The 67018-nt window shown below is 41.2% G+C and overlaps 6 protein-coding genes across 16 annotated transcripts; 3 read left to right on the forward strand and 3 right to left on the reverse strand.

Moving 5' to 3' along the window:
• Window positions 1-323: 323 nt before the first annotated feature.
• mis18a (MIS18 kinetochore protein A) lies at window positions 324-8894 on the reverse strand. The gene is made up of 5 exons (XM_079566218.1): window positions 8643-8894; window positions 8386-8452; window positions 7840-7962; window positions 7027-7129; window positions 324-950 (listed from the first exon to the last, which is right to left on the reverse strand). The coding sequence occupies exons 1-5, from the start codon at window positions 8869-8871 to the stop codon at window positions 891-893; spliced, it is 582 nt and encodes a 193-aa protein (XP_079422344.1). The 5' UTR covers window positions 8872-8894; the 3' UTR covers window positions 324-890.
• Window positions 8895-9407: 513 nt separating this feature from the next.
• On the forward strand, window positions 9408-12109 carry haus1 (HAUS augmin-like complex, subunit 1; the record flags this gene model as incomplete). The annotated part of the gene is made up of 9 exons (XM_079566797.1): window positions 9408-9428; window positions 9600-9774; window positions 10447-10582; window positions 10655-10789; window positions 10879-11002; window positions 11379-11444; window positions 11528-11599; window positions 11913-11960; window positions 12025-12109. The coding sequence occupies 9 exons, from the start codon at window positions 9408-9410 to the stop codon at window positions 12067-12069; spliced, it is 822 nt and encodes a 273-aa protein (XP_079422923.1). The 3' UTR covers window positions 12070-12109.
• Window positions 12110-12891: 782 nt separating this feature from the next.
• On the forward strand, window positions 12892-17544 carry eva1c (eva-1 homolog C (C. elegans)). 2 transcript variants are annotated; one of them, XM_079566224.1, is made up of 8 exons: window positions 12892-13510; window positions 14528-14730; window positions 15161-15284; window positions 15601-15753; window positions 15896-16039; window positions 16598-16675; window positions 16748-16837; window positions 17094-17544. In XM_079566224.1, exons 1-8 carry the CDS (start codon window positions 13405-13407, stop codon window positions 17450-17452), a joined length of 1257 nt encoding a protein of 418 aa, XP_079422350.1. In that variant the 5' UTR covers window positions 12892-13404; the 3' UTR covers window positions 17453-17544. The 2 variants fall into 2 exon arrangements, with proteins under 2 accessions (XP_079422350.1, XP_079422351.1); XM_079566225.1 differs by lacking the exon at window positions 16598-16675.
• A 1415-nt stretch (window positions 17545-18959) lies between these two features.
• Window positions 18960-21761, reverse strand: cfap298 (cilia and flagella associated protein 298). The gene is made up of 8 exons (XM_079566227.1): window positions 21656-21761; window positions 21217-21383; window positions 20823-20990; window positions 20612-20679; window positions 20384-20542; window positions 19487-19618; window positions 19322-19417; window positions 18960-19251 (listed from the first exon to the last, which is right to left on the reverse strand). The coding sequence occupies exons 2-8, from the start codon at window positions 21353-21355 to the stop codon at window positions 19141-19143; spliced, it is 873 nt and encodes a 290-aa protein (XP_079422353.1). The 5' UTR covers window positions 21356-21383; window positions 21656-21761; the 3' UTR covers window positions 18960-19140.
• A 174-nt stretch (window positions 21762-21935) lies between these two features.
• synj1 (synaptojanin 1) lies at window positions 21936-42693 on the reverse strand (the record flags this gene model as incomplete). Of its 10 annotated transcripts, XM_079566926.1 has the most annotated exons (31): window positions 21937-25044; window positions 26023-26345; window positions 26616-26805; window positions 26888-26931; window positions 27361-27399; window positions 27833-27880; window positions 28086-28214; window positions 31164-31340; window positions 31597-31762; window positions 31845-31923; window positions 32011-32223; window positions 32313-32439; window positions 32528-32684; window positions 33809-33967; window positions 34069-34261; window positions 34352-34492; window positions 34711-34795; window positions 35066-35257; window positions 35597-35620; window positions 35842-36007; window positions 36806-36958; window positions 37240-37321; window positions 37397-37572; window positions 37660-37756; window positions 38365-38426; window positions 40031-40114; window positions 40635-40853; window positions 40948-41219; window positions 41475-41561; window positions 41668-41824; window positions 42624-42693. In XM_079566926.1, 30 exons carry the CDS (start codon window positions 41789-41791, stop codon window positions 24079-24081), a joined length of 4974 nt encoding a protein of 1657 aa, XP_079423052.1. In that variant the 3' UTR covers window positions 21937-24078. The 10 variants fall into 10 exon arrangements, with proteins under 10 accessions (XP_079423054.1, XP_079423052.1, XP_079423053.1 ...); XM_079566934.1 differs by lacking the exons at window positions 40948-41219; window positions 41475-41561; window positions 41668-41824; window positions 42624-42693 and adding exons at window positions 25735-25758; window positions 30855-30887; window positions 31039-31074 and having other exon boundaries at window positions 24905-25044; window positions 40635-40793; XM_079566927.1 differs by lacking the exons at window positions 40948-41219; window positions 41475-41561; window positions 41668-41824; window positions 42624-42693 and adding exons at window positions 30855-30887; window positions 31039-31074 and having other exon boundaries at window positions 35842-35998; window positions 40635-40855.
• A 271-nt stretch (window positions 42694-42964) lies between these two features.
• Window positions 42965-52511, forward strand: LOC306970206 (lysosomal proton-coupled steroid conjugate and bile acid symporter SLC46A3). Its single transcript, XM_079566085.1, has 6 exons — window positions 42965-43072; window positions 49196-49394; window positions 50183-51065; window positions 51233-51316; window positions 51529-51685; window positions 52266-52511. The coding sequence occupies exons 2-6, from the start codon at window positions 49203-49205 to the stop codon at window positions 52372-52374; spliced, it is 1425 nt and encodes a 474-aa protein (XP_079422211.1). The 5' UTR covers window positions 42965-43072; window positions 49196-49202; the 3' UTR covers window positions 52375-52511.
• Window positions 52512-67018: the final 14507 nt, after the last annotated feature.

Below are 67018 nucleotides of genomic sequence, written 5' to 3' on the forward strand. Positions count from 1 at the left end.
GGAATCCAAAACAAAAAAATGAAATAAAATTATACATAGACGAATCCATTGATTTCATTGAAGTCCTCAAAGGCAAGTCAGTCAAAAATACTTTACGTTGTTTGTTGTGTTGTTTATTCCCACTTCTACCAACACATTAGCCTAAAGTGTTCCTAGATACATTTAATGTGATTACAAAACAACGGTAACAAAGCCATTTCTGTAATTTAAGAACTATTATTTAATATGACAACAAAACAATGAACAGACCAAGAAAAGTTAAAGAAAAAGAAAAAACATGGCATTATATAGAAACAGTTGTGTAATTATGAACATGAAAAAACGAAAAAAGAGGCAACGCTAACGGCTCCATTATGAAAACTATTAAAAAGCTATAAGGTGAGGCAACAGTGTCAACGAAAGCCAATGGTGTGCAACAAGATGTGGCTTGAGCTTTCCATTTCGAAAGAACAAAGGTAATGTGTGTGTATGTGTGTGTGTGTGTGTGGCTCTGCTCGGACAGATCGATACAGCTTTCCGCTGAGTGTGCAGGTTGGCTCTTGATGAAATCCTAGACAAATAAACATTCAGCTCAGGGCGCCGAGCAGGCCGCATACTCGCCGCGGAGATGTTGCCATGCACCACGGGAGGCCGGCTGACAGCGTGATTGATTACAAGTGTGGCCGCTCTTTGTTTCGCCATCGGTAAAAGCGGCACAAAGGAGCTGAGCGACTGTACGCGCTTGTGTGTGTGCAAGGTGAGTCTTAGGACAAAGTGATAGCGCCGGCGAATGGAAAGCAGGGGCTAAGCTATAGGGCTGTATATATGATGAAAGGTGCGCGGCTTGCATCTTGATACGAAAACCCACCACATGGCTGTTTGTCATAGTCAGCCGGTATGTCACATTGGTCTTACAGGCCAGACTCGATCTCCTCGATTCTCTGCGCCATGGACACCACCATCAATTTTACCTAGGAGGGGGAAAACAGGGTGTAACGTTAATGGCAAGGCGAGGTTTCTGATGGCGAGGAGAAAGGCAGGCAGGGCGTTTTAAAGAGATTTCAATTAGGATCTGATCAACAATGGACAGAAGCAGGAAGCAGAGGAAAGGAGAGCGAGGGAGAGGGGGGGGTGAGATAATTGGAAAACTGGAGAAATGGAAGAATGACGGACTCTAGGGGAAAGTGGTCAGGGTCGGATGAACGTGTCGGAGAGGAGAGTGAGGGAGAGGGAGCAGACACAGCAGCAGGTCAGGGTGTGCGCAGAACAGATTGAGAGGAAAAAACCCAAACAAGTGTCTACAAGTCAGTCAGACAGAGGACGAGAAAACAGCGCCACAAGGAGATGGTGATGGTGACATTATAAAATCCACCAGAGAGGACGGCACAGACGAACATGAATAAAACACGATATGAAAAAGGTCTGGAAGGAAACAGGAGACCACTGCAAAATGACCTCATGTTTTATCATGTATAAAAGGAGGTGGATCGGGATGACCAAAGAAATGGTTAGTCAGACCTAACCAGGCTCAGCGGTGTTATACAAAGAAGTGACGTCATTTTTCTGTCATTCTTTGGTGATAAAACATAATCGTCAAATTTCATTTAGTTGGTCCTCATTAATGTCGGAGGCTGTCAAAGTGATAAGCCACATGTGTCGCCACAGCTGCCCTGGACCTGACTGAACAGCAGCTCGCCAGTCCTTTATAAGTAAAGCTCCCAAAAAGACATTCTATATTACTTTGTGCACCAAATGACTGAATTGTCGAGCACAATCGACTCAATCTGCATAAAGGTAAATGTAGTGACATATTAGTGATAAGTGATGTTAGTGACATTGTAGTGACAAGATATTCATATGGAAAAAGCACCAATATAAACGATATAGATTTCATCAATAAAACTGCACTCTTTTGTATCATGTTTTCTGAAAAATGCTTGGTTTTCACCTAACCCATAGTTATATCATATCGTGTGTCGATATGATACGTGAATATCCATACATGAAATTTTGTCCATATCGTTCAGCCCTACTTTGGAGCATAAGTCGCACCAGCCTTGACAACTACCTGGGCACGGAACTGCACCATCTACAAGCCTCTCCCGGCATCACGATGTTCAAGTTCTCATTTACAAACTCCTTCACAAGTTTCTCGGTCACACCAAACTTTCTTTCTGCACTCGATTACCGTTTTTTAAATCTTCAGTGGTACAGGAGTAGCATTATTGTGAGATCAATAAAGGATTATCTTATCTTATCTTAGATACTGGTACACAAGCCAGAGCGACCCTCTGGCATGTGAAAATATATATTGATATACAAGTCGCACCTGAGATTAAGTCACACCCGCAGACGAACTATGAAAAAAAGCGCGACTTATAGTCTGGAAAATACGGTAAGTCCCACACAGTAATTACTCAAGTATACTCCAATCATTTGTTCCTTCTGCTGTAAGACGGCATGGCCTGCATTATTACTATTGCTGGCAGCTTTTGATCAGTTTTTCTATCTTGTATGAATGTGTAGGTTCTGGACACCTGATTGTTATTCCTCTTGTATTTAAATATTTAAATCTATATGGGGGATTGAACACCCCTTCTTTGGGCTTTGGACACAAGCACATTTAGAAGTCTAGTCTTTCGCCTCTGTGTTTGTGTGGTCATTCTAGCGCTCAGAAAAGAATAAACTGGAGTGGTCTCTTAATGCTTTCCCAGAACTATACAGCCAGGCCGTTTAAAACATGCCCCCGGTCTGTTTCAGTATCAAAGCACAAGCATCCCAAGATTAAATTTGTCTAAATAAATTGCGCTGTAAAAGCGGGCCATAATGTTTTCAATTCAGCGTACGTCCAGGAGGGGAAGGTGAACTGAGTAGGGCACACTTTCCGTCAAGGCCATACGCCATAACTCATTGTAACAGTCCATCTCGCCAAGACTTTCACGGCACGCCCGCTATTGATCTCTTTCTAAATTTAATGCTTTCGTCCTTGGCCCGTGCGTCACCCTCATCTGAAGTTTCATGAATATCAGTCCTGTCGTTTTTTTACAAATATATGGGAATAAATAGACAAACAGACAAGGACAATTAAAGTCGTAAAATGTTGAGGTCTAGACAGTGGTTGGTTTGAGAAATATAATGAAGTGCTCAGTAACACTCAAGTCGAAGTCGTCAAACCAGTCTTCGTGAGTGCTTAACAGTTTGATGTTATGATAAGCAAGCATTTGAATTTCTATGCAAGTCAATGCCTATAATGTAATCAAAAGGTCCCCAAGAGAAAAGATGCCTATGAAATAAATCAACTAAAATTAATTCACTCAAGTCGGTTTAATCTGCTGCAGACCTCCACTGGGACCAAACACAATCAATGACGGATTTAAGTTGCAACCTATATATAACATTAATCTAATCAGATATGGGGCATGTGGGTCCTTTTCACCTTCACAAAGGCTTTAGTTTGGAAGTAGTTGAGTGATAAAGAGTTAAGTAGGCAAGAAAATATGGATTAGAATGTAAATGTAGTTCCTATTCCGATGGCCATAGTTTCTTTTACAGACGAAAATTCCATTCTCTAGTCCAGGTGTCTCTAGCCGGTACCAAGTGAACCCCCCAAAGGGTTTCTACATTTCAACAAAAGCTCGATGAGTTACATTCGATCATATGTATGAAATTACATTACGCTGTAGATGCTTTTTCTCCTTGTGCACCCATTTACTGAGTTACACACATATTGACCAGTCTGCCAACATTTAGACGCAGTAAACAGAATTAATTTAATTTTTGTAATTTGTGTTGAAATGTGATGTCATTTGTAAAAGCATCTCAGGAGCTGAAAGACAGGAGAGCATTGCTGTTTTATTACTTTGTTATTTCCCCCCCTATCAATCTCATTGCTCAATATCATCTTTGGAAACTGGAGAAGTTCCAAAAATTACGTGGTGTTTCCGATTCATGTAAGTTATCTTTCGATTAGAATTACTAGGAATTGCGTGCCATTTCTGTTTCTGAAGAACAAGAAGCTCCCTTATCAGTCAGGGTTCAAGTCACAGATTCAATCACAGCCCTGACAGTTTGCTGAAAGTCTCTGGGTCCGTGTGCCAAAAAAATAGAATAAAACGATCAAACCTCATATTCTTAATAACGCTTCAAAAGGATATCGCTCCAGAAAAGAATGCTGTGGTTAATCTTAGCTACTTAGCCACCAAAGTAAATGTCACAGAGTAAATGACTCGGGTACACCCACAGATGTCAATTAAACAATTCCAGAGGATTTCCAATGACTCTCAGAATGCTGTTGCTGGGCCAAGTCACTGCCAGAATTACAAAGAACTCGATCATAGTCAAGAGCCAAGGGCACTGAAACTGAAAAATGTTCATCACCTTATTCCAGAAGTTCGCGTGGGCGCCGCCATGAATTGTGCATGTCCCTTTTCTCCTGTTAGTTAACATAGGACTGAAGAAGTCAAAATACAATCGTTTCCTACATAAATACAAAGCCGATTTTAGGCCGTGCAGAGAAACGATGCAGTGTTGACTTGTTGGTGCAAGTGAACATTGGACATTTTGCACAAATCAATCTACTAAACATCAGATTTTAGCTGCGAACATTTCCCCTCGTTCTGCCCTCATTGAACGGGCTTCGCGCTCTACCGGAAGCATCAATACAACAGTGCCAGTCCAAAGCTGAAAAGAGGCAAAAGTGGGCGGAATAAGGTGAATACCAAGCATTTGCAAATCGAGTAGTAGTGATCATCATAATTTGCGCATTTATTTTCTCATAAAGTATTCTCTCATCAGTAACACACCATTTCAAATTGTAAAGTAGGTGTAACATGCCCACAAATGGCTATATAAACTAGGGCTGACTGATACTGAAAGAACTTGCGATACACGGTACAGCTGTGCAATATCACGATAACGATATTATTGCGATATAACATTCTAATTAAACACAAATTGTAAGTAACCAGTTTTCAGAAAATTGTGCCAAAAAAACACTACATCAGGACCAAAACAACACTACAATTGAACTAAGTTAGTAAATGTTCAACTAAAACTGAACTTTTACACATTTATAAGTCCAATGCATTGTTTGTTTTTGGCTGAGTTTGCATAAAAATGTGTGAATCTCAGATGAAGACTTTAGTGATATTGCGATATATTGTGGTTTCTTGCGATATGGATATTGCATACCCTAATATTGCAATACAATATTTTTTGCGATACACAGTACAACCTCAAAATAATCTACCCCTTATTCATGTTGTAGCAAAAGCGTTCGGGAAATGCCTTCGTGCCAATTTGCTGTCATTGTTGGCGATATATCACTTTAACATAAGTTAGTAAACTAGCATTTGGTTTGGAATGTCAACAGTCATGCCACACATTGTCATGAGTTGTGCCCGCGTCTATAATTTTGCTGTCAAAACATGCCACGTCACGACAGAACCAGTGTGAGGCAACACATTTGAATATTCCCTGGTCCAGGGGTCTCCGACCAGGACCAAACAAGAAACTACCCAAAGAGTTTCCCACATTTCTACATGAGATTTTCCACAGATATGAACACAAACAGCAGCAAAACAAACAACACAGGCAATATGACAAGTGAAACATGTTTTGCCTACAATAATTCTGCAGAGCAGTGAGTAGCTCTTTTGCGTTAATTGTGGCAGAACATTTTATTTACGTATTATAACAAAGGGTAAATAATAGTTCCGCTGTTAACTTAAAGGATTGCAATCAAATAATTTAATACAGCAAACTCTATGCCATTTTTAAGATCGAACCGCAAGTATATTTTGGTTTTAACAGCAGTTTAGTTAGTTTGTTGGTTTCTTGTCATTGATTATATTAATTATTAATAAATTATATTAACTTTCCATCCATGTGACATTTTAGAGATTGTTCCTTCTAAATGAACCTTGGTTATATCATCACCGTGTGGAGGAAATTTGCATACAGCAGCTTCAGAACTTGGCTCATCTTCAATCCAAACCGGTTCTTCTTCCAATAAAATGCCACATCTATTGTCAACACTTGATGCTACATTCAAAGAACAGATTTATTAGCTTCTTGTGTTATATAACTTAAAACAGCACAAAACCAGATCTTAATAATTTCCTTTGAAGAGACTTCTGTTTAAAAAGGGAGTAATTTTAAACCTATAAATTCTTGAGACTATTTATATTCCTAAATGAACTTCAGAAGAACCTGAGCTGGTTCAGGGACTTTCAATAAAGGGCGAAGGCCAAAGGCACTGTATGATCAAAACATGTTTTTCTCGTGACAAAGATTCCTCAACAAACCCCCCTCTCTATTGTACCCGGTTCAAATGTCTGTTTATTATTGTGACTCACTATCGCCACCTACAGGCAAATTGGCGCTAATGGGAAGCGTCAAACAAAGGGGGTCCAAGGCAATCTGAAAACATCAAGATATTGCTATTTGTTTTACATTTGGCTGAAACTTTCAGTCAGATAGATGGGCCCTCTATTATGATCACAACATATACAAATAAAGCAAAAAAAGAGAAAAAGCTGCATATTATTATTTTGAATTACGCTGTGAGTAATTATGACAAATAAAAGAGTTTTGTCAATTGAACTGGAACCCTTTTTTTTTGAATATTTTGGTTTATTTATTTATCGGACCTAAACAAAGGGGCGATGAGGTAATGTCTGATCTAAGGGTCTGCCGATCACAGCCCTGAGGCCTTTCCCAGAACAAAGCTGATGTCATTGTTCGTGTGCAACCTGTGAATTGGTAATCAATATGAGCAAGCAATGGCAAATCAGTCTGAGACAACAACTAATTAGTGCTCGGTAATTAGTCAAAAAAAGTTTCTACATTTGTTATTGTAAATGTATTTAGGTGACATTAATAATTCATGTTAACTTAAGATTGGCTTTTTCTGCATCAAGTATCAGTGCTATAATATCTTTACATTTATATTGGTGGAGGAGGTTTATTTGTAACAGAAAAGGCTTTACACTGTGGCCAAACCAAACCAGGAGAAGGAGACAAAGAAAAGCAGAGGTAATAATTCACCTCTTTCAGCTGTTGCTCCACAAAGCCTCTGTACTCCAGTGTCACCAGCTGCTCACTGGGGCCCTCTGCTGCCAACATCTTGTTTGCAGAACCCAGCACATAACTGCAACATGAATGAAGAGAACACACGCCGATATTCAACTGATACTGTGTATATATATATATATATATATTCAGGTACCGTTGAGGTGATCGAAATATGTTTAGTTCATCTACACCACTTATTACAGAATTCAGTTTCCTATTATCCTCATAGCCAAAATCAATAGAGAAAGCTTTTTTTTTTTTTTTACAGTATTATTATTACCTTTGATAGAAAACGTATTTGCAAAGTGATGTAAAAGGAAGCAAAAAGAGTCTTTCCTTTCATCATTTCCCATAAGACAAGCGAGTGATTTGCATTAATCATTTGCTGCAACTTTTTTACACAAACAACGTCAAATCCCCCCCCTAAAAAAATCACAGTACTAATGACTGATGTGTCGAGCAATTAATGAAAAGGATAATGAAGCAGGCTTGGATCAACAGGGGTGCAAAAGGGTGCATTACATCCTCATTTCCCTCAGCTGTAGTTTCCTTAAAATGTTCTTTAATGACGAGAATCATTATTAGCACCCTTTGCAAACTCCAGTGCACCCTCAATCAGATTGTTCAGGAGCCGGAGCAGCAACAAAATGAAATTATTAATTCAAATGTAAAAGATAAAACAATATTAGTTGTACAGCATAATCATTATTCAGCCCCAAAAGGAAAGCATGCCATGTTTAGCATTGTTGATAGATTTTTTTGCATATTTGTATGCTTTTAATTTACCTGTCAATGTCGGCTACGTTAAGGCAGAAGGTAAACCTCTTGTGGTCCAGCTTTCTGGGAGTAGATGAATAGACCATCCCTATCACAGAATGACATCCTTGACAGATGAGGTCCACAATCAGGCTGCAATGATATGAAGGAAAATTAGTAAGGGAGGTCGACTGTTTTTCAATGTACTGCACTGGCAGGTGTGCATGCAGGGAAATCCCAAAACAAATCTATACTACTCAAACAGGAGTAATTAAATGGCACAACAGCAGATAGGTCTGTCCTTGATCTTCTGTTCTACTGGACCCCCTCTCAAGAGGAACTCCATTAATAAACTGACTAATATCTATGATGACCATACTAGATTGCAGACTTTCAATATTCGATCATGTGTAGCAAATGCTAAATACATGTATTTCCTTAGTGTTGATAAAACAATGACAGATTGATAGAGGGAGCACAACATAAATATATGTAATTGTTACAGTGTATCACTGCCTCGTCAAGCAAAGTATAAATGCAGCACACCACATATACAAAAATATTGTTTTATATTACCACATGGATCGTTTATCTGGTTCATACATCCGTGTCTCTTTTCCAACCACGACATTCTCAGTGATTTCTAGGAGCAAACCATAAAAATGTAAGCAGAGAAATGCTGAGCACACACACTGTTTTTGTGTATAGATTATTATGGACTACAGAAAGAAAATAGCTTGAAAAGGCAACAGTCTGTCTTCGTTCTTGATCTTAAGGTAATTGTTCATTGTCCTAATAAACAAAATAATATACGACTTTTCTTTACTACTTACTTTTTAATCGTATCTGAAGAGTGTCTTCAGTACCATCCCACGACAAGGAGTCACCGACTGGCAGCTTACATTTCGCGCAGATAAACACGACAGGCCCATCCTCCGGGTCTTCCGCCTCTTCGTGTCCAAATAGCTTATCTCCAATGACGGATGGGTCTATGCTTGTTTCAAAAGTTTGATCTAGCGATGATTTACGCGGACGTTGAGGTGTTTTTTCCCTGTTCGCCATCTTTCTGAACTCCTGTGCCACACTTTTTTGAACTGATAAAGTGGGCGGAGAGAAGTAAAAATATACATGACCACGCATTTCCGGCTTCGTCTTTTTTCTGTTTTAATAATTTGAAATGCAGAACTCTATTACACGTCATTCATGTGTATTTAACTACAGCACTGACAAAATATTCAAATTAGAGATTTAATTCACTATAAATATGATGGTGGTGTGCGCGTGCATTGAATTGCGTAGTAAATATATGTAACTCGCTTGGGCCAGTTATTACCTTTGTAAAGTACAGACCGGATGTGACCACTGGTATGATAAACGTTTTCGTATCATTTACATATATAGTTTATTTTCTAAGTATGTATGGCAGTACTTTGTGGCACAAAAACTTTTACCGTTTAATATAAATGTACGTGTTTAAAGATTAGTTGAAAGTAACGCATTTCTGTGCCGTGTCTGATTGGGCAGTTACCCGGAACTAAGCTTGGGGCGGGAATTCTGTTAAAAAGTTGTTGATATTTTTGCTGTAGCGATTTTTCGAAATGGATGAGAGGATCAAAAAGGTAAGACAGCTAAATAATCAGTTTACTTTATTTGAGCAGTTACATTTTCTAATTTAAAAAACATATAATAAACACATTGCACAGGGCTCAGATGGAGTAGGCTGAGGCAAGAAAGCTTATGAGCGTCTACCCCAGAGTTGTTTCTATTTGGTCATTCCATCATTATTTCAGGTAAACAGCTGGCTGAACGCAGTGTTTGGGGATCAGCCAGTGCAGCAGTTCGAAGTCAACACTCGCACAGTGGACGTACTTTATCAGCTGGCACTGTCCAGTGAGGCTCGGTGTAGGGACACGGAGCTCCTCCTTGAAGACCTCAATCAGAAAACAGCAGAATATCAGGCTGATGGTAAGAATATAATGTGAAGTATTTAATGGGTATGAGGTGCCAATACAAGTCTATGGGAGAGACACAGTTTTAGAAAGACATCACCAAACAGAAAATGTACAAATGTTCAACTTTATTATTATTAAAGTGATTTGATTGACTAATCTAATCTCTAATCGCTGAAAGTCTGACCAACATCAAGCGCATCATTGTCATCTCTTTTGAACACCTTTATTGGACAGTTATTTGACCTGAGTTGAGAGAAGACGTCGAACTTTGGGACCGTTTTTGTTTCATGTTAATAGGTCCAATTGAAAATACGGTGAAATGCTTTTGTAACTGTGTTTTTTTTATAGTTTGGAATAAATCTTCAATTTCATGTTGTGTGTTTTTGTTACCACATACCTGGCTAGCAGGCTTAATATTGATTGATTTTTTCCCCCAAAAGTCTATTGGGATTTTGAATGGAAGTTTTAATTTAGTTTGCTGAATGTTTCTCTGCGCTCCTTGTACTGTCTTAATGTTTACTAAATAATTTAGGTAGGAGTCATTGTAAATGACAGGTTCAAATATAGTATATATGGAATCCTCTGTGATTATGGTTTATCTTAAAGCATGCATTGTTCCTAATTGATGTCTTCAAGTATGCTACGATTTTTTTTTAACTACTGTATCTATCCCTTTGTTGTCTAGGCGCTCATTACCAGGATGTTCTCCTAGAAGGGGTCGGCCTGTCGTGTGCAAGCCTGACACCAGCGTGCACCGACTTCCTTTCTGCTTTAGTGGACAATGCTATGGCACTGGCTATCAGAGACACGTCCCTCGGCAAGTAAGTTATCATTAATGGTGTAAAAAAGAAAATCTTTTTGCTTAAACTGAAATGTTTGGTTCTTATGTTCAGCTTTCTCCCAGCGGTGAATAAACTCACTAATGAACTTCTGGAGGTTGAAAAGTCTCACAGACGTCTTGAAAGGGATCTCCAGGCTCTGGGTAAAAGGCTTGGTTCAACTTTAGTTCTCCGCGGGAACTTGCAAGAGTATGTTTTTATTCAGTATTAACCAGGTTCTGCAAATGAATATTATATATGTGTTAGAATATCTAAATCAGTTATTTTTGAAATTGTAGGGATATTAACAAAACTATAAAAACACAAGCTGTGGAAAGTGCAAAAGCGGAGGAGAGATTGCTTAACATGGATTTTGTGACAACGAAGGCAAAAGAGCTCAGCCACAGACGGGAGAGAGCAGAGGTATGTCCATTTTACATCACACTTTTCAACCTTCACTGGCACCCAAGCTTCTCCTCAAACTGCCTTTAAGAACCTTTACCAATATCCATTTGTCCAGAATAACAGTAGTTTAAGATGAACCTCACTTTACAGATTCAAACCAAACCAAACCATAAGACAAAGTATTATTGTAGGTTGAAACAGTTTTGAGCAGTTTTTTGGAAGTGATCAGTGATATTCTGATATGTAGTGAGAGTGTGTTCCACAGGGTGGGGAAACAATGACCACATGTAAAGGCACAGGACTGGTCTAGTGAGAGTCTTGAAGTATAATATTGTCTGTGGGGGCGTACATGCCAAATGCTACACAGTGCCAAAGTTTTGCCTTGCTCCCGCAGGCTCAGCTTTTATCCAGGAACATGGACAAGTCTTTAACCCACCAGGCCATAGTGCAGCTCTCACAGGTAAATCTATTTCAGTAAATTAATATTACCCACTTTCTGTTTTTGTGTATCTTCATTACTGTTGTTTTGTGTTGTCTTCTCAGGAAGTTGCTGCAGTAAAACAAGACTTACTTCCCTTGAAGAAGAAACTAGAGCCCTATATGGACTTGTGCCCAGTATGTTGTTTTTTTCCTCTTTGATACAGCTTTGTAAAAGTCATGGTGACTGTACTTACTAGGTTTTCTAGGCCAATCTATTGTGTCTTGTAATCTACAAAGGTTAAAAAAAATGTGAAGCAGCTTCTGTAACTTATTAACTCTATTTCACATCAATTAGTGGAATCAAAACATTATTTGAGTTGATAGAAGCATCATTTTAGCTAAAAAACACAATAACATAAAATTCAAATGTGATTATTTTTGTGTATTACATTTATTGGATATTCTTAATTTTGACTATAATAATGTGGTTCTATTTAATTCCCGACAGAATCCATCTCTTGCTCAAGTCAAAATATTGGAAGCCAAAAGAGAACTGGTGAGTGTGTACAAAATTACATAAACTGCTTGATCGTTTCCACTCATTTATTTCTTGATTTTAGGCATCACTTGACTCCAAACTAGAGATGGACATGGAGAGTAAATGAATGTCACTCATTGTATAGATGTTGTCTTCTGTTTTGCATGTAAAAATAAATAAAAGGTTTTATAATATTGCTTTATCTGAACTTCCATGTCCTCAGTTCCCAATCACACAAAGACTGTTTGCTACAGTACCTCCCCTCTAACGCAAAATTACTCAAACTTTGGGTCTTTACTCAACTCTTTTGATCTTCAGTGGCATTTCTACACAAAAACAATATTGCTTTGACACAGATGACAAAATTCCTCTGGCTTTTGTGGGATAAAGCTTTTGAAAGGAGCTCGAATCCACTCCCCGGATGCTTAAAACTATAAGTGCAGAGAAGGGCTGAAAGTAGGAGCCCCACTGTCCATTTTCTATGTTGGATCTCACCCCCTGTGTGCCCCCCTCAGTGTGGGACACCCAGACATCTGTGTTGGCTTGACTCTTATGTGCTGGATATGTAGAGTGACTGGTTACCATGGAGGGGGTCCCGGATTTGAGGAGAAAAGCAATGCACTTGATTGAGATGCCTAATGAAAAGCGCTGTTGGCAGGCAACAAAAAAAAAAAAAAGATAAAAAATTGTAATGGTTACAAATGAGAAAATAACATAGACTCTTTTTGTAAGCAAATGTTTCATCTTTATTCCCATTGGATTTGTTGTGTGGTTTTGTACCAGATTCCTCCATTTTTCTATAGGCTTGGCACTGGCCTTACAGTCTTACAAGTCCAAATTACGCAAGAGTACCTAAAAATAACGCAAATGAAACAAGCAAGAAACTATTTTTCGCCATAATCCCGTATGTAAATATGTGCCTCCAAGGGTCTCCAGCCAGTGCGTGTCTTTCCTCGACCCCCTCTCCCTCCAAAATAGTTTTATCTGCCACGCCCACTTCATAATTTCCTCTCAGCTGTTACTGTAAGTCGCTTTCAGTTTCCTCCTCGTTTTTTTTTTTTTCATCCATTGACTGATATCGGAGCTTATTCAAAGCAGTAACGGGATCCGGTCGAGCGCGTGAACTCGTGTCGTCTGTCGGCTCCAAACAACTTGTTGCGCAGCTGCTATTTCCAACCCGCCTCAGTGTGGTCCATTACAGCGAGCCACGAGACCGGCCCACACACTTCATCTTCTTCCAGAGAGAGAGATTACTACTGGGAACTGGGATGTGAAGGAATCAACCACTCAGTCTTTAAAGGGACATTTGTTGTTGTTTTTTTTGGGTGGGATGGAGCGAATAAGCGACGGGGATTCTTTACGCAGGAGGTTTATGTTCAGCTGCAAGATTTGGTTGTCAATGGGCCGTTTAGTGCGCAGTGGAGTTCGTTTAATATGATTACAGGCACGAGGGGGGACAGTCATGAGCTGGATGCGTACTGGACACGCACTGGACTGGGGCTATAGCCTCTTCTACCTGAGCCTATTACTGTGGACCAGGCGCATCAACGGACTGGCGGACTTCTCAAGTAAGATCTTAATTAAAGAAGATGACAAGAAATGGTCTCCTGTTGATAGTTTTGCGCTGCACCAGTATGTGCACCTGGATTTCTGCTTCAAGTAGGCCTGTCAGGATAACGAAGGTGAAGTTCGATATATTGAGGCAGGAGAGTATCGCGATAAACGATATTATTGACTTTAACGATACTAGACACTGTCAACTCTCAGTAAACCTGACAGTAAACCTTTGTTCTAAAGGTGCATCATCATATCCTAAAACACCACAGAAGCTGCAATAAACATGAAATATAATGTAGCTCAATTTGCTTCAGTTAGAAATCAAAGGGGAAATGCAAATAAATGTAGCCCAAAAATGTACAGTTTATCTATTTTCTATTGAACGAAATGTTGATGTAGTAATTATCGTGACGGCCCTAAAATCCACTTTTTGTTAAATGACAGTTTCAAGCCTGTTTTGCCTATGTTGTGGGTGGTGGAGCCTGACATGTAGAGGCCCATAGGGATTTAGTTCTGAGTACCTTAGGCTTGTTTTGTTGTAGATCAGCCTTCACACTGATGTTGTTACATATTGCTCTAGACATTATATCAGAACCGTGGGAAGATTTTTTAGTTAGGGGACAGAATTCCCCCCCCAAAACGCTTTTTCTATTCATATGTACTACTTATTGATATTGCATGCCGTTCGCAAACTATCCACCAAGGGGTGCTGCACGGCCCTCAGCACCCTGGGTTCCTACGGGCTTATATTGAGTGACAGAATCCCCTTCGCTGTACAGTCATGGGAACATATTTTGGTTAGCAGGTGCTGAGGGACAAGATCTGCCCCCAAAAAATACTTTTCTGTGCTTATTTCCCATTTATTAATATTGCCTGCAATGTGTAGCGTAAACCATCCACCAGGTTGTGCTGCAGCACCCTCAGCACCCTGGCCTCGTCGCTGTATACCCTACATAAGGAATTAAACTTGACTCTGACTACAACAACTCTACACTTTTCTTACTCTATGTTTTCTTCCTCTGCCCCAGACTACCTGTCCCGGATCATCACCAGTCACTCAGCTCACGCATGCGATGGTCAGCCCCTGCGTCTCCATTGCCCTCGCCACTCCACCATCTCCGTGCAGTCAGCCTTCTACGGCAGCGGAGAGACGCGGCTGTGCCAAAACCTTCACCCTGAGTCTCCACACCAAGGCCAAAACCACAGCTGCTCTGCTTTTACCGCTCTACAGGTGCATGTTATAGATGAGGAGGGTAATGTTGTTTTGTCGTTGGAGTCTTTTCTTATAAGAATGTGCTGTCCATCTGTTTCCAAGCTTGTGATTATATGTGCGATACGATGCCCGGACCCCTATTTATAAGTTAGTAATGCACAGTTGTTGTAAAAGGAAGTGTCATTTGTTCGACTAATCTCATAACTTATCATGCAACATCATCTCAAATAATCGACACTATAAATTACGCCAAGGCCAAGATCAAATCTGTACTAAACCAGGTAATAGGTTCTTAAACAGCCACAGGTGATGTCTAACTGCAGAAGGTCATGATGAGGAGTTAATGCATTTTCTGTGTTTCTTGCTTGGATTTGCATACTTGCTTTGCTCTTTTATATTAGTAACCAGTAGATGACGACAACATTTTTATTTCTATTTCTTTTTTTAGAAGCTGCTGTCCGAGTGTCAAAGCCATAGAGATTGCCAACTTTCTGTGAACCACCTGCTCTTTGGGAAAGACCCTTGTCCAGGCACCACTAAATACCTCCACGTAGACTACAAGTGCAAACCAAGTAAGACCTGAAGCTGATTGAGTTAATTTAGTCATATCTGTCACAACCATTCAAAATCACTTATTTTCCTGTTCAATTATCTCACGTCAAGTCCTACCTCAAAAAGAATACGGCTTTTTAAATACAAGGAACAAATAGCACTAGAACCCACTGTGAGTACCTATAGAACTGACTCTAAAACCAATCTCTAACCCAAGAAAAATAATTTGAAAAGCAAAAATGTTTCTCAAAGCTAATATCCTCTTGCAGATTCCTTCACAACGTGTTCTCCTTTCATCTTCTACTCCCTCATTAGTCTTTTCTGTTCTAATCTCAGCTGAACACAAAAGACATGTCGCGTGTGATGGAGAAACTCTTGTCCTGCGCTGTAAGCCCCCTAAGATGCTGAACATCTACGCAGCTGTGTACGGGAGAAGTTTGGGACACAGCAACACCTGCTCTTCAAACAAGACCCAACCACCCCCATTTGGTGAGACTAGAATCCCCTCATAATCTCTTCATAATTGTATCTGTTAGTTGACTGAATATACCCGTCCAGGTGTTAGTAAGGAGTCAATGAAATTTACACAAATTCAAATGTTGTAAACGTGTGTCTTTTTATTCCCTTCCAGAGTGCCTAAACCATGAAGCTATACATTTAGTCTCCAAATCGTGCTACAGCCAACACAAGTGCGCCGTTGTTGTCAGCAACCAGACCTTTAGGGACCCCTGCTTCCCAGGAACCAGGAAGTACCTCAGCGTGCTCTATTCTTGTGGTAAGAGCCTTAATGTTTTCCCATGACAAATTTAAAGTGCACAAGAAATGATATCATGTGTGTTCGTCAGCCCTATACCAAATGTGTCTGCAGTTTCCTTGAGTTGATTCTTATCTTCTGTTCTTACTGGCTTTTGTTATCACATCCACTAAAACAGTCGCAGGGAATAATAGTTCCCTGGCTTGACTTGGCTGAATGGCTGACTTCCTGTGAAACTTCCCGTGATTGGCACAAATGCCGATGAGCTCATGTGGCTTCATTGTTCATGGATTATACTCAATATCAGATGTGACTTGAGCGTGCCGCTGAACTATTTCCTTACATGCTCGGTGCTGTTTTGGCACCAGTTAGTATGTATACACTTTTAGGTAACAGTGGGAAGGAAAAGGATTCAAAAAGCAATTTTGTCACTCATTGAATTCAAGTAGGAAAAATTGAAATGTCTGAAGTTTCAGTAAAATGAAAACTGGTATTGGCATTTATCTTATTATTATGGTTAGGTAGGCTACTATGGTTTGTGTAAATCTAATACATTTTACCTCCAATGGTGTTTTGTAGTACCGCAGAGTTTACTGAGAGAGGCAGACCCCAGCATATTTAAATCCACCTCTCCTCCCCCTGTGGACAGGAACAAAGGTAAACCCATGAAATCAAATGTTGGAGCTTGACATTTTGTGGCATTTTGTCCCATGTTGCTTCTCCATACAGAGGTTGAAGCTTTTCCAAAGGGCTCGAGAAGGCCGGACGCTTCAGGAGCGGTGATGAGCGACTCCCTGTCAACCTACGCCTATATCAAAGGTAGAGTTGATTCACTCAAGGGGGACCAAGCAGCTGAAAATTGTTGTCATACCACAGTATTGTTACTTTAGTATTCTTTCATATTACCCAAGAAGTATATGATATAATAGATTATTCCCAGTATATTTACTCACTGACTATTCACAAACTCGAGTAAAAACACAGGCTATTACTTACTTAAATATACACAAAGATGCCTAATCCATCTGTCATCCTCACATGCGTGTCTTGTCCCCCCCCCCCCCCCCACACACAGAGCACTCAGAAATGGCAGCGCTGCTCTTCACCTCCAGCGTCTGCGTGGGCCTACTCCTCACACTGCTGGCCATTTCAGTACGGGTTTCCTGCTGGTGTCACCGGGCCAAAAATCGCAGGCCAAACTGTCCAAAAACAGTCCGGAAACACTGTGAGAAAGAGGATGTTAGTGATGTTACAGATGACACAGAAAGCTCTTTAGTCTCTGTGGCCGAGAGGAAAACCGTTGTCGGCTGGGAGGAGGTGACGTTTGTGAGTGAAGCGGCCGAGCGAGCGGAGAGGATCGAGCGCAGAGACATGATCATACAGGAGATCTGGATGAACGCCTATCTGAACGGCAGCTCATGTGGACCACTATGAATGAGGACAACACTAATACTGAAGAACTCTGTATGTTAGCTATATGTTAAAGTTTTGTTATATTTTATACCACTTTTTTCTGACACTGAAGCATCCTCAAGAAGTATTGGATCTTTTTGGGTGTCCACAATTTTTTAGCATCCAATGGGATAAGATACAGTTTTTTTAAGCTTTGGCTCTCACTGAAATTATAGTTTGAGGTTTTAATTGCGTAGATTTATTAAACCTGCATTAAAAACTACCAATATGTGCCAATTCCAACAAACATTGGTCTCAGGGCTGCTCCTTTGGCTGCCCCTGGATTACATAGTATTTTGAAAGGAAGTGCCCAAAATTCACAAATGCGAAACCCTGTCAAATATATCCTAAATCTGCACTTCATTGCTTTTTAAACATTATAGGCCAACTGAGAAACCCCATAAGTCAGGCTTTTCTTGGCATTATAAGTACAGTTTTCAAAAATATCATTAATGTTTGACAAATCTGGATGAAGATTCCCAAAGAACATTTAACTGTTGTTTCAGTGTTGTATTTATTCACCAGAGTTAAGCTACAATTCTACACACTGTAAAAAGGGCAACTCTAAAGCTATAACTATAAGCTATGTCTGGCTTTGTTTATTCTGATACAGACGCATGTTGCTGCAAGTGTGTTTGCGCTGAAATGTATGTTGCTATTAAAAACATAAAATTGGCAAGTAGGCTACAGGGTGCGGCGTGGGAACTTTCTATTTTGACAATGCAATAAAAAACTGAACATGTTTCAAAATGCTTTATTTATTTATTTTTTGCCTGTGTTGCCACAACATGGGAAATTAATTTTACACTGTTCTTTATTGTTGGCCTAAGGCGATTTCCACACTTTCAGGCAAGTTGACCAATATATTGGCAATTTCGGTGCAGAGGTAACTCTGTAGGTCTTCTACTCTAAAGTTAGTAATAAACTGATTAATGGTATTAATAAGCATCGTATTAAAGGTATTAACAAGCTTCTCAATACATTTACAAGCACATTGTTTATGGCCTAATAACATCTTCTAAATACCTTATAAACAGTCTTATAGATTGCTTATAAATAACTTATAGGCAGATTACTAAGGTTTATTAATGCTTTAATATGAAGCATTACTGAAATACTCATGAAAGATTTGCCAATACTTGCTTGCCCTATCTGACCCAGTCTCTGCTTCATTTCTGTCCTGCTTTTTGTCATTTAAACCACATCTAACATTTCAGATGTTGATTATTATTCTAGTTCACCTTGCTTTTATCCACTTTGTTAAGTATTAACTATTCATGTTCAGGTTTTATATGTAATACACCACTGGTGTTTGACTGTATGTGGTCATAATGTTTTGATGCATTTACCTCAAAAGACACAGGCGTGACTTCTTCCAATGAATAATCACACAACTTTCAACATTATAACGTAAGATTTTTGTGTTTTGTGTTTTCACAGCTTCGGAACAATAAGACACAATTATTGAGTTCACATATCAAATTATTTCATTTATATTCTGCACATACATAAACTTTAACTCACATTTTCTTTCTATAATGAAAATAAATATCAGTAAAGAAGGCAATTTGTTCTTTTATATGTGGCAAATGACTAAGAAGATACTGTTGTCCAAGCATTGGAAAATGTCCAGGAAGCCGTTTCAAGGGGTATCTTTTCTGTTGCAATCTTCATCTTGGGCCCCATTTGATGTTGGTCAGTCCTTGAAACTGCCATTTGAGAGCCTGTCTGTCTGACCAATCGGAGTCCAAGTAGCTGTCATCATCAGCTTCCTCCAGTTTCTAGAAAACAAACACAATACTATTAGGTGTGGCAGAGTAAAACAATAATATAATTCTTTGTTCCCTGTACCTTGCGCTCCTCCTCTCTCCTGTGGTAGTGCAACATCATCTGTTTATGCTGGTCCTCTGTAATCAGTGGCTCCCTCGCTGGCGCCCCCTGTCCTTTCTACATGGAACAACAGCTGTACATTGTCAACCAATTCAAACAACTAGAACAAAGAGGTGAGCTTCTGACCTTTTGGATTTTAACCACAAGTTTTGTCTTCTCATTTTTTCCGATGTAGTCCTGGAGCTTTTTTCCCCTCTGCATCTCTTTGGCAGCCCACCACAGCTGACACTCCTCCTCTGAAATTACGCGAAGAGACGCCTAAAAAAAATGAATGAAAAGCATAAAGTAAGGGAAAACATAAATAACAATAATCACCTTTTAAATAGGATATATTCTTCTACACTCTTTAAAGCAGTAACTCGCGGCCCTAGAGGCCACAAGCGCCACTGCAGGTGTCGTAGCATGTTGTGTTTTTTTACTCATTAATTGCCTGTGAGAGTAAATACTACTCTGACAGAAAAGACAATGGGAGAGAGGCATATTGTATGTACAATGTACATCCATTTTTTTCACTCAAATGTGGCTGTAAACACTGTTTAAGTGGCGCTAGCCCGAAGTTAGCTTTGCCCGTTAGCCTGTTTGCTTCTTCGTGATTCCATTAGTGTGTATTAGGGCCTCCAACCCGTGAGCAGCAAAGTTGCAAGTGTGGTTTTCTGGCCAGAGACACCAGGGGAGATGAAAGACCCCCAATCATCCCATTAACACTTGTATTACCCACAGAGGGACTACGGAAAGGATTTATTAAGGTAAACAAGTTACTAAGTACTGCTTTAAAATAGACATGAATAGAATACTACACTATATTTAGATCGGATTACCTCAGGAAAAATTCATTTGTTCATCTGTTTCGGTATTTCATGATTCAGCATCTTGTATAGATCAATGGATATTAACCCCACACTAAAGAAATCTAAGATAACAGGTTTTCTATTGATTCTCTACCCTTATGAGTGAGACTCAATCAATAAAACATCCATCCCTGAACAAGGACATCCACTTTAACATTTCAACAAAATACTTCACCTGTGTTCCTGAAAGGTCTTCTCTGTCCTCCAGCTCCATCCTGATAGGATCATGTGGAGGCAGACCCATTGGGTAAACGATCATCACGGCACCCCTCAGCTGGTCCAGGGCATCTTTAACCATGTCCATAGTGACACAGACATTGGCCTGAGCTTGTTTCTGCAACATAATAAATGTATTACACTAAAGGAGCTATATTGATTCAACTATAACTGGAAAACACTTTACTTTTGAAATGAGTGCCTTTGCTTCATCTGCTGTTTTCATCAAAACCTCTTTCATTTTGTCATTAGGAGCTGTAAAAGAGAAATAGGAATGTTTATGATCAGATTTTTTCAGGTACTATTTAACCCTTCAGCGTTAAGAACATTTACATAATACAGCCCTTTGCAATGCTACACATGTTCTGAGAGTGTACTTTATTTACACAAAGGCTTACCTTGTCCATTTCTTCTGCCTATCTCATCCTTCCTCAGCACTGGCCCCCCACTAGGAACACACTTCTCTTCCCATTCATCTATGAGCTTCAACTCTACAATCTGGTCCTCCGTCAGTCCCTGCATGTTGGGGGGCAATGTGCTGCCATGATCGGCCAGCTCTGTGATTTCTGTAGGAACATAAATGTGTTCGTTCGTTTCACTTTCCCTCTGCCAAATAAAACTCTATATAAAGTCTCAATAACAACAAGTTAAACCAGGGGAGCAAATAGAAGGATGCAGTTTCTCATGGCCCCCGTGTTGTCCTTACTGTTTATGTAGACGTTATGTAGACGATGGAAAGCCAAACAATCCTCTACATACAATGACTTCCAAAAAACCGGATATCATATTCACCTGCACAAATCCTCTCCACTTTGAGTCTCCCGTTGTAAATAGCTGTAATTTGCTGGATTACGGTCTCCAGAGGTGAATCCACTGTGGTGTTGAACAGAAACTGGCTCTCATCTCCTTGTTTCACATGTAACTGCACCATTTCGTTGTCCTCTCTTCCTCTTTATTCCCTGCAAAGATATTAAAGGAGCAGACTAATTCGATGGTGGAAAGTCGATGGTGGAAAGCGAGACTGTCCTCTGAGTCTTTTTGGATAAGTTTGGGGTTTGTTACCGATGTAACCATAGCAACAGAAGCGGCCGTAGACACTTCCAGAAAACATCACGTGCTAAATGCTAATGCTAACTACTCACATGGAGTTCAAATTGAACATTTCATCGGCGACTTCGTATCAGTTTAAGAGCCAGGGTGCTTTCCGTTCCAACAATAAAAGTGTCTTTACCTCAAAAGAACATTAAAGTCGAATAGCAACGCTAAATCATCTTGGCAAATGACAACATTGGCTTCTTCGACTAAGGTTTTTGTTTTTAGGTTGAGCAGCGTTTCCAATGTAGTGGCGCCATCCAGTGGGCAAAATCATAGAAATAATAATCACCTAAGCACATGATGAAAGGTTGATTTGTTTTTACTTTCATGACGCACAAAACGGAGAGTATGTTTCAATGAATGCAAGTGCTTAGTTTGTTTTTATGCATAAATAAACAAAGGCCCCAGTTCAGGTAAACATACATTTATTTTTGCATACATACAACATAAACTGCTCCATACATAATGTGCAATCACTTGTGCACTTAATATAGAACTTTGATATTAACATGAATTACAGCTTCACGTTTCACTGGAATACATACAGAGTATGTTCAACAACACAGACTCATTTACTATGGATTATAGTCATAAAAGGGGCCACCAATCGCACGGGGGAAGCAATGTTTCCGAGAAACCTCAGTTTGTTTGACATGACACAAAGCGCTGGCTAGTCACCTACTGTTAATGCAAATACTGTAGCTACTGCACACACTGGGAATACACAATAGAGGAGATAAAAATGAAGTGTGCAAGTAAGCAAAGGCAACAATGCATGTATGCTTGCTTACATGGCTATACTGCCTGAAGCGCAGTTACTTCTGATTATAGTAGGCTATTTTACAATAATTAGCATTACATTTTTGCATTTCTTTCTTAGGTCTGATATGTCCTTCATAAACCATCATAATAATTTAAACTGTTTAATTTATAAAAGAAAATGCCCCCGATCATGCTACAACAGCAAGGTCAATTGTAGAGATCGCAAACTCACTCATCCTTTGTAAAAACTATTGCTTTTTAAAATCGCTGTCAGCCTCATTATTGTCATTGTGTTTTAGTACACATAGGAAAAACACCAACATGACACGATCAAGTAAAAGGTTTTGAAACAATTACAGAAGCTGAACAAGTTGATCCAAACACATAGGAGAGGACACCTAACGAACTGCATTTCTGTATCTCACATCTGAAAAGTAGGCCAAGGGCACAACATAAACAGTCAACTTAAAATGATGCATGGGGATATGTATCAGTCAAAGTTAATTTGCAGTCATAGGAATAAATCATTAGGATATGTGATTCCCAGCACAACCCAGTACCACCAACAAAGTGCCTTCGTGGGTGGTCTTTAATCAAATTTCACTAGTTTGATGTTACTAACATTCCTATAATACAGTGATGTCGTCACTGAACTGGCAGTCAGACATGTCTAATACTAAAGGGACTGAATACAGCTTTTTGTGTCTGAAACTGTAAGCATTATACACAGACTTCCTGAGGGAGAGTCCACTTTGAACAAATCCACGGCCGTTTCTGCACACACTCACAGCCAAGCACAGCACAGTCAACAACAGACGATATGGACCTCAAACACAACACGTTACTGGTACCACAGTGTCAATACAAGAAATTCTATAGACACTTTAAAAAAGAAAATATTTAAAATGAAAAGAAAACATCCTATTACTACAGGTGACAGTTCCATGTCCTACCATCCCTACAGTAGGTGCACACGCACACCTGAAGCACTCGCTCTCTGTTTGCAATATTGTATGACGCTTTGGAAACCAGAACTCAAAATATTAAAAATCCTCCCATCGACAATAATAAAGTACATATGGCAATAGAGTGCATTCATGTTACATAAACACAGTTAGTGTATAATTTCCATATGGAAAAGATTTGTATACGTAAATCACTATGTATTACGTTTTGACAGAACTAAAAAATATATTTAGCAAAGCGCAATTGCCCACTGACAGATAGTGTTAATTGAGGGAGATGACGTTCAGTCTGGCTAAACAGACACTGACTCATCCTGCTCTTGCTCACAGGAGCATCAGCCGAGGCCAATGAAAAAACCCAGTGCAAACTAAATTACATTCATGATGAAAGTAAGCAAACATTTTTGGTCACACACTAACACATTGTCAAAAACAGTAATTTATATCATATGTAAAACCTGCAGTGCATAAAGATGGCTGCATCTCAGTCTGAGAATGACTAACTGCTCGTCAAAAAATAAATAAATCAGTTTAAAATATTCATATACCTAATATTGAATGTAGTGCTGATGCACAGTTGCTTTGTGTATATTTGTTATATACTGCAGACACAGGCACAAATTTGCAGCCAAAATTTTAAATAAACGTATTTGTGTAGTGAATATTGTGGAATGAGCAGCTATATTTAAACATTTAGACTTGTGTAACTTTGATACTGAAACCTTTTTTCATGATATACTTAAATACTGCCTCTTTTGTACATAAACACGCACATATACATGAGATAATAGATCTATACATATCTGCATATGCCCTTATCAACATACTAGACCTATCGCTCTGTTGGCTCGCGGGAGAAGAAGCAGCCGTCACTGGTGCCATCTGGGAGCTGTGGGATACTGGCTGCAGTTCTGGTCGGGATGGGAGGCGGAAGATTTGGGAAAACTGAAGGAGCTGAGGATAGCCAGTCTGGCTCAGTGTCAAAAACAGAACGGGAAGGAGGCTCAGTCTGCAAGCTTGTGGGGAAGACAGGGGCTTGAGACGGCCTTTCTGAGGAAAATTCAGAATCATCGAATCTGACCCACTGCTTGTTTTGTTTCCCGGGAGGAGGCTGTGGCTGACGAGAGGGCGCGAGGGGAGGCGGGAGTGAGGAGGGAGGGGCCAGAGGCAGAGTCGGGGCCAGAGGCTTTGAATCAAGCAGAAATGACGGAGCGGGAGTTGGATTTAGCGGAGGTCCGAACAAGGAAGTTGATTTTTGTAACTGTGGAAGAGATGCTAGAGCAGGGGTCGGGATGAGAGGCTGGGTGAGTGCAGACATTGTCCTTTGAAGATGATCCTGGCGCTGAACAGTAAAATCAGGTGTCACCGATCGTCGTGGTTCGTGCTGCTGGACTAAGGAACTGGTGAAGGGGTTAGTGCTACTGGGCCGTGCCGGTAGCGGGTCATTGAGGACAGGTCCGGGAGACGCTCGGAGGGTCTCCTGTGAGCGACTCCGTGCAGGGACCGGAGGAGGCGGGAGCAGTAATGCAGAGGTGAGGGGAGATGGAGTGGAAAGAGAGGAGGAAGAGGAAGATGACTCAAACAGGTCAGCGAAGGCGGAGGACTGGAAGGAGAGAGAGGAGGGGAGTGTGTTTGAGGACGCTGGGACGGCTGGAGGAGCGCGCAGAGAGGAGCCCCGGGTCAGGGACTGCGTGGTCTGCCATTTTGATGAAGAGGAGGGGAGGAAGTCAGATGTGAGAGCGTCAAAAGGGTCAAGCTTCCATTGTGCTTCTCTTTGGATTCCATTCAGGCCATTGGTCTAAACAGATAACATATGAAAAAAGTCACAAAAATGCATGAACAACACCACTATTCTAGTGAAGTCCAACAGGAATAATACCCAGTGGAGATTATGTAAAGTGTAGTGACATATTGGCCCCATAATCCCAAAATGTTAAGCATTAAATGCACAACATTTTACACACAACAAAATTTAACGGGGGAAAAAAGGGTTAAATTTACCATATCCAAGTCCACGTAATTATTTAAAAAAAATAAAAATATATAAATTACAGCTACTAAACATTTTGACTTGAATGCTAGTTGCAGTTCCTATAATGACCACTCTTTGAATCTCCACAGGGATTGATACATACTGGTGCTAACACAAAGTCATACTAATGACACAATTATCAAATCAAAATTATGTATAAAATGAGAGTCATTGCATATGCGCTCACACCTAATGCACTGTGAGCCAATATGGAAGGACCAATGTAAGGATAATGACTTGACAATGGCAATGTGATTGGTCTCAATACACGTTTGTAAAACGATATAATGCAAGGCCTTTCCGTGATCTAAAAGGAACAATAGTTTAAATCAAAGCGGATATGGAAAAAGAAAGGAAAAGCAAACTTAAAGGAGAAGAATGCATGGGAATAACATTAGACCAGAGGGCTATGATGCTATGGAGGATGATACAAGGAGTTGGTTCAGTATCAAGTACCTGTCACCCTGAGGGCTTCTCCGGCTTGTGAGAAAGAGACAAATGTTTTAGAAAGACAAAAGCAGGAAGAATTGCACACACAAAGAAGCAGGAAAATAAGGGCAGTCACACCCAATGGTCATAAATTAAATTTAACTCGTAATCGCTAACAACCTAATATTAAATACCCACAAGTGTAGTATTATGACATGATGTGGAGTTAAGGACTATAAAGTTTCCTTATATTATTAATTAATCTTGAGCTTAGCATATTACACTGAGATAGACTGTGAGTTTTTAATAACACACCTGTGAAGCTGGGGCTGAGTCGGACTTGGCGGGATCCGGTGGTATGGTGTGCTGTGAGCGAGACCGTGGGGGAGGTTTTGGAGAAGCCAAAGCCTGTGGGGGTCCCGTCTGGGCAGGGGCTGTAGTGGTTGGTGGAGCAGCAGCAGCTTGTTGAGGCTGCATTGGAGCTGGGAGCGAGGGCTGCATGGGCGCAGGCAGCTGGGACTGAGGGGCCGGGGCACTGGGCTGAGGCTGCGGGGGCATGGCAGATGCAGCAGAGGGTCTGGCCGGAGCAACAGGTCCTGGAGGAGGTCCTGAGGATGGGGGGCCAATGGAAGGGGGACCTGCCCATAATGAGACAAGGGGTCTTTTTCATTGCCTTTTGTGATGAAGATTAGCATTAATACAACCTCATACAAACTCATACCTCATACAAACTGCAACAAAACTATTAGAAGACAAATACGGTATGTATTTCGACAGATGATTTTATTGTCTCTTCTATATATTGTATAGAGAGTATGGAGTGTAAACTGCATCAAGCTACCATCAGAGATCTTCACCAGTGCAACAGATGACTTTAAATAGCTTGAAAGTCCTGAACTTTCTCTTACCCAGGGGCAGATCCGGTGGTTTGGTCTGGGCAGGGGGCACAGGTCGTGGTGCCCCTGGATGGGTGTCTGGAATGGGCCGTGGCGCCCCGGGATGAACCTCAGGGATGGGTCTGGGGGCTCCTGGGTGGGAGGGAAGGTGAGGGCGAGACTGTGGGGGCATACTGATCACCCCGGCCCGAGGAGGAATATTCTGGAGGACACAGAACAAGAATTTATTTGACCTGTCTCTCTAATATATAAAGTCCAATATAAATACGATAATTCAAACTCACCGGTCTGGAGGGCCCCGGTGCTCCCGCGGCTGTCTGACCTCTCCCTGAGAGATTTATAACACAAAGCAGATGCTATAAAAGTGAAATCTGTATGTAATGCTCCTTATAAAAGAGTGCAGGGCCAAGAAAGTGAATCAAAGAAAAAATAAAGCTGGTCTGAAGAATAACTCTTTACATAATCCACAGGCTGGATGTGCGCCCAGATGAATAAATGACAGTATTTGGCAGACGTTACTATTAACAATGACCCTGCAATTCCTCAGCTGAAGGGAGTCGCTTTGTGATATCCAAGTGCGGAAAAGTTTACCAAAAGGTTTCAAGAGCTCAGAGCCTAAAAATATGTTCCTAAGTGCCTTAAACGCTCATTTCAAAGTAAATATTCACTGCGCATACTCACACCATATATCAACCAAAACCAAACAAACTTCCAAAGCAGGAGATTTCAGAAACACTGCGCGGTGGGACCCACTCACCTGCAGCGTCAGGACGAGGAAGAGAGGGGCTCTTGGCTCCTTTGCAGCACAAAGGAAACCAGACCAAAGCACATTATTATGTATATCTTCCAGTACTGCTCATGGTTATCAAGATGCTCTCAGCTTTAGACACTACAAGTTCAACTAAGGTCTTTAGCTTAGAAGGGGTTCTCCAAATAATCTTACTAAACTACAATTCAGACTATGGGGATTTTCATACATTTTTGCATATTAAAGAAGACAATGCAATTTTACTATATTTTGAAGGGCAATTGGTTATGTGTTGCAATCAAATTAAAAAATCAAAATTGCTTAAAAATGCAAGATAAACTCCCACAATCATAACATGCGCCAAAATAGTAAATAAACCTAAACAATGGCCACAGTCTATGATTCAACATCATCAATGTTTACGTAACATTGATGTACAACATTACTCTACAGACTTGTGACTGCGGGCGACTACAGTTACCTTCACTGCTTTTCTTATCAAGAAGTGGGCTGTCACATGCGCCAGAGTCTTAAATCAAACATTTCATTTATTTAATATCCAAAGACACATCATTGTAATTGTGTTTACCTTAGATATGACAGAGTATTGTACTATGCAATGACAAAGCTAGCTAGTCAACAATGAAATGTTGGCTGTAAGGAAGACCCACAACAATGGCAAATGGTAATCTGATGAAGCATGTTTGTGCAATGATGAGACCTGTGTATTGTACCTGAAGGAGGGGGCGGGCGCTGTGGGGGGGCGGGTCGAGCTGGAGGAGCGCCGGGCCGTGGAGGAGGAGGGCGTTTAGGTTCCATAGCTCCGGCTGTGGGTGCCCCGGGCTGGAAGTCGACAGGGGGACCTGGCAACAAATACACACAGATCAACAGTTAGAGCAAAACAAGATGAGATAAACTTCCACTATCAGTATTACAGTTGTGCTCAAAAGTTTACATACTCTGGCAGAATTTTTTTGGCCATTTTTCAGAGAATATGAATGATAACACAAAAACTTTTTTTTTTTACTCAGAGTTAGTGGTTGTGCGAAGCCATTTATGGTCAAACAACTGAGTTAGTCCTACAGTGATCCACCTCCGTGTTTCACTGTAGGAACTGTGTGCAGTTCATCACAGGCCTTGTTGACTCCTCTCCAAATGTAACGTGTAAGGTTGTGGCCAAAAAGTCCCATCTTGGTTGCATCATTCCAAATGACATTGTTTTCAGAAATGTTGAGGCTTGTCTCTGTGCTGTTTGGCATATTGTAAGCGGATACTTGGTGGCATTTGCAAAGTAATGGCTTTCTTCTGGTGACTTGGCCATGTAGCCCATTTTTCATCAAGTGCTTGGTCTTTCTTTGCATCCACAACTTTCCTGCCAGTTGCTGAAATGTTGATCTAACTGACTGTGGTTTTGTTTCAACAGAATCACGCATTTTCCACTTAGAGTTTGAACACTGCTGATTGATACTCTCAGTAACTTGGATATCTTTTTAATCCTTTCCAGTTTTTGCAGATCCTTTGATAATTCTTTTGCTTCCCTCATGACTCAGAAGCCAGAAACGCCAGTGCAGCACTGAATGAAAGATGCAAGGGTCTGTCAGGATCCCAAAAACACACTGACCTTTTATACAAACACAATAATTACAAGCACAGATCACAGGTGAGGATGCTAACCTTTAGTAGCCATTGAAACCCGTTTGGGTCACCTTGTGTGTATAATAACAGGCTAAGATCACCAGGGTATCATCAGGGTCATTGTGGTAGTTTCTTTTTTCATTATGATTTAAAAAACCATAACCCATGAGTGAAAAAAAATATATATAGAATATGTAATATATAATATATATATATATTGTGTTATCATTCATATTCTCTGAAAAATAGTCCAAAAAAATATAAAAAATTCTGCCAGGGTATGTAAACTTTTGAGCACACCTGTATAGTACATTTGTAAATTCAGCCACCAGATACGATCAGTCATTTTCAATCAACTGTGACCACTCTTTAAACACACTGAAATAATGCATATTCAAGATATGCATTTCAGACGCACCACACAGTGCACTTTACCTGTACTTGACAGTCTGCGCCTGCGTACTGAGGAGCTTACATCTGCTTCCAAACATTACAAAAGCAACATACATAGTAACCATTATATACTTTTACACTTCAAAAATTACAAGGAAAAAAATACTCATATTTTTAAGAGAGAAACGATGTGTTCATAACAACCCAGCAATGAAATCTCTAATATGGTTTCATTGGGCAGAATTCTCTCTATTATTATACAACTACAGCCAATGATTGATTTATTACATATAACCAGCACAGATACATCAAATGTCATTGCAGACATGTGGGCATATGAACTACTGATTCAGATACCATATGCACAAGCCACATCCAAATAGCACACGCCGTTCATATAGAACAGCAGGCTACACAACAACACGGTCTACTCTGGATAACAAAATAAGCAATTACACCGGATACAATTTACCTGACTTGCGCCTGCGTAGGGAGAGACGTGAATCTGTTTCCACACATCACACACAGAGCAGGGTTTATATAAATGTGTCTGTCTGTAGTTCAGTCAACTAAATACACTGGCTTGCTAGCTGGCTAGTCAACAAACTGACATTGCTTTGTCAGAAATGATTCATTAATCAAGTTACTGCACAATTAAGTAATAAGTAATACAGATTTTGCAGTGCATTAAAGGTGGAGTTAACCATATCAACTACACAAGTAGCCACTGATCACAAAGTTTCACTATGTCTCATTTCATGACAGAGATTTCACTATATTAAGCACAATGCTAAACACCACGAAAACAAAACAAAACAGAACTGAGAAGAAAATGTCAGAAAAGTTGTACCTGACTTGCGCCTGAGTGATGGACTTAAGTCTGTTCCCAAACATTACAAATAAAAAATAACTGAATTTAACAATAAGCCAGTACAGTATGTAATATACAGTAATACAGAGCTATAACATTGACTTTATTAAAATATCAATGAAAGCATTTTAGTTTACCATATATATATAACAGTTTCTCGATACCTCCCAATAAACCTCATTAAATTAGGCTCACACCCTAAAACAATTACAGCACATTTACCTGACAGTCTCCTGTTTGGTGAGAGACCCACGTCTGATTCATGCATTAACAAAACAAAATAAAATTTTATGTTTAAGGTTGAGCAGCTTTTGCTCTTGAACAGTCACAACTAAAAGGCCACAAACACCAAAAACAGAAGCAACCACTAGATCAGAAACTGGTGCCGTTTTTACCCACACGACATACTAATCGTGTTCTTCATTCATTGAAAGCTGCTTTAGCCTACACCTTTTTGGTTACCCTCCTTGTTTGCAATGAATATGTTCTATATAATTTATGCATGTTTGAAACCAAAATAAACCATGAGTCATTCATTCAGAACTGCATGTAATTGAACTTTGATTGCACCCTCAAACAACCCAAGCTCACTGCACACATTTACCTGACAGTCTCCTGGGTGTTGAAAGACCCGCCTCTGAATCATGCATTAACAAAACAAATAGTTTCACTTTGTTAATGTGCAGAATAGTATGGTTGTGCATGTTCAAACCATGCTTACTTAACAGCTAAAAAGGCACAACAAGCTTTCTAAAGCTACAGAACTCAAATCACACATTGCAGTTTACCTGACAACCTCCTGGGTATGGATGACGGACATAATTCTGTTCCCACATAAATTGCAAATGAAAAGCAAGTTGAGTTTTTCAAATCTACGGTCATGTACGAAATGCAGCCCTCAGTATATTTTTACCTTGTGAGGGTCGAGCAGGCTGTGGAGCTCGCCCGGGCCGACTCGGGGGCGTGGTCTCTGTGGGGGAGGGACAGGGGCTGCTGCGAGGGGACGGCAGAGGGGATGACCCAGGACCAACACCTGCGCCAGGCTGCAGATGCTGGGGTAGAATCTGCTCCACTTCCTCATCTACTTCACCTGGTGCAAAATATGAAATGTTATATTTGGGTTTTAAAACCTTTTTTTTTTTGCGTTTATTTTAGTTTTTCCCAAATGAATTCTTACAATTCACAATAGTATACGTCTGCATTTGAAAATAGTGCCTTTCCATTGATTGTTGAGGGTTAATTATTTTGGGTCAATTGACATTTGTAATATAAATGTAAGCACTTCTAATATAAATGTAAGCACTTAACCCCATCTTGAGTAGCTTTGCTCGCCATCAAAGCCTCACCTTCCATGTCAAACTCATCATCGCCCATGTCCGCGTCTTCAGCGAGCAGGGTGGAGCTGGCAGAGGTGGGGATGCTGCCACAGATTCTCTCCACACTCATCTCCTCCTCAAGGCTCTTGATCCATCCTGAACTCTTCAGACGAATATCAATCACTTTACCCATGACCTAAAATGTCAACAGGACAGAGTGAATTAAGAGAGGGCGCATCACATTGAGCATAAACATGTTAAAAATAGAGATAATTTACAGTGGATGCACTGAGGGAAAGGGCAGCGAGGGCAGAGTAACCTTCCAGGAAAGTCACCCACATCTTCTCCTCCACAAATCTAAAAAAGGACAAACAGCAATGTCACTGAAGACAATGACTTGCATTTACATGTAGGATGCGTCTCAAGGCTCAATGTCAGACTCACCTGATCAGGATGACCTCGCCGAAATTAGTAAACTTGTCCAGCAACTCATCAATGAGAGCATCATCGAAGTAGTCATCCGGGCCGGATGAGCAGAGAGAGACCAGGATGGTGCCGTCCGGAGGGCCTTGAAGGGCGATGACGTCTTTGTAAACCTGATGCCGTGACTCGGGGTCCACCTCCAGGATATCCACGTCTATTACAGCGATCACAGGCCTACAGGCAGGTAAGCATGAAAAAGGGTGAGTTTGCACAGCCTGCTCCACAAGAATGAGAGTTGAATAGCATCCAAGCAGATGACATACCTATGATCTGAGGTCTTAAGCTCCGCCCTGCCATAATACTTGAGTGTCCCGGGACTCCAGGGCTGATCTGGATCATCTTCACATTCACCAGCGATAGATGCTGCTCCAACAACATTCATCTCTTCAGCTGCAAAATGCCAACGATAGTTCACATTTGTGGTCCTATCCTACAATTGTAAAGACATGTATAGTTTTACATGTGCGTGTTTTCTCACCGGTTTGGTCAAAGTTCCATTTTCTCCGCTTCCATAGAATGCGGTCAGTCCAGGCCGGTGTGCGGCACTTCTCACTGGTGTCATAGTCCTCTGAGAACAGGTCATATTTGTAGGTCGGGGCAAAGTCTAAATTTCCCTCAATAAACTCTTTGAAAATCTGAAAAACATGACAGTGGTTAGTAGGAGTGTGACAATATATCGATTTTCTGATATATCGTGATATTTTGTGGGACGATATGATATCAATACTTTTTATAATGATCGATACTTTTGATGACGTCATACATATTAATGAGCTACGCAATGCATAATAACGAGGCAGCAGTGCTCCACTGATTTCACAGTAATGATCAAAAATTCGGTCAGACCAGCAGAGGGCAGCACTACAGTTTTAAGCACTTGAACCAAACACTGTCACACAAATATATTACTTTTAATAATTATTAATAAAATTAATTTGGGGTTGATTTATTCCTTTTGAAATTGGACTGTGGGTTCTTGTTTATTTAAATGTAAACACTGACAGATCAATGACCCATTTTCAGTGAGTAAGTCAGAGATCATTTATACACACAGAAAAAGAGATACAAAGCACATGAAAAGAAATGTAAATGATGAATAATATGTAGTATGTTAAAATAAAGGTTAAAAGTAGCATGTTTTTTTGTTTTTTTAAATGGCAATGTATAGTAGATTATATTTGTGCAATATTTCGATTATCGAAGTATCGGCGTATCGTAGGGCTGGGCAATTAATAGAAATGTAATCGAAATTGTAGTCTCTACTTTGGTCAATCTCAATAATCATCATAGGACTTTATAATCGACAGGTTTACAGCCATTTCTTTGGCACAAACAGTACCTAGTTTAGGAGTTTGGACAAGACAATGGAAGACTTCTGTGTGTTAAATGAAACTGGAGGAAAGCCTTTGTTTTTAAAAGATGTATCATATTTTATGAACCAGCAAGATTTATTAAATTTATTATGAAAAAGCAAAATAGAATCAAAAATCCAGGTCGATCAATATGCGGAAAATAATTGTTCTAAAATCGCCCAGGCCTAACGTATCGTGAGATTATCATTAACGTAAGGCGTTTATCGAATCGTGAGCTACCTACAGGTTCCCACCCCTAGTGGTTAGTCACTACTCAAATTTACTACTCGCCAGCATAATCCCAACGTTTCTGTTGTTCTGGCATTTACCACAAACTAATAAAAGACCTTTCTTCTTTAGTATTTGTATAATCAAGACATTATTTCTGAAGCGTGTAGGAAACTTACCAAGCCTGAGTTCTTCTGGTCCACCAGCTGGTCCCCGGCTGTCAGAGCATCCCAGTTCTGCTGTCTGATGAGCTCTTTCACCTCCTCATTGGGCAGGCTGATGCGATAGTTAAAGTCTCCGCACCAGAAGACATAATCGTGGGAATCCAGCAGCCGACCCTGATTACAACACACAGCGTTTTACTGCAAAACTCAGACAGCGCCATCCCTGCCCATTTGAATCCTATTGAATTTGAATCCTAATTTGTTTAAATTCGTACCATGGGGAAGCTGAGTTTGCGTGTGATTTCATTGTAGTCGTCGTTCCGCTCTTTGACTTGGGACTGTCCTGCAGCGAAGTGGGAGCAGACGAAGCAGATGCTGGTGGTGTGGAACAGCAGGCGGATGGCTACACCTCCTTTGTTACCTGTAGCCCCGCCCATTCCTGTTTTTACTGTATCTACGGCAACATCCCTGGACAACAGCAAGAAGATGAACGCAACGTGTCTATACAGATAGTAAAATCTATCTAATGATGACAATCTGGGTATTACGTTCTCGTACCTGATGTAAGGGGCATGTTGGGGGCGAATGAAAACAAACAGACACACTCCAACCAACTGCTCCGAGGCCAGCAGCACGTACTTATGGTCCCTTGAGATGTTTTTCTGGAGCTCAGCCGCCCACAGTTTTTGATTGGTAGTACTGGAAAAGAAACAAAGAGGCAGGTTTTAATAGCTTTTGAATCATTAAAGCATTAACTGTGCCTGTACAGGACTAAAAGAGACCTATTCTTACACAGTCCATAGCGAAAGTAATACAAAAGCAAGTTGTTTGTGCAGCTCCTGGAAAGGCACGTCAAAAGCTTTTGTGGACACACACTGGTCAGTTATCTCAGGGAGGAATTTGGCGCACTCACATACCTGGCACTGACAATGTTCCCTGCATTCAGCTCCACCATTTCCTCAAACCCAATGGCAAAAATGTCTATGGGGTTGGCTTTGGTATCTGCAAGAGAAGACGAGAATGTTCCTTTAAATTAACAACTTCAATGTTTCATTTTGTTTCACAGTTCACTTCCAACCCTGATTCTGTCCTTATTCTGTATAGAGTTTAGTCACACGAATATAATATATAATCCCTGTATTTTAATGCCAGACGGCCAAGTCACAGCCTAATATGTCTGTGTTAGCACTGGGCCTAAACAATTTAGAACCACTAATGCAAACAAAGTCAATGTCTGTAAAAAACATCATAAAAACATAAATAACGACTTACCCTGGAACTCTGGATATCCCGCCTTCAGGGGGGCGTCCAGGAGCCAGTCGTTGAGAGTCTGGTTGCGGAAGGCGATGCTACGGAACTGTTTACCGCCGTTTACATTCCAGGTACCAACGGCCACGCGGATCTTCTTTGGCATGGTGTACTTCTGGTAGCTCTGACACATGCCCAGCAAAACTCTAGGGGACGCTGTGGAGCAGACGCAGTGTTGTCATAAACACGAAGTGGAAAAGTTGCAACGAGGAAACACAGGAGGTGATAAAACAGTTTTGCTGCAGATGTGAGGTTTCATCTAGGAGACAAATAATGACATAAACACACAAAAATTAAAAAGACAGATCAATACTATATCTAGCTTACCCTTTTTCCGCTTTTGCCTAAAGAGTATAATATCAACTAGGAGGTTGATGACATGCAAAGGGTAAAACAAAATATCAGGGGAGACTAATCAAAATGAATGAACACAAAAACACCAAAAACATGTAAAAAAAAAATGATAACATTGATTGGTTTGGCTCATTACTGTACCTGATTGTAAGACCGGCTCAGTGACTAAGATTGTAAGCACAAAGGGAGAGAAGGGAGAGAAGGGTGGGTTAACCAGTGTTTGAGCAGATAGTGCCAAACAGAGCAGAGAGGGGTAATCTCACTGGGACAGAACATCCTACTTAAAAGCAGGACAGACACCCAATGCTTAGTATATTCAAGCTGTCAAATGAAGAAAGTTACTCGTGTTCTTAAACGTTACATGAACCAGAGTCACTGGTGATTACCGTAGAGACTGGATGTTGTGAGAAGAGCTCGAGCCTTGTCCGCCAAGTAGCTGTTGAGGGTGGACCCCAGTCGGAGGATGTCTATGGCCTCTTGTTTGGAAGTGTCAAAGAAGTTGTTCTGAATCGTCCTGGTGACTGAGCGAGCGCCATCTTTGAGCTTCCCGGCCTGAAATGAAAAAAAATACATGCAAATTAAAAATGTTGAACAAAAGGACTTCACTCGGGAAGTTGAGGAAAAGAAGCAACATTGACAAACTGAGAGGAAAAAAAGATGAGGTTTTTGAAGCTTGTGCAGAAGATAAACAACGCAATGCAAATATGGTGTCATTTATTTAGGCAGAAATGTACTTTTAATCAAAATGGGGTATGTACTAACTTTGACAGGTACTGTAAGAGACACATAATTGAGCGGGTGTACTTGTATTATGTATTATACCAAGCCTCCCAAAGAGTCAACAAAAGACATATCAAAGGAATAAATAATATGAGTTGTAGTCAACCCTCAGCCTTTGAATGATCTAATTTTAACCCAAGACAAAGGCAATAATTCACCAGACACAGAGCGACGACTCAAAATGACACCAGACATTTTCACTTACCATACGAGTAGAGGTCCAGAGAGAGCAGAGAGAGACAGCACACAGAGGTTAAGAAATTGAAGCACAACACACAGTCCATTCAATTTCCGTGCAAAATCTCTACTTTTAATAGCATATGTACTTTTAGAGCTTAATTTTACACACTTTGAACTGTTTTGCTCTCATTGGACAGTATTAAACAGTATTATAGCGACAAAGGTTTTAGTAGTTAGCTGTACTATGTTACCTCACAGCACGTCACGGTTACGTAGACAAGATAATTACTGTTTGATATGGAGTCAACAGCTTCTGTGTAATTTGCAAACTCATAATTCACAAGGCATTAGCGCCGAGGTTCAGGTTGTATTTATTGTCACAGTGCGTACCTTTGCTTTGCCGTCCAGGGCTCCGGTGCCCGCATAGATTTTACTGACGGAGTCTCCGTTTTGAGACCACATCGTCCTGAACACTTCCTGGAATCGGGCCACCAGCTGCGGCTTCTCAGTCAGACTCATTTCCTCAAGCTGCTTCGGTAACATCTAAAAAAAACGAAGGGAAAAAAACATGTGAGGAAATATGAAATCAATGTTGTATATTTTAAACTCAGATTTGATCAAAAAAGGTGTTATATAAACGTAATGTTCCCCATAAGCATTGACGTTGAGAGCTCCGAAGTCCACCTCACTATACAGTATGTGGTCTATTTACGTCATTATTTTGGCCACAAGTAGGGAAAACTGGATATTAAATTTAAACCAATTTGAAGATAATGCTCTGCTGTGCATTTCTGACTTGACAAAAACAGTATCACTGCTTTTACCTCTAGACCAAAGAAAGCCTGGACACTATTGGTCCTGTCCAAACAGTCCAAACAGTTGGTCCTCATAGTCCCACTCTGAGACCTGAAAAGTCAGTCTCAGCGTTAGATCATCTTTCTTGTTGCTGCCTTCTTGGTGGTAATTTACTACATTTCTCACCTGGTTATCCCCGTCTCGCCTGAGTAGTAAAAGAAGCCGCACTCCTCCCCGAATTTACTGAGCTGCGGTTTCAGGACACTATGTAGTTTATCCGTTTTGCCTCCTTTGACATTTTGATGGTAGTCAAAGTTTACCATCTTGACAACGGAGGCGTGCTCAGACGCCTTCAAATGACTCTGCCGGAAATAAGTAAAAAGCAAGCATATTTAGCTGATTATCTAATCAAATTGCAAACTGTGTCTTATAAACGTACTGTCGATTACCTGAAAAGCTTTGCTGAGCATGTGTTCCCCTTCCTTACTCCCCAGTAGGTTGATGATCACCTGTTTACCGTATAATCTTCGAAGAGCAGTGAAATGTCTGGTAATGAGAGAGTAGATGAGTCACAATAACAAAATTAAATTACAATATTACAAACTCTAAAGCCATTGTATGCATTACAATATGCCACTCCATCCTTTACTTTAGTCTTGTATCGTAGTTAGCAATAGTAATATAATAAATAAGCTATCAAAGCCATTTATCAACACCCATTTTTCACACTGGCCTTTGACCCATGTTTTGGCCCCAACCCACTGCAAAAGAACCACTGATCTGAGAAATGTAATCAAAGTAATTTCCAAGACGTAGTTGTTCCACATGTCCAAACAAGTCTGAAGACGACCAATATAGTGTGTGTTCTGTCCTGACAAAATATGCAGTTTCATCATCACAGTCTTGTGTAAAAATAGCTTCAAGATAATTCTCTGAGTATTCTGTTGTTTATGCCTCATGTTGTCTACTGAGACGATTCTTACGCAGCCACTTACACGACAACTTGCCAGATGCAAAGTTGTCAAGGAGGGATCTAAAGATATAGGCAACTCCTTAGCTGCCCTACAGAGGGAATGCATGATGATGATGATGATGATAATGATGATGATGATGATGATGATGTAAATCACCCAACTATCAATATTAAGGAATACCTTTCAAAAGCTGGTGCATTTGCCTCGAATCCTCGAGACAGCTTGACACGATGAGAACCGACCTAGTGAGCAAAGAGCAAGACAAGACAAAGCACATCCAAATCACAATGTCCATTTTGCAAAACAAATCAAAAGGGTGGCTTAACAGCAGACAGTGCAGATGGCCAGAAACCTGTGGACGAATTAATATAATGCCCAACGGGGGACAGGCTGGTTATGATCATCATAGAAGTGGGGAAAAACAATAGAACAGGGGCAAACAGGGAAATTGGACACCAAGCAGCAGACATCCCTATATCCCTATGAAGCTCCTCATCTTTTCGTGTAAACCATTTCTCGCCTCAAATAATGAAGTTGCACAATGGTGTCAACATGCCCTGCAAACATGTTCAGATGCTCATTGTCTTGGTTTGCCTTGGCCATTGTTGCATATCTTTTGCCTAATAGTGTTTCAACTGATCCGATATCTTCCTTGGACTGTTGGACTGTTTTGGGATTTTAGCAAGTTTGTGCTTTGGCAGCGGGACTACATATTTTGTTCCAAGCTGCCATTTTGTCACTCGCTCCTCTCTCCACTGTTGTGACGGTCTACTATGCATATTTAATAGTTTCCTGAGATGGTAACAGAATCGCTTCATGTTACAAAACCTGCTCACATTTCAGCCCTAAAAGAGCCACGAAAACAACCTCATCCTGATGACAACTTAAGCACTACATTGCTGCCCGATGAGTTTACTTACTTTAGATAATTATTCTCCAACATACTTCTAAACAAACTAAGCAAGTTACATAACATTGGATCGTCATTTCAGGGATATTAACAGACAAAGGAGACACAAAGCCTACAAAGCCACAACTGTCAAAAGGGGCTAAGCACTAAAAACAATGATTAGAAGCAGGAGAACTCCATCTCCGTCTGAAAACAACCCCAAATGCCACTGCTTATGTTTTGAACATCCAATTAATGATGGATATTGAGGATTTAATATAGTTTGTGAATATAATTATATGATATTAGTCAAGCAAGCTGTTTATTATTCATAAAACAAGTGGTTTTAGGGATGTTTAAAGACCAGGCTCTCACCTGAGCAAAGATGTCTGGGAGCTGAGGAAAACAGAAAAACGACCTTTACCAAAGACTAGAACTACAAGTACTCTTCCCCCACATCTGATCCAATCCACCAATCTGTGCAATGTCAGGCCAAGGACACAGCGGTGCCAGTAACGTTATGTATTATGCACTACTGAGGCCAGAGTTCGTGTTGTAAATCTAATAATGAGTGACACTGATGATACAGTCGAATCAAATGGAGACTCTGCAACAATCTGAAGGCCTTGTGTTTTGACCTCTGCATTGCACAGAAGCGCAGTATGGCAGCACCAACACCAGCAAAGGCAGATTTGAAACTGAAAATACCAGATGGGGGTTCTCATCCAGGCCATTACGGTTTCGATTCTCATTCAGTTGCAACAAAACACCCTTAATGGACTTTTTCTAGACACAGTGTGGAAGAGTGTTATTTGCTTAGAACAAGACAACAAAACTTTGCATCAACTGCAACTTCTTCCACAGTCTTAAAATGGGGCTCTTACGACAGTCACTATAGTTACCATCATAAAAGGCATACAATGAAACATCGATTTGGGGTACTGTAAAATTAAATACCTGAATTCCAGGCTGTTCCCAAAAAAGTGGAATGGACCCACGGATTTGGATAAAGGATGATACTTTGTCGTCCAGAAAAATAACCTAAGGAAATACTACATGTTAGCACATAAACAATATTTATTTGAGAAGAAAAAATTCTAATATAAATGCAAATGCAAATGCAAATGCAAATGCAAATGCCAATACCATCTCGAATTCTTTGAAAATGTAATATTTGTGACACGCATGTGGCATTAAATAAGAGGAAGAGGAAATAATGAAAGAGAAGTCAAATACAGAGAGACTTCTGTGGAATCGTCGGACACAGAAAATTGTTGCTGTGCACGCTAAATAAGAATGTTTGAGTCGCATATAGCAATGAAACAACATATTTTCACCAGCTATATGCTTGTTCAACAAAATATAAATGTTGGTGCAAATCTTAATCTAAAATAGGAAAGCTATCAAAAGAGGAATTTGCATGTGTGGACTTTAAATGAACATAATATTAAGCAATAGTTCCTGAAGTCAATGACTAATGCTTTGGGTTCCTGATGTTACACCATCATCAGCCCCTGTTGCCCAAAAATGATTGTGACACAAAAACTGTACAAATTCTGACCTGTTCAGTTTCCACAAAGTTGGCTACTTGTCCATCGTCATTGGTTCCTCTGACATTAAAGCGTGTTCCAGCTCTTTCTGAGCTGAGACGGGAGAAGATGCAGGCCTTGGCTTGTTTGTGTCCTGCGTAAATGGTCCGGATCTCCACTCCTCCACACATGAGCCTCAACAGCCAGTCGTCACAGTTTACTCCATAGTGCTTTAAATGCAGGTGCAGGGACTGATTCCTGGTAGAGAACATGCCAAAATAATCTACTAGAACTAGAAAAACAATTAAACACACACAAAAAAAACATTTCTTTTAAAATAAGCACTTGCCAGAAGAAGCGGTTATCTGTGGTGTCCTCCAGGATTCTTCGATGTGCATTGAGACTCAAATCCATACTGACTCCAGTGGACGACCAGGCAAAGTAGAAGTGTCCCGAGTTAAGGACCTTCCGCACCTCAGATATGCGCTCCTCATCGGCTGGGTCATTATTCAGCGAAATGAAGTCGGTCTGCGTGACTCTAAAAACCTCTGAATCCTGGACTTTCCCCACTGAGCTGCATCCAGACACAACTACCAGGCTGTGGAGCATCGAGTCACCTGCAGCAGACAGAAGTGTAAAACTGATAAGGACAGTGTGGAAACAAAGCATCCAAAGCATCCAATCTAAAATAAGCGTACAATTTAGCTGTCATTAAGATTTAATCGTCTACCCATACATCATAACATATTTTGTGATAACAGAAATGTCAAGGTCACATAGAAAGGGTAAAGCAGCTTATGAGCAAGTAGAAACAGTGAAACCTTTCCTAAAATGAACGTAGACAACATACACAAAGATTTTAGATCACATACCTAGATTTAACCGGAGAACACCAAGAATTCCATATGCATCGAGGATCCTGGTGTATGTGGTTTTAATTGCCTCTTTTTCTGCTGCGGCTGAAACACAAATATATAAAGATGTAAAGATACAGCATGCTTACTGTTTAATTGTTCATTTGTGTATGGCTTTATATCCATAAGTTATAACAGTTTAACAACTTACACAGAACAGCAACAGCCCCCGACTCAAACATCAGGCATTCTTCTCTACCCCTGGTCTCCACAATGACACTGTAGGGGGGTGGGTCCAGCTTGTGGTAAATTCGAAAGCCCTTACTGAAGGCCATTTTTGTTCCCAGCAGGTAAAGCTATGCACTGATCTGGAAAAATAAACATCAACTAAAAACAATGATAATAAAAAGTACACATATCATTAAACAAATAGTGGGTCCAAGAGTGCCCATTGATAGGTCTCACAGAAAACTGAATCAGCTTTGACGAATGGGGCTCGTGGTGTGTTGATAGCTTTGTAGGACAGATTTATTATATTGAAAGCTCTAGAGTCACAGACATAGCCTAACATCATAGACTGTTCTTGTAGGGCAAGTGAAGTTGCACTTGCTCTGTAATATGACTAGGGGGATCTCAATCGTATTCTCAATCTAGATTAACGTTACGTAACACGTTTTATCATCATATACCAAATATCTTTAACAAAGTAATAACAACATCAAAAACACAGATAAAGTAGTAACTGCCGGTTTAGGCCGTTTAGGCCAGGGCATTAAGATACTTCCATCCTAGCACAGCCAGTCACGACACTGGATGCAAGTGCAAGAGGAAAAGCTAAACGCCAACATTAATCCGCTGGCTGAACACTACTGCTGTGTTTTGCTGAACCAGCGAGTGTTAAAATGTAAAGAATAGCATCATCTGATTTCTATAAGGAACTGTAGAAAATGTCAGCCTGGGCTGCTGGTTTGAGTTAATCACGGACAGCGCTAAGACTGGTTAGCTTCACACGATACCTGGACGCCCAAGACCTGAAGAAAGTATCCAGCTTTACCCTTTTCACCAGCGTGTTGGAAAACAACAATGGTCACGGTCACAACAATACACATTGGCAATCAAACATCTATTTAAACACTAGTTCATGGCATGAGAAATAGCGTATTTCACCTTTCCGTCCTCCCCCGCCGGGTTGATACTTCGCTGTCACAACAAAATCCTCCCGGTGCCTTGACCGAATGGTACAGTCCGATATTAAGCGCCTCCCCTGCGTTATATGTAGAATTTAGAAAGACAAATCACATTTTTTTTTATTGGTTAGTGACAATTATTTACTACTATTCGGTATCACTTTGTATAACAATAAATGTATAATAAACTATCCAAGTATTTTACGAATAAAACACAATGTTCTCAACCGTTTTTGCGGATGATTGACAGCTAAATCTGACCAATGACGGCCTTAGTTTGAACAAAGCTGTCCAACGGCTTTTTACGGGAGGCGGGACAAATGTGTTACGTGGATAGTTTCATAAACGCTGCGGACTGAAGTCCTATCTGGAAACAGAGCAATGTTTTTATCTGGGCGCACACTTACAAGGTCAGGGGTTGTTTAAAAGGTAGGCGATGCTTTTGCTTTGATCTTGACTGTTGTTGTTTCCCTGTTGTGCTCAGATCATTGATTTGGACCCAGACCTGGTCTTGATTTCCTGGAGGTTGTCTTGTTCTGACATGTGAAGTGATAACGAGATCAGTACTTTAACTTGAAAATTCATTGTACCAAAACAGAACTGACGTGCTAAAACTTGACAACAGATTTTAGTACTCGTGGTTTATATAAAAGTGGTTGTTGTTGTTGTTATCATTGTAACCGAGCGTTTTTGGGTGGAGAAGGCTTGATGCAGAGGCAAGGAAGGCGACAGCATAAACTTTGTATGAAGTATTTTATTTCCTCCGGCGTCACCTCAGTCAGGCCCGCATCACAATCACCTTCACAACTCTCTCCTCACTTCCGGTTTTTCACAATAAGATCACCACAACACAGAAAAGTGGCTTACATATGTCCCCCCCAACAAAAAAACAAACGTCCTCGTTTGCAAACAAAACATGGCAAAAAAAAAAATATATATATATGTATATGTTGAGGAACAGCATACATACTGTATAAACACTGACCTAGTGTATCCGAACAGTATAAAAAAAAAAATACCAAAATATGGTAACACTCAACGGTAGGTGACAAAATCCCTAAAGCGTGCAGGCATTTTTACTGCCCTACCCGCTCTCGACCAAGCCTGTGGTGAGACACCCATATTTGACGCTCCTCCCAACTCATCCAGAGGATCTGCTGTGAGCAAACCTTCCTGAATTGTTTGTGAACCTGGGGTCACCCTAGGGCAGGTATCTGCGGGTTGTCTTGGGATTAGGCCCAATGTATACGGCTTCAACCTGTCATAATGAACCACCTGTTCCAGTCCCTCCTGCACAAGGGAATCTTTGATGCGATAAGTGAGCCCCCTAACACTGTCAGAACTCAGAACACCAGTGATTTTAAAGGGGCCCCTCCAATGTGGTGCCAGCTTCATGCGATCTTCCCTGGGGTTATGAAGCCACACTAAATCCCCAACAGAGTATGGCACGTGGCGCGCATGAGAATCATGATAAAGCTTTTGGTTGTCATGGGCAACAGCAGCACTCTGCCTAGTGTTGGCAAAGGCCACCTCTAAACGACCCACCAAAGCAGAGACAAATCCAGTATGTGAGGAAGCCACCTCAGGAGTATCGGGGGTTGACAACAGCACATTAACCGGCACCCGGGCTTCCCGGCCATGTGTAAGATAGTAGGGGGTATAACCCGTAGACGCATGAACGGACGTGTTGTAAGCAAAGGCCACATGCTGCAAGTAGTTATCCCATTCACCACCGCAGGACAAGAGTGACTTCGCTAGCTGATCAATCAGAGTACGATTAAAACGCTCAACCATACCATCAGATTTAGGATTGTATGGAGCAGTACGTGTTTTCTTGATATTAAGCAGCTCACACAACCTTTGTACAATGTCGGCCTCAAACTGCCTGCCCTGATCACTATGCATGGACTCAGGAATGCCGTGCAACAGTACAAAATCATTAAACAGACATTGGGCGACTGACTGAGCAGTCTGATTAGGCAGAGCATATAGATTGACAAACTTTGAAAAATAGTCCTCCACCACAAACACATATCTGTTGCCTCTGGAAGTCACTGGAAGTTCCAAAATGTCCATGGCAACTCTCTGAAAGGGGCGTACAGTCTGTAACCCCCCCATAGGAGCACGGTGTTTCGGAATAGGAGCCTTGCGAGTTTGACATGCAACACATTGTTCGCACCACTGACGAATGTCCTTAAGCATGGAGGGCCAATAACACATCTCTCTGGCACGCTCCCAAACACGTTCGGCTGAGAAATGTGATGAAACAGGGCCACCGTGCAAATGGTACAGTACATCCGGGACCAGAGCAGCAGGTACCACCACCTGACGCTGCGTCTCCCCTACGAGAGAAGAGTGAACCGTCCGGCAAAGAAGTCCATCCGAAAGAGAAAGTCTGGGGAATTCCGACCATAATTTCCTAAGTCTCCGGGAGGCACCCCTCAGATGCCCTCTAGGAGGACGAGAGCCCCCAGGTCGGATCCATCCCAAAACAACAGCAATATCTGGGTCATTCTGCTGTTGTAAGACCAGAGACTCACTGTCATTGAAAAGAAGAAGCGAGTGCTGCCCCCTAGTGTCCAGAACAGTAGGCTCAGGGGCAATACCCTGCGCGGGGAGGTCACCAGGGGAAACGGGGTGCACAGGGGGAGTGTCCATCACATTAACCAGGGCTGTCGCACCCCCCGTAACTCCTTGGGGGCGCCTCGAGAGGGCGTCTGCGTTGGTGTGTTGACGCCCCTCCTTATGCTGCATTATCCAGTTATACGGGTCCAGCTCCAATATCCACCTGGCTCTCTTCCCAGATGGATCCTTGTCAATAGCCATGCCCCGTAGTCCTAGAAGAGGCCTATGGTCAGTAATTACAGTAAACGAAGACAACCCGATGTAATGTCTGAACTGACGCACTGCCCACACTACAGCCCATAGTTCCTTATCAAAGGTTGACCAGCGTTTTTGGGTGTTGGTAAGAGACTGACTGGCATAAACCACCACTCGTTCTAACCCATCCTTATCTTGAGCCAATACCGCCCCCACAGCCTCCATGGAGGCATCTGTATACACTTTAAAGGGCACAGTATAGTCAGGCATGGTAACTACTGGGGCGGAGGAGAGCACAGATTTCAGGTAGTAAAAAGCAGAATCACAGTCACTAGTCCAAACAAAAGGAACATCTTTGCAGGTGAGGTGATGTAGTGGGGCAGCACAACGGGAAAAGTCTTTAACAAATCGTCTGTAGTAAGAACATAGGCCCAGAAAAGCTCTCACCTCTGACGGTGATTGAGGTGTGGGCCAGGTCTTGACTTTGTCCGTGTTCCTGGGATCAGGCTGCAGGCCCTGGCTGGAAACCACATGACCCAAGAAAACCACATGATCCCGAGCCAGGTGGCACTTCTTCGGGTTTAGTTTGAGACCAGCTGCCTGGATACGAGAAAATACCTCACGCAGGCTGGCCATGTGTTCATCGAATGTAGGACTAAATATTAATACATCATCCAAGTACACCATACACACCTGCCATGGAAGCCCACGCAGCACCAGCTCCATCATGCGCTGAAATGTCGCAGGTGAGTTAGTCAGGCCCATGGGCATAGACCTCCACTGGTACAGGCCCCTACCCGTGGTGAAAGCCGTCTTCTGTCTGTCCTCCTCAGCCACTTCGACCTGCCAATAGCCATTAGAGAAATCGAGTGTACTGAACCAGCAGGACCCGGACAACGCATCCAGAGTGTCGTCGACCCGGGGCAAAGGATGACAGTCCTTCACTGTAACACTGTTTAAACGTCTATAGTCAATACAAAATCTCCATTCGCCATTCTTCTTCCTTACCAGGACCACGGGTGAGGCCCAAGGGCTGCAGCTCTCCTCGATCACCCCATCTGCGAGCAGGGCTGCCACCTGTCGGTCAATTTCCACCCTCTTCTCTGGGGAGGTCCTATAAGCACGCTGCCGCAGGGGTGGGTGGTTACCCGTGTTAATGCCATGTTTGATGAGAGAACATTTGCCAGTCACTGCCTTAGATGAACTGAATATGTCCACATACTCCATCAACAGGGCTTTTAACTGTCCCATCTGGGATGAGCTGACAGGGGAGTCAGACAGTGACAACAGAGGCACTTCGGTGGAAACAGTCTTATCCGTGGGTGTTGGAAGGGCCACAAGGTCCCCCTCACCCACAGCAAAAAACTCTCCAAGGTGCGTGCCCTCTCGTATGGTAAGGTCATGATTGGTGGGGTTTAGAAGCCGAGCTGTGGTCTTACCCTGTCTAACCGAGGTCAGTGTGTGTGCTATCACACACTCGCTCTTACTCTGAGGGTTGGGCTCAAGGTAACCGACAAACTCGGGAAGAAGGTCTGCTGGCCCAGAGGGGGTAACACTCACAGGTACCAGCATCTCACTCAGCGGAGGCAACGTTAGAGAAGCAATAGTAGATACATTGCAACATTCCGGGACCAAATCTGCACTACTCAGCAACGCAACATCAAGGCCCCATAGCTGCAGTCTACCGCGGGAGAAATCCAACAGAGCATGCCGTGCGGCGAGGAAGTCCAAGCCCAGTATAGCTGTCTGGGTGGACTTTCTGAGTACGTGGAACACATGCTGCATTAGCTGATCGCCCAAGCGCAATGTAACCGAAACAGTCCCTAATGTGTCTAATAGCTGGCCATTCACAGCACGGGCCGCTATAATGTCTGTGCTCAGAGGTCGCTGGCGCAGAGCAGGGGTGGACTGACGAAAATCGGCACTAATGAATGATTCAGTGGAACCAGAGTCAATTAAAATATTAAGCTCAGTACCCTCAATACAGCCCCGTACATACGAAGTGTGCTGCAACACCGACGGGGGCCCGGCAGTAACATGAATGGGGAGAGGCTGGGCAAGCTCATCTTTGAAAAGCCCTAAAGAAGTAGTAGTAGCTGGGGTCTGGGCCTCAACCCCAGCTACTTTTCGTTTCCCTGCAGGTGAGAGGGGTCCTCTCGGCCGGGAGAGAGAAACCTCACCCCTCGACGTTTGTCTGAGTCACGATTAAATCCTCCGTTGTTCGATTTCCAGTTCTGCCCCCTTGGAGAACCAGAGCGGTTGTTGTAGGGTGACGGTGAACGGCGACCAGGTCCAGAATATGTATCCGCGTGACGTCCCCGCCAGCCAGGATCAGGCGACACCCCTCTCGGCTGGGTCCAGGAATGCAGAGAATGGCAACCTCTTCTTCCACACTGGCACCGGCACTGCTCTTGCATGGGGGAAGAATCATCTCTGCCACAGCCTCCGGATTTCAGACTTTCATTTTCACTTGACAGTCTCTTAATGTCCTTCCTCATTTCCTTCATATCTTCCGCTAATCTGTCCATGGTGCGCTGCCAGCCTGTCGGCTCAGAGACGGACTGCACTAGGGCGGTGGTCGTTTTACCAGTAGTATTGGGAGGGCAAACATAGTCACTGCTGAAGGTCTCACGAGCAATGTCACACCGGCCGGCAATGGTAAGGGCCTCATCCAAATCCGTAGCTCCTTGTTCCTGACACTTGGCTCGGAGGAAGGGGTCAAGTCCAGCTAAGAATCTACGAAACTTCTCCTCACTCTGGGCAGCTCCACCATAGTTTGGAAAAGCTTCCTGCACTAATTTCCCTATGTCTGCAGCATAAACGTCAAGGCTTTCCCCTGGAGCGCGGCGGCGCGCAGCGAGGTTAGCCTTAAAACAGTCCAGAAAATGTCGTTGTCTAAAGGCTTCCTGTAGTTTCTCTTTTGCTGAAGAGTACTGTGCCTTAACAGCTGCGGGCAGACTGTCCCACAGCAGGAACGCAGCCTTCGACAGTCTTGTTGGAAGAATTCTGGCCAGTTCATATTCATAATCATCACCGGTACCTGCCACCAGCGCTCTCACAGCCACTTCATATTGGCGCGACCAACAGGAGAAGCTCTCACTGTCCGCCCCGGAGAAATGTGCCGGGAGCTCTATTTTTACATTACTGCTGAAAGGCCTCTGGCGATAGGTTCTGTAATCCAGTGGGTCTTCGTCGGACTTCCACATGGTTTGTTGCATTTGTCTGAACACGGCGTCAAGCGGAGTGTGCTGATCAGCGTTCCCACAGCTACGCTAAACACGAGTTAGCAGTGGCTAACTTTACCGTAATCCGCTGAACTTTACTGTTCCCGAAGAAAACTGACGGCTTCAGCACTGGAGCGATCCCACCGCTGCCACCAATGTAACCGAGCGTTTTTGGGTGGAGAAGGCTTGATGCAGAGGCAAGGAAGGCGACAGCATAAACTTTGTATGAAGTATTTTATTTCCTCCGGCGTCACCTCAGTCAGGCCCGCATCACAATCACCTTCACAACTCTCTCCTCACTTCCGGTTTTTCACAATAAGATCACCACAACACAGAAAAGTGGCTTACATCATCATGCCACGACCATGACTGGCTAGGCAGGAAAAGGGGCTTTGTCATTGTTGTTGATACCACGACACAGCAGGTCATTGTCGTCTGACTCGGGACTCGGGAGTACTTTGCTTCTGTATTGTTTCATATGTTTACCATATTGTTTTTCTTTGTGCAGAGACAACATGAAGGGTCTTTACCTTGTGGAGCCAGCTGTTGGGCTCTACGCCTTCTCCTGCTTTCTCATCTTCCCTTTGACCCAACAATTTGTTTATCGCCGACTCTGGGAGGATATAACCAATACCACATATCCTGAATTTGACAATATTACCAGGTGTGGTAACAGCTCTGGCACCAACGGCACAAACTATCAGGAGGTAAGCAGTAACACCTTTAAGATTCAGAGACAATACCAAATGTAATTTCCCAGGGCCAATATTAGCTACTGTTAATATCTATATCATTGATGATTATTTACTCAAAGTGCATTCAATCAAGTAGAGGGTATTTTCTTTTGAAACCAGGTCATGGCATTTGCATTAAAACTTGTCGGTAACGCTTTAGAATACAGCCCGCGTTCCAGGTGTAAGTACGGGGTAACAAGAAAATAATTACACATGTAAGTACAGGTACTCTTACATGTGTAAGAAGGGAGAACAATATGTAACAAGGCATTACAAAGTGTAACAAGTTGGATCAATGTGTAACAAGGCAGTACATGTAACAAAGTGTCAAGGTGTAGTAAAGATATTCAAAGAGCAATTAGTGGTGCTGAGCTTATTTGTTTATTTGTTGTTAGGATCCCCATTGTCTTCCTGGGGTCCATCACAATTATAAGAAGCATACATAATAAAAAGAAAAAAGAAACAAGAGTGAACAGAGAAAAATAAAGCGAAACAAGGAAAAGTAGCACGTTATCAATGTGCATGTAAACTGTAGCTAATGTGTAGAACCCGGGCTGTATTCTAAAGCGTTACCAACTTGTCTTTTACGCTGTGTATTTTCTAAAACAAAAACATGAAGTGAAATTGTACCAAATTAAGTGGAATGGCTATGTTTAACGATCACCCAAAAGCACCTGTGGCAACAAAATGTCAGTGTCTCATTTCTGCTTTTTTTGCTTTTTTTTTTTTTGTCATGTCATGTGTTTCGATGTGTTTTGCAGGAGGTCCAGAAACATGCTTCTCTTTTATCCCTTTACACGGAGCTCTTCACCGCCATACCCAGCTTCATTGTCACCATCCTACTTGTGGCCTACAGCGACCTTGGGGGGCGCAAGATTGCCATTACCATGCCCGTGATCGGAACTTTGTTATACATTACCGGCCTGCTGGCAATTTCCTACTTCAAGCTCAACATTTATTTGACCATTGGCTGTTCTCTTGCAAGCTCCTTGTTTGGCGGTTTTGGGACATTTCTCGGCGGTTGCTTCGCATATGTAGCCGATATAAGTGAAAATGACCGCCAGAAGACTTTGCGTTTGGCTGGTGTGGATATGATTCTTGGTGTACTGGGTGGAGCAGCCGCCTTATTGACCGGCTACTTCCTCAAAGCGGCCGGGTTTAATTGGCCGTTTATAACAGCAGCTTTAGGACTGATTATATTATTGTTATATGTCTTTTTTGTTCTTGAAGAGACTGTGAAGAAGACTCCTCCTGATGCTTCCAGCTTGGATTCACCTCCCCAGGGTTTAGCTATCAAGCAGATGTTTTGCGGTATATACCAAGTGTTTGCTGGAGGTGATCATAGGTACAAAGCTACACTGATTATTCTTTTTATCGCTTTCACCATTTTTGTCTTTGCTGATATGGGCGGTGTGTCCCTTATAACGCTCTATGAGCTCAATAAGCCACTCTGCTGGACTGAGATAATGATTGGATATGGCTCGGCACTCGGCACTATGGTGTTGCTGACCAGTTTCTTTGGGGTGATGGCCTTCTCCTACATGAAGGTGCCACAGACGGTCATCGTCCTTGTGGGCTTCCTGTCTTTCATGTTGGGTATGATTATGATCTCCTTTGCCAGGACGACCCAAATGATGTTTTTAGGTAAGAAACCCTCTTGAAATTGTTTTAGTCTTACACAAACCTTTCTTTTAGATTAGAGTTATAATTGTGTATGATTTAATGTCAATGTCTGATGTAAATGGACTTTTCCACAGCAGTTGGACCTATTGAAAAACCCTCTCATTTTTTATGTGTTTCTGTACGTGTAGCGAGAATACCCATGTTCCTTTGTGCCATGCCTTTTCCCGTCCTGCGCTCCATGATGTCAAAGATCGTCTCAAAGGCTGAGCAGGGTGAGTGGCCTTTACAAAAGTCAAAGAGCTGTAACTGTTATGTTTGCACAGGCAGAGTCCAGGAAACATTGCTTTTTCAGCACATTTTTTTTCAACTTCAACAGAAAACAGACTTTCAGGAGATAATGTGAAGTGAACGTTGGTTATAAAACTTTCTATTTTCTGTCACTTACTCAGTTCCTCTAAAAGGTTGTTTTGTTTTTGTTTTTCAGGGGCGCTGTTTGCTTGTATATCCTGCATGGAGAGTATAACTAGCACGGTGTCTGCAGCAGCTTTTACCAGTATTTATGCTGCTGCAGTGGCCTGGCGTTCTGGGTTTATTTTCTTGCTGTCTGCAGGACTCTGCATCATCCCCTCAATATTGATTGGGTAAGTATGCGATTTTGGGGTTTCATATCATATCACTATTTAAATATTTCTTCTGCGCCCCATTAGAATGAAGGACATTGTTCAATTGTTTTACTCCTAAGCATAACATCTTTAACATAACGTAATATTTGCACAATTATGCAACCTATGCCGGATACACAAGATGCTGCTGTGTCAGACCATATCACATGCCGCTTTATCCTTTACACTTCACTGGCAAAAAAAAACATTGTCGGCAATTTTCACGCACTCTTAGTACATTCAGTTCAAATCAAGTTCAGCCTAACCTTTAAATTAGTGAAACATGGTTCTTTGGTGAAAGTAGTGCGGTTGGGAAATGACGTTTGATCATATTTATTTTATTGCAATAGCATTGCCTTTGATTTGTGTATGTTATGTGTAAGAAAACAACTGCATTTCTCCATTGGAGCTTAGCTGTACACTCCCATCTCTAGTAATTGATGTCAATTTCCTTTGTACATTTATTTTTAAGTTTTTCACTATATTAGTAAACAGCAAATCAGCCAAATAAATAAAAAAATAAAAAAAAAGAAATATGTTTTCTTGCAACTTTTTTCAGGGTGCTGATTGTGATGAGAGTGGATTTCAGCTACAAAGACACAAAGCCGTCTGAAGATCATGAGGGACTCCTCCAGGGTGAGGACGACAATAAAGAGGGGACAGACTAAGATAAAGGTTGTGTTTTTCACAAGCACTTTTGATCCTTTATTGAAGGAAAAGTTGTGTATGCCTCATATAGTTTTGGCAATAGTTGCTTTCTTAAACCTCACATTTCAGGAACACTGGTTTGTAGCTTTTGGAAAAAATGTGTCAATGATTTTGAAGAAGGGACGTAAAGATATAGGCTGAACCGAACACTTTATGCTGGGTCATTTTGAATGCATTATGCAATTAGATCTTTGTTAAAGGGCATTCTTTATCCACTGACTTATTTGTGATGCTTGTTTAAAGCTGCACTAAGCTATGTCTTCTTGCATTTTATTTCAGCAGGTGTTGGTAGTGAACCCTGCTCTGCTACTCTGCTATTCAGAACATATTTAGAACATAATACTTCCATTTACATCTAGGTTTACAGCGCAGAGCTTTTTTTCCCTGCAACCCATGAACACCTCACTTCCTCCTTGACTTGCTTTTTAATCATAAGGAGGAAAAAGATCGCAGCTGCAGAGCAGGTCGGTCAGCTGGTTGTCAGTTCACAATCTTTTTCTAAACTTCTCTCATAACGCTAAACTCTGACTGTATTAGCGCTAACTGTTTGTGATCTCTGCATGTGATTGTGTTTACATGGTGAGGGGCAGGTGAGGGTGAGGGATGTGATGGGGGGGTGCTGTGAGGTGAGGGAGGTGCGGCGCTGGTCTACTTCTGTGGTACAAAGTTGCCTCGCTGTTTGCGACTGTGGCGCATCCAGCGATGCAATGTGGGAATGCAGCCTTGCCGGTCCGGCAAAATGTGACTTAGACTAGCTTTAAGAATTGGGGGAACTTTACCAAGTGTTTGCTTGTGTGCAAAATGAGTGCATAAACAAGTGCAACACATTTTATAGCCACGCAGCATTCTCTCATTTACATGTAGGAAATGGACGCTGTTGCTATTATGCTATTTTCCAGCTTGCACTCACTATTTTGCACCAGTCTTGATAAATGACCCCCTTAATATTTTGAGTTTGAACCAAATATTGACCGCTTGAATATGTACACAGCAGTCTGAGCAAGTTGTGTGGCTACTCAGGCTATAATATTATAGGATGTCAGACAAATTATTTGTACAGAATCCTATGTTTTATGCTCTATTGACTTTCCCTTTTGTTTTGTTTTTTTCCAGTATGTAAGGAAAACTAAGAATCGTGTATTTATTGTGAACTGCAAAAAAAAAAAAAAAAAGAGTATAAAACAAGACTGAAAGGGATTTAATGTTGCCATCAAAGTCTTATCATTTCACTTCATTTTTGTGATATTGTACAAAGAAAGTAAATTCTTTTTTCTTATATATATATTTTTTACTCCTCTTTATGACACCGTCAGTGCCTTTTCTGCAATGGACATTCAATATGTTTTCATGGTGTTGACCACCAGATGTCACTCATGCTTCACACCATATCCAGATGCAATGGTGTTTCTTTAAAAAAAAGAGAAATGGGTCATATACAGCATAGCACTTTTATAGTAACTGGAATTTTCGCTTGTCAAAAAAAAAATATATATATATTTGTACGATATAATGCTGTTAAATAAAATAATCTCCCACAAGTTTCCAAGTGAGCAACTTGTATAACTCAAACTTCTTTACCTCCAAGCCCATAGTTGATTGATTTTCATTTTCTGTATTTCAACCCCTGTGTCTGATTTTATGAAGCAGTTTTTGTCAGACACTTTGGACACATGCAAAACCAAGAGTGTCATGTGGATGATGAATGGTCATCCGTAGTGCAGGCAGTGGTCCTGTCTGATTACACGGCCCTTACACTGCAGCGTTAGGGTTGTATGGAGAAACACAATGCCAACTGTGTGTAAAAGATGAATGAGCTGGCTGCACAGTACAGTCATCCACTCACATGAGAAGAATATACAACATTAGTGATGCACATGATGGGTCTGTTCAGGGGGAGTCATTTGCTGTCAGTTTGGCCGTAGGAGGCTTTTAAATATTGAGTGAAAAACAACTTAAAGGAACACTGCGTAACATTTTGGATTCCTCTGTTGCTATTTCAAAACATGCTTGTAATGACTGGCTAGAAAATGCTATTTTTGCAGTGGTAATCATAGAGTGGCTTTGTATGAGGACTTAATTCTCATATTTGGCTACCTACACTGATGTATGAATGAAAGTGAGAGTGGGTGAGTGGTTCCTTTCTGTAAAGCGCTTTGGAAGCCTAATGTAGGTGGAAAAGCACTACATAAGTTTAGACCATTTACCATTACATTTCAGCCTCATGATGCATGACATGTTTTCTATTGCTGGCAACAATATATAATCCGAAATGTTACACAGTGTGCCTTTAAGATACATTATGAGTCTGCCTAGAATTGAGCACATTTTTAGATCCAGAAAAACCCCATGAAAGCCTTTTATTTATTATATGTGTCAGAACAGCATACAATTCATTCAGTATACTGGCCTCTAGAGGCGGAGTTGTAATTTTACCTCAACTCATCACTACAGAGTTACAAACAAACTGATGTTTTAAAAGGAATCCAGGCACGACAAGTATGCAGGGCGTCTTTCTGATCCGAAAGTGTTTTGTATCCAGGTTCAGTTAGCATTTTGGTGAGAGACACTGAATTCTGGGACTCTTTACTTTTTATACTTTTAAACTGGTAAACTTGGTAACATATACTTTGCCCTTTCAGATCCCTGTGCCAATGACTTCCCCCCCTCCCTCCTTTTGAATAATGTGCACTATTCTTTCATTCATATTTGACCTGCAGCTCGATTGGGGAAGGGGAGGTGCACAAAGGAGGAAAAGCTGTGAGGTTTCCTGGCCACAGACAAAGGTGTGGTAAGAACTGTGACGCTAGTTTTCCCCAGAGTTTAAAGGATTACAGGGGAGATGGACTGGTTCAGATTGGAGGCATGCGCAGACCAGTTTTAAAGAGCTTTGGCTTTAGCTGAATCAACAGCGCTATCATCTGCTGCCTACCACATCACAAATAGCCCCAGTTTTATGTTGCTCTAAGTTGCTAACAGACCCTGCTATCAGCTCCCTGGGAGATGATAATGAATTTAAACCCCATTTGAGGTGGTTTGCGTGACGGAGGCAGAGACGCTCCCCAGTCTGGATACAGTTGATCGATACAAGATGATTTTTTATTTATTTTTTTCCACTGAAGGCTGAGGGTTTCCTGCAGAGTCGACGGACCACAAACACATTTGTGTTGAAAAAGCAGAAATCACACAAGGTTCAATGGAATACTATGTCAGTGTAAATAGTGGGTTTCAGCTGATTTTGGGAGCCATTTCCTAGATCATTTATCCAAGTTGTTCTCGCAAGGTTTTATTGTACTGAAAAATCTGCTTTCAATTTCACCGAAAATATTCTGGGTTTCAATTTGTATGGCATATCCATGTCATAGAAATTGAGTTTGAATGGAGATGACAATGACTCTTTATGTGCCAAAGAGAAAGTGGTAAGTATTAGAGACCGACCGATATATTGGCCCGATATTTGGGGATTTTACAATATTGGCTATCGGCCGATTTAGCGCTGAAAAAAGCCGATATTTCTGGGACCGAAAATATCGGCTTTTTTCTGTTTATGGAACGAGTAAAGTCAGGGCTTTAAAACAAGTCCTCCCACAACTCCTTAGGCCTCAGAGGAGATGAGAAACATCGCAATGAAAATTGGTTAGCTTCAATTTTGCTAAACACAAGCTTCACTAAACCTCCGTCAATATGGACATGCTGCATGTCATTTTGAAGTGCAGAATCTGGAGAATTCAATCGCTGAGTTAGTTTTAATCTCCACTACTGTATTTTTGATCGCCGCGCAAAATGCCGCGGCCCAGGTAGTAAAATTATGCGACAGCTAATCAAAACTGGGACAGAAACTATGATTGGATCACCTAAAGTAATACAATAAAATCGGCCAGTGCTGGAGCGGCAAAGTATTTGTTTTTACACAATTATACATTTGGAAAAATAGGCCAAAAATATCGGCCAAGCATATCGGCATCGGCCAATTAACATCCCAAAATATCGGCATCAGCCTTAGAAAATACAATATTGGTCATCCTCTAGTAAATACGGAGGGCACCGAAACTAAATTCATTTTCATCCATTACACATGCATTACACACACTTTTAGGTTCCAACTACCTTCTGATCAGCACCTATTTTCAGATTAAAGGTCTATCTTCTCAATACTTTTCATTCATTTAAGAGTAGATGATTTTTACCATTGAGTGGCTCTTTTTGAATTGACCTCACAGTATTATTCAAATCTGTCCAGATATTCAAGAGGAAACCACTTCAATGCAAGTCCTAGATTTCCCCCATTCATCTTGTGAACTTAACGGTTGCAGGCCTACTTAGCTGCAGTTTACTGATTCACATCTGTGACCAAACTCCTGTGTGCACTGGCATCCTCTTTGTCACATGTGGCCAGACACTAGGAATGGCACTCTTAAAATTACAGCTTCTCTCTTCCCATTTCCTTCCTAGTTGTATTTTTAACAGGCATTCAAGGTCTTTTTTGCTGCTTTCTGTCATTTTTGGAAGAAATGTCAACGGGTCGTGTGTCGCTCTCCTGGCACTACAGTTTTAATGCTGAAAATGATGTGGTTGTGTGAATTTATTTCATCGGTATACTTCTCTGCTGATAGTTTGCTACTGGCTTTTTGTTAAACCTTTCAATCATAGAAAAAAAATAAAGTGGGCTTTTTTTTACTCCAGAGTATTCGATTTTTCCCTCTAGGAGTTGTATAAGATACAAATTTAAAGATACAAATCTACCATTGTGACCCCTTTTGAATTAAATTACCGCTGTATCATGCTGAGTTTGTGTCCTTCCTCTTTCCTCCTCTTCACCATTTCACTCCAGAAAATCAAGTAGCTCTTTATGATCTGTTTCAAATATAGATCCATGGCTGCTGTTGTTGGCAAACGCCTAAACCACAGCAGCCCCTTCTTTACAGTCTCCATGTCCTGTTCTCTCTCTAACCCCTAGATGTGGTTTTGGGAAGTCCTCTTTACCCCCACACACCCCCACTCCAAATGCTGCCCAACGACGCCATTATACACAGTGTAAGATAATACGTGGTGCTATTTTAGACATGAATTATAAGTACACCAATGCATAAACACAATAAAGATATGGCCAAAAATAAACTCATTAAATTTTATGTTCCGGGAAAAGTTTGAGATTTACATTTTGACAAACAAGAACTATTTTCTTTCTCACAAAATGAAACGAGTGGTGATTAAGACTCAGTGGAATCAACTCGAAGCCAATACTTTGGGTTTGGACTCCACGTATATTATCGACTGTTGATTGACATTTTTGGAAACTGCAAAAGTCCAATTAAAACTTTTTTTTCTTTTTAAGACCCCAGCGTTATTGTGCGGTTCGTGGAGAGAGCAATGATCTCGGGAGTGTTACAGTGACAACCCCCCACTTGGATAACGCAGAGACAAATAAAAGGTCACAGTGTTCAATCAATACTGTGCGGTTTTGCTTCAGCGCTTCAGAGTAATAAGAGGTAGCGGAAAGTCCTTGCCGTATACTTTCATTCAACCTGGATAACTAGAGATTACAGGGCTGTATTTATCGCTTTATTGAAAGTCATATTTTCTTAACAAGCCATCATTTTCTTTTTATGGTTTACTATTGTGATTGTTTCAAATGGTTTTATGGCCAATATTGGCAGCAAACCATGTCAGAGGTGAAGGAGGCGTGTTCGTAGTTCGGCTTACTGCCTGCTTTCAAATATGAGTAAAAACAAATCATTACTGTACCGTATTTTAAGGACTATAAGTCGCCCCGGAGTATAACTCGCACCAGCCAAAAAATCCATAATGAAGAAGAAAAAAAACATATATAAGTTGCTCCGGAGTATAAGTCACATCTGCTTTGGCAACTACCTGGGCATGGAGGCGTAACTCGTTCCCCTAGCTGTCGAGCTTTAAGCCTGCGATTAGCTTCTTTGTTTTCGTCATTGCAGTAACCTCCGCTTTCCGTCAGTCCCTCACAAGTTTCTCACTCCCTCCGCACTTTCTTTCTGCTGCTTGAATACTGTTTTTTAAATCTTCAGTGGTACAGTAATAGCAGATACTGGTACACAAGCCAGAGCGCCCTCTAGTGGCTATCAGTGTGAAAGTAACAAACATGTGAAATTATACATTTTGATATATAAGTCGCATCTGAGTATAAGTCGCACCCCCGGCCAAACTATGAAAATAGTGTAACTTATAGTCATTATAGAATATGGTAATCAGCCCAGGATCGCATATAATCTGTCAGTCTATCAGTTCAGAATACTGTATCTGTATGTTCGGATGTTGCTTTTCGGATAAAATATGCATTAGGCCCATAGGCAACACTGGAAGAACTGTGACTGCCTATAATTCTGAAAAAGTACAAATCAGGTGTGTCTGGAGGCCATACTTCTACAATTCAAGCTAAACTACTGGGCTATTACCTGTTTGAAAGTAAGTTCACTGCAATAGCCTATATCCGATGCTATAAGTTACAATTATGATGAGGTTAAACGTGCACAAAGCCAGACCACACTTAAGTGATCACATCTGTATTTATCATGTTTGTATTTGACACACCCTGAGCCTCCGGTCTTTGCTATGAGCTCATTTGAACAGTCCCCATTTATTGACCACAAACTTCTTTCAGCGGTTTAATAATAGACATTTGCATCAGACTGCGCATTTGCATTTGTTTCCATATAAACTTAGAAATAACAGGTTGCGGTCTTGTGCTAATCATGTTAACACAATTTATTCAGTTCATTAATATGTATGTATATTGCACATTTAAAAACACAGATTGACCACTGCAGCCGCTTTCCAACACCAATAACATCAATAAATGATAGCATATATATGGAGAAAATAAAATAGTGTTGTGTTTTGTTGCTCGAAAGAAGACAATAGACCATGCACAGTACTCTTTATGACATCCCCAGATACAGCCTTTTAAGGATGTTGAGAGAAATGTATGAATAAGAATGACTATTGGGGATTGAATATCTGCATTTATTGATTAAATACTCTTCTGTTTGGGCAGAAATTGCATAGAGTATACTGTATCATTTATAATCTTGTAACATGCACTCAGCTGTTGTTTTCTGTGGTCATTAATCTTTCTGTCATTGGCTTCACACTAAGCACTTGCCTTGTGTTAATAGTTTCATTGATTTTAATCTCAAATTCATTGCGAGAAGTCTTTCCCAGGCACGACTATAGCATGTAGAGACGGAGTCAAACCGGCAGAAGACAATCGGTGTCTCCCCATAGTTTACTTAGTAAACTGATGTCTTTATTCATTTATGAACAATTAAAATATTGTGTTCGTCTTTTCTTTTGGTCATTGTAACATTTATACAATCAGTTCACTTCCCCTGTGAATATTTTGTCTGTGAATGCATGAAGCCAAATGAAGAGGAGGAAGTTTCCGTCAGACATGGAGTGGTAGCACATGATATTAGTTTATCTTATGTCCAAACAGAAACATTTTAGGTGTATTTATTGTCTGTGCATTCCCAGAGGTCTCCTCCCTGTAAAGTCCCTTCCTTTCCAAAATGAGCACTTACTGAGCCAAAAGACCAGTGTAATGTCCTTGGCTTTGGCCTGACAGACCTGAGCTGGATTCTGTTCAACTCAGTTGTGGTGATATTAGGAGAGACATGTTGGGATCGAGAAAGCGGAGAGGCCTGTCCCAGGGGTTGCTCTGCCCTTATCTGCAGAAGGGTTGACTCTGCCAGCTGTTAGGGCTTAGGCTCATGTGTGTGTCTATTGCAGCACATCAAACAGCTGTCCGTGCATGTGGGGAAAGATGTCAGCGATATGGAAGAAGTATACCCCAAGAACAGACTTATGCTTTAAATTCATTCATTCTCCTTCCACTACTAAAATTCATAACATAGCAATTTAACATAATGGAGTATTTATTATTTTTATGGCATAGTTTTTTGTTGGTTGGATATTATTATTATGGCGTCTCTGTGGTTTTAGGTTTTGTATTATTTACTCCAGATGAAACCACAAACTAAATCCAAGAACTGCGCTTTCATTTTCTGTAATTGTGTAAAACTGTCCTCAACAAAGCAATAACCTCAACACTAACCTTCAGTTCAGTTCAGTGGTGGGAGTCCTGCCAAATGTAAATGTTATTTTACTTACACAGAAGGTTCTAGAAACCATTGGGGAAACAAACCGTGCAAATGGAGATCTTCCAAACTAACCGATCGTAATCTCATCTGCGATGCTAATTATTTGATGGTCCAACACACAGTTACTCAATGCCACAAGATGGACGACACAGGTGATTTACAGCAGCAATTCAAGCAAAGAAAATACACACAAGTAACACAAAAAAATAGGCATATTCATATAAATGTGTCATAATCCCAAACTCTCACGACTTTAATTTGTTTCTGCAGACAATCTTAACAATAAGGAATGACAATGCAAAACATATGTGCGGTCATTTTAGACACTGGAATCCACCTAGAGCCTTATTGTAATTTCAGCAGCTCGTCTCGGTGTACCTCCGTGTTTGGACTTAAGTCATTTGGCCAAAATAAACACATATGTGCCGCAGTAAACCTGAAACTGACCCAAAGCTTCATTTATCTCTATGCAGCCATAACAGTGTGGCCACTCCCACCGCTCAAGACCCTCAGAATCACCAGCTCAATCAGTGCCCGTTGCTTTGTGTATACACAAGTGAGTTTGTCAGGACGAGGCCCGGCTAAACAGAGAAAATATCTTTACATTTCAGTCCATAAGCAGTGCCACATATGCTCACCCCTTATGATCCTATTTTGGTACCAATAATAAAAGAATATATGAATAAAAATTACAACAAATGGTTGACACTTGCGGGACACCAAAGACTAGCCAGTGCATTACTAAGGTATTGGTTAATGGTTGACCTAATGAGAAAACAAACAAACAAACAAGTCTCATTATCAAAAAACTAGTTCAATGTGGTTTAAAGAAGATCTAAGTAAATTGTTTACCTTAATAAATCTTTTTCGTAGTAATACAAGGGTTTAATGGGATGATGTCTCCGGGTTGGGGCTACCAATCTACACTAATAGAATCACTAAGAAGAAGCTCACAGGCTAATGGGCAACGCTAACTGTGGGCTAGCGCCACTTAAACAGTATTTACAGCCAAGTTTGGGTGAAAAAATTATCTCCATTGTGTATTTGGATGTACAATATCCCTCTCTCGCTTTGTCTTTTCTGTCAGCGTAGGATTTACTCTCATGGACAAGAAATGAGTAAAAAAATGCGACTTGCTACAACCCTTGCAGTGGCGCTTGTGGCCTCTAGGGGCACGAGTTACTTAGATTACCAAAACATGTCTTACAGCCAAACAAAGAGAGCTGACAAAAATCACTGGACGGTTGTAATTGTTTATTTGGTTGTCTGTTGTCTCACATTTGCTCTCCCACACACATTCTCATTCATACACCAGTATACACACTGTTGGCACAAAAACAACACACACTGGTCACCAATCTCTGCCACTTCTGTCCCATGGGGTTGTGTAAAGTTGAAAGTTGGAATTACAAAACCCAATTTAATGTCCACATAATGCATCTTTAAAGACCTGCAGATGAGGAGGGGTGCAACCTTGATTTTTTATTGCTGCTTCTGATGTATTTAGAGTTTCCCTCGATGAGAAAAAACACAGCGTACTTGTTGATGGCCCTTTTGACTTCCGTGCACCTGGTAATGTCCCAAGTCTGCCAAGCTGTTTCCTGCGTTTGGGCTGTAACATGCTAACGGCCACACTGGGGGGTCATGGAAAATGCTTTGAGCTCAACCATTTCATCTTTTCCTTCCAATGTTCTAACAGGAAAGTTTTCTTTCGCCAAAAACCCTTATATACTGTATATACAATTGTGATAGCGATACCATTTATGAAGCCCAAACAACTGGGGTTTTCTTTAAATAATTCTTAACATATTTAGGGAAAGATATAAGCTGGCACCCCGTCAGGTATACATGTGTAGCTATTTTAAAGTGAACTCAGGTGACCCACATGATCTGCCGGTGCATGTATTTTATCAGCACCAGATGCAGGTCTCGCTATTTAGTGTGCACTGGGCCGACTGTGATGTTTAACAGCGGTCCAGAGATGGGAGCTTGGCCTCCATGTGACCCTATTGATCATGCATTTATCAGTTGTCTCTATTGTTATCAGAGAAAGTGGGAAGTCTCATGTGACCAAAAATTGTCTATTTGCCCTTTGCTTCAGTATCACTCTTAATGATTCACAAACACATTGAAAAGTCTGCCAGAGAGCTGCTTGGCCACTGTAGCTCTGGGTGAATGGGTTTAATTCAAGAAAAATGAATTTCTCTCAACAAATCAATATCGCTTATATCACAGTGTGTCTTTTATGAGGCCTAGCGGCTGTTTTCATGCTAAAACTGTCCCTTTTCCCACATTTCCTTTTTTTCTTTCATCCAAAACAATAACTAAGCTCGACGTGTGAACTGAATCTTGACTCCACACAAATTAGATAGATGAGATCCCCAAGCCATTTTTCAAAATTGGTGTATCACACAGGCGCAGCGCTGGAGCCGATGGAAAAACAGACACTGCCAAAAACGGTTCTTGTATCATTGTTTTGTGGACAGGCTCGAAAAACTCATTCTTCACGATCACATTCCTGCAACCGCCACCACCACATGTGGAGATATCAGTTCAGTCCAGGACATAACTGGATATCACTTGGTGCGATATTGAGCACATACAGATGCAAACATTCAGGATACCTTTCAGCTCCCCCTGGTGTCTCTGGCCAGAAAATCACCCCTGCAACTTTCCCTGCACCGGGTCGGAGGCGCAATACAGACTAATGGAATCAAGAAGAAGAAGCTAGCAGGCTAACGGACAAAGCTAACTGTGGGTTAAGTTTGAGTGAAAAAAATTTTCTCCATTGTGTATTGGATGTACAATATTGATGCCTGCAGTGGCGCTTATGGCCTCTAGGGGCATGAGTTACTTAGTTCTGCTTTAATACATGCAATAGGCAAATCCTGCAGTTGTAGGCTTTCTTGATCAGGAATCTATTGCTCAAAAAAGGGACAATTTTTGCATTAGGGTTGAGAGATGGGTCAAATATAGTGAACCAATTATACTAACAATAAAGTATGTTTGAACCTTGGTTAGCATTTTAGTGTGAGACTTGACAGTGAAAGTCCACCTCATTTGACCAATAGAATCAAGGAAGCTGTCAAATTTACCTATAGCTATTTTGCCATTGCCAGTGAGTAGACCTCGACTCGCCAACAAAGGTTTGGACACCCTTTTTTTTTTTTTTGGACTGTAGTTTGTTATTTTACCTCCATTATAAGCACTGCTCCTGTGGGCACCCGAAAACCCGCCAGTTCAAAGAGGCACCTCCAGCTGCGTCTTCCTCCATCAAACACCATCCTGATCCTTCACGTGACAACAACAGGACGTCCTACAACAACAAACATGGCTGACCTCATAGACCTGAGTCCACTTCTCATATGTATATACACAAACACACGTACACACACAATATACATGAGTGTCTGAGTAGGCATGTGGTCTGGTTTCCATTAAAGTGCATTGGGGAGAGAAGTGTTAGCTTGTTTTAAAGGCCTCAGTGCACACGCTGTAATTTACAAACGGGGTGAGGTCAGTGAACGCTTGGAGGAGCTGTTTGGCACAAAGCGATTACCTAAAACACAGGTCAAAGCACTACCGTTTCAACTTGCGGTGCCTGTTAAAGGGCTTTTTGCAACGTGGACACTTAAACGTGTGCTTTTATTAGCTAAACTTTAGATAATGTATCTGTCAAGAAAGAGTTCAAAAGCAAACTAAAAACATAGCTACAGCCAGATATTGCCCATGGACAATATATGAACTATAGTCTCATGAAGATGTCTGGACTTTAAAACACTGAGAAGCTTTATGGATTACAATGTTCTGACATAGATAATGATGTAAGATGGAAGAGTGGGCAGGCACTTTGAAAATCGAAGAGACAGCTGTTCTAAATATGCAGGATTACAGAATGAAGAGGGTATTACTTTCATTGGTTAAAACTAGATGAAGTTCGGTCAACTCACTAAAGTATAATATGAAATTATCTGGATTCTCTGTATGAAGTAAAACACAATGGCGATATTTTGGAGGTGCGGTGATTGGTCAAACTTGCCTGGCTTTGTATATCAGCTCTTTTTGAAACTGTGCAGGGCCGATACACTGTTGTCTATAACTCACTGAAATTGTGACAGTTCAGCTGGAATGTGTAACTGGCAATGACAAAGTGCTGCCGCCTCACAAAGCAATGAGAAATCTCATGCACAAGGGAGAGCCTGCTGACCAGAACACATCTCCTAAAGAAGATTGTGTGACCATAAACAATTGATAATCATGTACAAGCATAGACTCATGCATGTGTTGTTTGCATGAGTCTAAGCTGAAAGTTTGTCAAGTGATGTTTTAGATTGATGAGAGATGAGAGGTATTTTTGCTATTCTGCTGCTAAAATGTATCAATAAATGAAATGAAAATGAAAGAACTATGACGAGTATAATGACAAGTAAGAATTCATTCTCAAACTGAAATAGAAGACAATGCAAAACAAACTTAAAGTCAAATTCAAATCATTCACATGTAATAATTCTGTTTTCTTTTTTTATCTGGGTGCTTTAAAGTTCAGATGAAGCCGGGGGACCCCTACATCATTTTGCCTTGACTTTAAAAGTGTTCACAAGATTCATGCGCTGCAGTACTTTCCTCTGACGAAAACTTGAAATAGCCCTTAATCTGATGATTTGTTGATGCAAAAATGCTTCACTTGGCGCAGTAACACAGGGTATTAGCAGCTAATGCGTGACTCAAAGATTTTCAACCGATTTTTCTCTCGGTTCCACTTCGTACGATCTGAGACACCTAGACATGAGAAGAGGCAATGAGATAAAGGCTAACTCGGGACAGGCCAAGAGGAGCAAGTCAGTTCAGGTCATGCAGAGAAGATGAAGATGATACTCTTGTGCAAATCAAAACCACCTGTGTATTTAATGGATGTAGCAAACGTGTTTTCTCCTTCACACCGCTGGATAGATCAAAAAGTTGTTGGGTTTTGAGGGTTAATGGCACCATGTATTGCACTATAATGGGCAGCAACACGGATTATGTTGGTGAGAGTGAAGGAGAATGATAAGACTAAAACTGACCATTTGAGATTGACCTCCAAAACGCTGGTATTCCTCGTCTGCCCTATCAAACAATATTTATATCTGTGCGTATTATTGCACAATACGCTTCACATTAGAGGAGGCAGTGCTTGTTTTTGGCTCCACGTTGGAATGTGATCCGAAGATCCGAAACACTTGTTACCCCCTGCATTCTTTCTCTCCACCACATCACACAATATTATAGGCTTTTGGCGTTGCGTTTGCCAGATCTGAACAATGGCGGCATGTTAGTCACTGAGGCAGATGGACAAAATGAAAGAAAGAACAAGAGTAGCCACAAGCCCCTTGTTAAAATAACAGTGCTCTGCCATATTATGCAGCCGCAATAATCACAGTGGGCAATCCTTTTAGGGCGTCTGTACGTTTCAAGCAGTTCTGCAGTAAGTTTGGGAATAGGTGTTTCTCCAGTGATGCTATTTATGCAACGTTTTACTTTTATTGGAGAAAGACGATTGGTTACTGTATTTGGTTACTGTATGTTACTGTACACACGTTAAGTTAGCACATGCAGCCTATTTTTTCAATCATTGGCTTACCCACTTCTACTGTATAAACTCAAAATGAAAGTATATTACATTGTTAAAGATTATTACAATTAGCTTCAACAAGAACTCCCGTGTTGGTGTTTTATGGACCGTTCGGGCGCCTGGCGCTTGCCAAGAGGTGCTTGAATAGTCATCAAAGCCCTCTCAGTGTTGAGTTTACGGTCTAAAGTGGTCTGTGCGCTCTCTCTCACACCCTCAGACCCACATGTCAGCCATATTTTCACTTCGCCCACATGCAAAAAAGAGCTAGCCCAGCACAATACGCTCATAACTATCAAAGAGGTGCACGTTTCAATCATTTCCCCCGGTCTTTGTTGTCATACGGCCGTCCCGCGAGGTTCTTAGATGTGCAGGAAATGAAGCAGGTGAGGTTGTTCCTGGTGGTGATTAAAGATGTTGAAGAAAAAAAAGACATGGTGGAAAAAAAGGGGATAAAGTTTGACAGAGTAATTACTTAAAGCAACGGCATGTGGTTAGGATCAATACCACACATGCACAACAACAGGCAGCTAATGGAGGCTAATGGTGGGGGAGAAAACCTACGAGTCAAAAGTCAATGGAAGGACGGGTGTGATGATGAACACACTGAATTTGTGTACCCGGTCAACTACACCAATCTGAGTATCTTATTGAGTGTATCTAAGTGTAAAAGGCATTCACAAAAATGACCATGAACAGCTTTTACTTCCAAACCTGATAGGTACCAGTTTCCATGGTAACTTCAAAGCTTTAATATCGTTTTGCGCTTGTCATTTGGACAGAGGGGGACCGAGTGTGATTGAATCGGTTTAATCTGTAGCGTGCAGTGGGCAGTTTGCAGCATGTACCTCTGTTTGGGGTTTCATA

Source organism: Gobius niger (assembly GCF_951799975.1).
Source record: "Gobius niger genome assembly, chromosome: 11".
Taxonomy (NCBI): Eukaryota; Metazoa; Chordata; class Actinopteri; order Gobiiformes; family Gobiidae; genus Gobius; species Gobius niger.

What these genes read in the sequence shown, in the direction of transcription:
- cfap298 (XM_079566227.1), bottom strand. Translation starts at nt 21,355, where the DNA reads ATGGTGCAGTTACATGTGAAACAAGGAGATGAGAGCCAGTTTCTGTTC. An exon ending in CAAAGGCACTCATTTCAAAA is followed by an intron (nt 20,543 to 20,611) that starts GTAAAGTGTTTT and finishes ATTATGTTGCAG; the next exon opens with AAACAAGCTCAGGCCAATGT. An exon ending in GGAGAGAGGAGGAGCGCAAG is followed by an intron (nt 19,252 to 19,321) that starts GTACAGGGAACA and finishes TTTGTTTTCTAG; the next exon opens with AAACTGGAGGAAGCTGATGA.
- mis18a (XM_079566218.1), bottom strand. Translation starts at nt 8,871, where the DNA reads ATGGCGAACAGGGAAAAAACACCTCAACGTCCGCGTAAATCATCGCTA. An exon ending in TCTTCAGATACGATTAAAAA is followed by an intron (nt 8,453 to 8,642) that starts GTAAGTAGTAAA and finishes GTTTGCTCCTAG; the next exon opens with AAATCACTGAGAATGTCGTG. An exon ending in CCAGATAAACGATCCATGTG is followed by an intron (nt 7,963 to 8,385) that starts GTAATATAAAAC and finishes ATATCATTGCAG; the next exon opens with CCTGATTGTGGACCTCATCT.
- eva1c (XM_079566224.1), top strand. Translation starts at nt 13,405, where the DNA reads ATGAGCTGGATGCGTACTGGACACGCACTGGACTGGGGCTATAGCCTC. An exon ending in CCCTGTGGACAGGAACAAAG is followed by an intron (nt 16,676 to 16,747) that starts GTAAACCCATGA and finishes TTCTCCATACAG; the next exon opens with AGGTTGAAGCTTTTCCAAAG. An exon ending in AACCTACGCCTATATCAAAG is followed by an intron (nt 16,838 to 17,093) that starts GTAGAGTTGATT and finishes CCCCACACACAG; the next exon opens with AGCACTCAGAAATGGCAGCG.
- LOC306970206 (XM_079566085.1), top strand. Translation starts at nt 49,203, where the DNA reads ATGAAGGGTCTTTACCTTGTGGAGCCAGCTGTTGGGCTCTACGCCTTC. An exon ending in ACGGCACAAACTATCAGGAG is followed by an intron (nt 49,395 to 50,182) that starts GTAAGCAGTAAC and finishes TGTGTTTTGCAG; the next exon opens with GAGGTCCAGAAACATGCTTC. An exon ending in GACCCAAATGATGTTTTTAG is followed by an intron (nt 51,066 to 51,232) that starts GTAAGAAACCCT and finishes CTGTACGTGTAG; the next exon opens with CGAGAATACCCATGTTCCTT.